General features: G+C 35.0%; 9 protein-coding genes across 14 annotated transcripts; 3 read left to right on the top strand and 6 right to left on the bottom strand.

The window, feature by feature from the left end:
• Positions 1–9,530: 9,530 nt before the first annotated feature.
• Positions 9,531–16,581, bottom strand: LOC125191035 (serine/threonine-protein kinase TOUSLED-like). Of its 3 annotated transcripts, none has more exons than XM_048088497.1 (17): positions 16,349–16,581; positions 15,883–16,120; positions 14,479–14,568; positions 14,092–14,319; positions 13,941–13,985; positions 13,699–13,806; positions 13,517–13,561; positions 13,147–13,259; positions 12,680–12,746; positions 12,304–12,370; positions 11,654–11,751; positions 11,398–11,577; positions 11,044–11,254; positions 10,583–10,847; positions 10,344–10,398; positions 10,106–10,267; positions 9,531–9,936 (listed from the first exon to the last, which is right to left on the bottom strand). In XM_048088497.1, exons 2-17 carry the CDS (start codon positions 16,111–16,113, stop codon positions 9,841–9,843), a joined length of 2,061 nt encoding a protein of 686 aa, XP_047944454.1. In that variant the 5' UTR covers positions 16,114–16,120; positions 16,349–16,581; the 3' UTR covers positions 9,531–9,840. The 3 variants fall into 3 exon arrangements, with proteins under 3 accessions (XP_047944454.1, XP_047944455.1, XP_047944456.1); XM_048088498.1 differs by having other exon boundaries at positions 14,113–14,319; XM_048088499.1 differs by lacking the exon at positions 9,531–9,936 and having other exon boundaries at positions 10,126–10,267; positions 10,593–10,847.
• Positions 16,582–20,826: 4,245 nt separating this feature from the next.
• Positions 20,827–21,252, top strand: LOC125190033. Its single transcript, XM_048087234.1, has one exon. The coding sequence runs from the start codon at positions 20,827–20,829 to the stop codon at positions 21,250–21,252; it is 426 nt and encodes a 141-aa protein (XP_047943191.1).
• Positions 21,253–24,491: 3,239 nt separating this feature from the next.
• LOC125187355 (E3 ubiquitin-protein ligase RHF2A) lies at positions 24,492–27,951 on the top strand. 2 transcript variants are annotated; one of them, XM_048083937.1, is made up of 9 exons: positions 24,492–24,639; positions 25,765–25,897; positions 25,979–26,025; positions 26,122–26,184; positions 26,262–26,370; positions 26,445–26,821; positions 26,910–27,002; positions 27,069–27,362; positions 27,442–27,951. In XM_048083937.1, exons 2-8 carry the CDS (start codon positions 25,766–25,768, stop codon positions 27,346–27,348), a joined length of 1,101 nt encoding a protein of 366 aa, XP_047939894.1. In that variant the 5' UTR covers positions 24,492–24,639; position 25,765; the 3' UTR covers positions 27,349–27,362; positions 27,442–27,951. The 2 variants fall into 2 exon arrangements, with proteins under 2 accessions (XP_047939894.1, XP_047939895.1); XM_048083938.1 differs by lacking the exon at positions 24,492–24,639 and having other exon boundaries at positions 25,690–25,897.
• Positions 27,952–28,475: 524 nt separating this feature from the next.
• Positions 28,476–30,344, bottom strand: LOC125187356 (succinate dehydrogenase subunit 6, mitochondrial-like). Its single transcript, XM_048083939.1, has 3 exons — positions 30,102–30,344; positions 29,088–29,190; positions 28,476–28,821 (listed from the first exon to the last, which is right to left on the bottom strand). The coding sequence occupies exons 1-3, from the start codon at positions 30,264–30,266 to the stop codon at positions 28,679–28,681; spliced, it is 411 nt and encodes a 136-aa protein (XP_047939896.1). The 5' UTR covers positions 30,267–30,344; the 3' UTR covers positions 28,476–28,678.
• A 1,769-nt stretch (positions 30,345–32,113) lies between these two features.
• On the bottom strand, positions 32,114–34,789 carry LOC125191188 (laccase-14-like). Its single transcript, XM_048088687.1, has 6 exons — positions 34,688–34,789; positions 34,449–34,600; positions 34,102–34,346; positions 33,893–34,021; positions 32,605–33,546; positions 32,114–32,350 (listed from the first exon to the last, which is right to left on the bottom strand). The coding sequence occupies exons 1-6, from the start codon at positions 34,787–34,789 to the stop codon at positions 32,220–32,222; spliced, it is 1,701 nt and encodes a 566-aa protein (XP_047944644.1). The 3' UTR covers positions 32,114–32,219.
• A 5,485-nt stretch (positions 34,790–40,274) lies between these two features.
• On the bottom strand, positions 40,275–47,295 carry LOC125189178 (replication factor C subunit 1). The gene is made up of 23 exons (XM_048086433.1): positions 47,210–47,295; positions 46,663–46,707; positions 46,391–46,495; positions 45,543–46,136; positions 45,394–45,461; positions 45,104–45,179; positions 44,974–45,035; positions 44,742–44,866; positions 44,466–44,617; positions 44,172–44,360; positions 43,965–44,086; positions 43,650–43,857; positions 43,191–43,244; positions 42,918–43,087; positions 42,597–42,687; positions 42,265–42,446; positions 42,148–42,187; positions 41,606–41,730; positions 41,393–41,465; positions 41,213–41,305; positions 40,878–41,109; positions 40,718–40,786; positions 40,275–40,623 (listed from the first exon to the last, which is right to left on the bottom strand). Exons 2-23 carry the CDS (start codon positions 46,663–46,665, stop codon positions 40,511–40,513), a joined length of 2,946 nt encoding a protein of 981 aa, XP_047942390.1. The 5' UTR covers positions 46,666–46,707; positions 47,210–47,295; the 3' UTR covers positions 40,275–40,510.
• A 934-nt stretch (positions 47,296–48,229) lies between these two features.
• On the bottom strand, positions 48,230–50,619 carry LOC125189089 (protein STRICTOSIDINE SYNTHASE-LIKE 3). The gene is made up of 4 exons (XM_048086284.1): positions 50,002–50,619; positions 49,518–49,793; positions 49,243–49,410; positions 48,230–48,768 (listed from the first exon to the last, which is right to left on the bottom strand). Exons 1-4 carry the CDS (start codon positions 50,328–50,330, stop codon positions 48,366–48,368), a joined length of 1,176 nt encoding a protein of 391 aa, XP_047942241.1. The 5' UTR covers positions 50,331–50,619; the 3' UTR covers positions 48,230–48,365.
• A 6,365-nt stretch (positions 50,620–56,984) lies between these two features.
• Positions 56,985–61,222, top strand: LOC125187408 (axial regulator YABBY 5-like). Of its 2 annotated transcripts, none has more exons than XM_048083997.1 (6): positions 56,985–57,509; positions 58,869–58,988; positions 59,368–59,503; positions 60,073–60,121; positions 60,197–60,272; positions 60,746–61,222. In XM_048083997.1, exons 1-6 carry the CDS (start codon positions 57,441–57,443, stop codon positions 60,860–60,862), a joined length of 567 nt encoding a protein of 188 aa, XP_047939954.1. In that variant the 5' UTR covers positions 56,985–57,440; the 3' UTR covers positions 60,863–61,222. The 2 variants fall into 2 exon arrangements, with proteins under 2 accessions (XP_047939954.1, XP_047939953.1); XM_048083996.1 differs by having other exon boundaries at positions 56,994–57,509; positions 59,362–59,503.
• A 4,697-nt stretch (positions 61,223–65,919) lies between these two features.
• On the bottom strand, positions 65,920–68,797 carry LOC125190993 (ATP-dependent DNA/RNA helicase DHX36). Of its 2 annotated transcripts, none has more exons than XM_048088440.1 (3): positions 68,396–68,797; positions 66,780–67,027; positions 65,920–66,376 (listed from the first exon to the last, which is right to left on the bottom strand). In XM_048088440.1, the coding sequence occupies exons 1-3, from the start codon at positions 68,646–68,648 to the stop codon at positions 66,023–66,025; spliced, it is 855 nt and encodes a 284-aa protein (XP_047944397.1). In that variant the 5' UTR covers positions 68,649–68,797; the 3' UTR covers positions 65,920–66,022. The 2 variants fall into 2 exon arrangements, with proteins under 2 accessions (XP_047944397.1, XP_047944398.1); XM_048088441.1 differs by having other exon boundaries at positions 67,937–68,537.
• Between the last annotated feature and the right edge of the window lie 703 nt (positions 68,798–69,500).

Raw genomic sequence — 69,500 nt, 5'->3', positions numbered from 1 at the left:
ATTTTCTTATACCTCGGTATACCGTTTTATATCGAATATACGATATATATCAATATTATCGGTATACCGAAATATATCGAAAATCAATACGTATTGAATTATCAATACATACCGTTTATACTGCTTATAATAATAATATTATATTTTTAAAGATTAAAAAGCTCAAAATCATAATTAGATATCCATTTAATTTATTTATATATTCAAAAAATATTTATTAGAAACCCTAAAATCATAAATAGATATTCATTTAATTTCGATATACCGTTCAGAATGGTATACCGAAGTTCGGTACTATATACCGAAATTTCGATACGATAACGGTATAGATATTATCCATACCGAAATTTCGGTATACCGAAACTTTCGATAATATGAAATTCTTTAATTTCGATATTTTCGATTCGATAACGATACAAAATTTTCGGTACAATATACCGTATCGACCCAACCCTACTAGGAATCGGGGCTGATTTTGATAATTAGGGGAAAATTGTTATTTATCTGTGTGTTCAGTTGAGGTGTAGGGTAGGATTTAAGGCTGATTTTGATAAAGGGGGGAAATGCGCTGGTTATCTTTTGCAATTAAGTGGAGGACTATTGTTTATTAATGATCACCTCAAATGTTGCAGACCTACGATCGAGAAAATATACAAAATTGGATCGATTCTGAGAACACGACATGCCCTAAAACTGAGATTAAATTGCTGAACTTCGCCTTAATACCAAACCGTTCCATCAGTAGCATGATCTTTCATGAGGTAGATATAGCAACATATGATTCGAACAAGGAGGAGGAGGGGGCCTTGTCTGCTGAAGAAAAACTTGTTTTCAAAAATCTGATGGAGAAGGTGTCCTCGCCCCAATTGTCTACTGAGATCGACGCTGCTAAGGAACTGAGCAAGATGGCAAAAGTGCCTTTGGTCATGGTTTTATTAGCTGAAGCAAGAGAGACCGTGGCACAACTATTGTCAACCTTCTACAAAGTCAGTATCCATGAGCAGACAAACCTTTGGAATATGATATTTACCATGATGTCGAGCATCTCCGACCACAACAATATTAACCGGCGACCTAATTTGCCTAATGTGATACAGCTCCTTGTTGATGGTCTAAGGGGTGGCACAATGCAGGCTAGGGGCAATGCAGATGCTACCCTTAACAATGATTGGGGGACATAGCGCGTTGGAGCCCCTCATCGCACTGTTTGATGAAGGGGATGATATTGCAGAAGTTGTCTTTACCATTTACAATCTTTGTCTAATGCCTATAAATAATGTGCGAGCCGTTAGAGATGGTGCTGTAAGAGTGTCAATAAAAAGAATCAATGAGGGAGGGATTGTGAATCACGCACTGTTTATCCTTTTAATGGTTGCCAACAACCCGAATGCAATAGATCAGATAATGGAGTACGGTGGAATCCCCTGCCTATTTGAAACCATAAGGAATACTCTCAGTCTCCGGGATAAGGATATCAGTGTTTCCATCCTACACACGATCTGCAGCTGTGATCCTGCCACGTGGAGGGAGATGGAACACGAAGAAAGGATGCATTTGACACTACATCTGTTCGAAGGAGACCAAAGCTCCGAGAATACTGCCTTTGACATCCTCAAGATGCTGAATTACGTTGTCTAACACAAAGAGTGAACAAAAGGCCATCCGAGTCTTTTTATCTATAGACCACAAAGGTTTTCATAGCTGATTGTGAATGATTCAAGACTTGCATGTTTTTTACTTTGAGAAAAGTTTATGGCAGGCACTTAAAAACCAAATGAAATGACATTTATGCCCCCTTATAATTTGTCTATGACTAAAACACCATTTTGTGAAAAATTAGGGGGCAATAACCACCCTAATTTTAATCAAGATTTAGAATATCATCATATGAACTTGCATAAGGTCTATTTATTTACTTTTCTCATTGGAAAAGAACCTATATAGAAGTATCCATAGACATACATAAATAAATTTCAATCAAGAATTCATGAATATTAATGTCCCACTCCATTAGTTTAATTAGTTTCATCATACCACTTGATAATATATTTTTCGGTTCGAATAATCACCACTTTCAAATTAAAATTTATTCACCTAAAACTTATGAGAGGATGCATGATATATATGATCTCTCCTATCCTTTTGTTTTCTGTATTCGTTAACATATATATTATATATACATTAACTCATTTTCTCTAACTCTGAAATTTTAATGAATTTTGAAATATAGTAGCATTCTTTAGTGGAAAAATTATACTACTACTTCGGTAGCTCTCCCTTGCTAAGACCGAAGTTATATAGTACTCATAGATATCAAGTTGACACAAAACTAGTAGTAGTAATTAATTTAAAATTATTGGAGACAAAAGGGACAAGATAACTCAAAAATAACTTGGGTAAGTGTGTAAGTCCATGTGCACCCATGCTACGCTGCCGTGCACCCTTCCACAATAGGGGATGATTATCCCCAACCCGTCGGTATATGTGGAAAAAACATGTAAAAAATGTTGGAGATCTTTGATGTGGTCAAGACCTATGGCCTTTCATCTTAGGTAACCTTCAAATGCATTAAGAGATAATCTTGATTACAAGGCCTTTCAAGTGCTTTCTCTAGCCTATAAATAGGTTTGATCTTGGAGTGGAAGCTACACCAAAAAAATCTTTCTTTCTTCTCTCTAGCTCTCTACATCATAGTGTGCATCATAGGAGCATTGCATAGCTTGATTCTCGGAACTCCATCAAGTTCGGTGCCTAGGGCTGGCGAAACATACCGAAATACTGAAATACCGCACTTACCATACCGAAAATACCGAATTTTCGATATACCGCACTTTTCGGTACGGTATGATACCTTACCGGTAGATTAAGGTACGGTAAAGGTATGGATTTTGCATATACCGCGGTATACCGCATCATACCGCATTTACGGTATGCACTGCAAATTACGGTATATACCGTAATTTTGCGGTATATACCGTTAATAAATATATTTTTTTAATATATATATTATTTATAAAATTATAATATTTATATTTTTAAAACTAAAGAAAGATTAGAGACATAATTCGTAAAGCAGTAGCAGCCATTATTAATTCATTATTCTGCCCTAATTCTAAATCTCAATTCTTCAATATTTTATATATCAAACAGGTATGATTTGCGGTATACCGCGGTATAACGCAACACGGTACAGCATACCGAAATGTCGGTAAGGTAAAGGTTTTCAAATATTAACATACCGAATTTTCGGTATACCGTAATGCGGTATACCGAAAAAATCGGTAAGGTATAGATATGGCATTTAGTCATACCGCAATTTGCGGTACGGTATGCGGTATGGCATTCTCGGTGCGGTATACCGTACCGTGCCAACCCTATCGGTGCCTAGCGGATTTGAGGTGCTTCAACACGCTAGGAGGAAGTTGTTTTTATCTTTGGGTACAATACGCCATTCCATGAGCACTAGCCGGGGCATAATTTGTCTTGCGGAAAGAGGGCTTCCCTCTCGTTGGTTTGCTTTAATATTTCCATTGTAATTTTCATTCCACTTTTTTTGCTATCTTCTTTCGATTGTAATAGTTAGAGTACCACCTGTACACGGCTTGAGAATTTTATCTCATTATTTCTAACAGTATATGCTACACTCGTCTTTTAAAATAGAAACAATTTCCATTTTGGGTCGTCCCTTAAAAATAGAAACTTTAAAATCTTTCTATTGTAGGACACTGACTCCATAATCCACTAACTACGTTTCCACTATTTTTTCTCTTCCTCTCTCTTACTTTACCTATTTTTCTTTTCCTCTCTTTTACTTTACCAATTCTTCTCACTTACTTTATCAATTGTGCATTAAAACACATATCGATTCAGAGGTGAATTGAATATAAGTTCCACATCTTTACTTTCTCAATATTACTATTCTTTCGTCTAATTAGAGTTTAGGTCATATTTTTTTCGTCATCCATTACAATTAGGTTATTAGTATTTTTTTTGAATTATAACACACTTAAATTTTAAATTTTTTACTTTATTTTCTTTATTTTATTTTACTTACTCATAACCCTGCTACTCTATCATTCTGTACCATATGTCACTCTATTTAATTACATTAAATATACTCCCATCGTCCCTGAAATTTTGTCACATTTGGTTCATTATTTTTTACTACCATTTACTTATAAATAATAAGTAGGTTCCATTAATTTATTTTATACCATTTACTTAGGCTCGTGGCTGGAGTGGCCGGAGCTGGCTAGTTTGGTTTGGTTGGAGAGGAAAATTTGGGAGTAAATATTGAAAGTTTCTAGACTGAATTAATGTAATGAGTGATTGGGGTGTAATTTCAAATTTCAAATACAGTAATATTTTAGCCGAAATCCAACAAATCAGCACAAAGCGTAGCAAAAAGAAAGTAAGATGGTGGTATGAAAGCAAGAAACCAACTTTCCTCAAACTTCCTATAAAATTTGAGTAATTTTTTAATTTTAGCAGATCATAAAATCTAGCCGCTTAATAATAATATATCCCATCACATTATTATAATCATTAACGATTTAAAGAATAAATCGTCGAAACATTAAACCAATAACATGAAAAATTCTTATACAGTTTCTATTACAATATTAATTTAGTATAACTTAATTGCTCATAGCATATTAAATTATATGCTATGGGGCTGCGTGGATCTTATAAATATGGCATATTATCTTCTTCAAAATTTGGGGAGAAAAAAAGAGCTGTGGTGTACAAGTTTAATCACGGTAAACTTTCATATGAGTTTTATATGTAGTGTTGTAAATTTGAATTTTTAATTTCAACATATCTCTTCCATGATTTATATGAAAGCATGTGGTTTATTTTTTTCCATGGCATACGCATCAATCTGGCTGAAGTTATAATAACACAATTTTGTAGTAAGATTTTGTTGGTGTTAGTAAATCTCTGCTTATACATATATATATTAATGTTTATTCTTTACAGAAAAATCAAATTCATCCATCCAAAAATGAAGCCATTCCTACCATTAGAAATCGTCACAGAAATCCTCTTAAGACTTTCTATCGAAAATATTGCAATTTGCAAATGCATTTGTAAAGCATGGCTTAATCTCATTGAGAGCGATGTCTTTGTCAAGTCTCATCTTTCTAAATCAACCCCTGCCCTAGCTGTATCCATTGTCAAGTGTCATCCAAATTGGGTTAATTTTTTCAAATTGGAAGACAAGCTCGAGCCGTTATCAAATCGGTTTGATGTTTTTGCTAAGCATAGTCCAATCACCAAGTTTGATTTCCATCTATGGTCAACTGTACAAGGTTCCGCTAAGAATAGATCATCTCTATGTATGCAATCCCATCACCCGTGAATTTGTTGAGCTTTGTGGGCGTGTTATTCAAAAGGAAGATCGTTTTAGAATTGGACTGAGCAAAATCAGCGGACAACATAAAGTTGTCCATCATAACCCTGAATCCAGATTTCATGTAACACTCTTGAAGCGGGATCTTTGTGGAGAGTCGTTGAAGGCGCTCCCCTCTTTTATGATTATTGCGACTCCTCCATTTGTGGTGCATTTTTCAGTGGCAATCTCCATTGGTTAGTTAAAAGTGGGACCGAGATTCCTTATATATGTTGCTTTGATCTTGAAACAGAATGTTTTAGTAAATTTCTTGCGCCTCATATGGAAGGCACATGTATAAACGAGGTGAAGTCGTATAGTTATGTTGCAAGTGGGGGTTGGTTGTATGGTTTGGTGGATTGCTTGTGTATTCATAATGATACATTAGATGACGATATAATGTGGTTGTTGAAGGAATATGAACAAGTCGAGAAATGTTGGACCATGGTGCAACTCGTCATGGATAAGCCTTATTATGGACAATATGGCATGGTGGAAAAGCCATATTATGGAAAATATGCCATGCATGCCCGTCTTTTTAATTATGCTCATGGAGAGAGTGGTTTCAACCTATCAAAATTTACAGAAATGGTGGCATATTGATGTTATTGTTGGAATAAATAATTAAACTTGATTTTGAAGTAGAATTATCTAAATATTAGTAGGTATTAAAATATCTAAATATTTTAAGAGAATTCTCTGGATTATAGATATTTTGTAGAATTCTCTAGAATTAGGATGTATTAAAATATTTAGATATTTTAGTAGAATTTCCTAGAATGTTAGGAAAATATCTAGATTTTTATGGAGAAAAAATCTAGATATAAAATATTATAGAGAATTCTAGAATACGAAGTGAATCCCTATAAATGGGGGAGAGTTGTAACATTTTGTATAAGTTGAGAAGTTGAGGTTTTGAGAAGTTGAGAAAGTTTGAAGAAATTGGGTGTTCCTTTCTTCCCCACATCAAAACATCTCCTAAACCATTTCTACATATTCCACCCATTCTCCTCTCAAATACTTCCTCCAAACTAAGTTACTCCTCCAACATATATCTTATATATTCCAACAGTTATCGCATGATAAGCGCTTTTTTTTACTATTCAAAGGAGAAGAGAAATGTTACAGAAATTAGTTTGTTTGGGAAAATGGAATAGGATTATTTAGAATTCTCATCCATTTTTTTCAATCCAAGTTTTCTTTCACTCAAAAGAAATTTGGATCTGGAGAATGCAAAATCACTTTAAAAATATTTAGGTAAAATTAGTTCACTTCCCAACAACAAAGGGCGACCACTGATTCTAAATTAAAAACATTGGAATAAAATTAAAAACATTGGAATAACCTCATAGGTCTGTTTACATTGAAACATCAATAAATGGAATCATACACCTATCTTTCAAGAAGGCAAATCTGAAATTAACCATAAACCATAAAAAATAGTGAACAATTCCCCTAATTTTAAAAGAACCGAGGCAAATATTGATCAATAATGTTCCGCCTAATTATAGAAACGCAATTCCTCCCAACCCTATAGGCTTAAAATGCACAATTCTACTACAAAAATTCTAATCTTATGCAAAACAAGCCTCAAAATCATGAGAATTATGCCAAAGACTAATCAACTCAAATAATATCACAGGATCAATAATAAAGGAAGCTGACGTGGAGAAGTGGCGCGAAGAGTGTGAAGAAGAAGTGTATAAAAGGCGTTCACTCATTCATTTTGCGGGTGGGTGGTTAGTTATGTTGAGATTGTAGCTTGCATAGATCGTGAATCTAGGGCAAATTCTCTTTACATTTCCTATCTTCATCGTTGTAATTCTCTTTAGATCGTGATATATACAATTTCTCTTTGTTGCGAGTGGTAATCGAGTTGCTTATCTTCGTTTGAGCTGCGTATTGTTGGTGATTTCGTGTGCTACGAGCTAAGATAGGAAGGTTACGAAGAAAAATCGTAACAGATCGATGTAGATTTTGTTGGAATATATAAACTTGATTTTTATAATGTTAGAAAAAATATCTCCAGAGGCGGTGCCTTGAAGAAGAATCTCGAATGGCCTAGACAATTTGTAAAAATGGATAAAATATTTAAAAATGTAGTATGCATTAGAATAGACTAGAATCATTAGCTAGAATATAATTCTCTAGCTTTGTAAACTAACCATGTTGTAAATTAATGATGACAGATAGTGTACACTAATATAAGAGAGTGAAGTTTGCTATAAGAAAAGTGTGCATGTGTGTACAAATAGGAGTGAGAAGTGTGAGCAAATAAATTAGTTTTTCCATATCATCATATTTGTCCTATATCCCACCTTATAGTCGACCACATATTTGCCCATCTATTTCCTTCACACTAAATTACAATTACTCCTCCAATATATATCTTATATTTTCCAACAGATTTCTAGCACTGCAGTTCCATTTCAATGGAGTTTGCCATCTTGGACAGCAATTTATCCGTCTCGCCCACATTCTCCAACAGACCCAACAGCAATATCTTTGTCCGGTTCACTTCTCCGAAACTGACGCAATTTCTCCAAGCAACTCGTTCATCGTTATTGATTTTTGATTTGATTGAGAGGGAAGTAGAGTATCTGTTAACCTAAACTTTGGCGCGAAAATTATGGAAACACAATATAACAATTTCGGTTTATAAGTAAATCAGCCATTGACTCATTAATTAAGTAATGGACAAAATATAGTGAATCTATCTATAATCTATCTATAGCTATATAAAGGCACAATTCTGGCTGAAGAGTATGCCGCCCAATTTGCTAAATCTGTAAAATACTTTGAGAATGTATAATAGACAAGATAATAAATTATATAAATTATTAAATAAAATAAAAATGTCCATTAAATAATACGCATAAAATAATATGAAAGAGCGACCGATGTGAATTACAAAATGCTTTTCAACAATGCCAAATAAATAAATCAATTTGCTAAAAATAATTTGAGTTTAGTTTTAGTTTATAGACATAGGCTATAATACTATTCTGAAAAGGCCTGTGTGCTTCTGAAATTAAATTAGTATACTACATACTTATATACTTATAATATATATATACATACGTGTACGAATAATTTATGGCTAAACCTGGATAAAAGCGTCTATAGAACATTGAGTAAATTAATACAGAATTTTTAAATGGAGTATATGAAATGGAAATAAACTGCAGTTAATATTAGAATACGTGTTGCAATCAAATTGTGCAAATTATGTGATTTCGAAAGTCAGATAAGTTTGAAATAGTGATGAGATTTTGAATTCAAATGTATGAAATGGAGCCAAAATCACTCTGCAATCAATAAATAAGACTTGAAATAGTTTAAACTCTTTTTCTAGTAGTTATGTTTTTTATTAAGACTTGTGTATTATTCTTTATAACTGCATTATTTTTAATTCAATAACATTTAATCTTTATAAATACCGCTAACTAATTAGTAATCTCAAACTAAGACTAAATCTTAGCCATTAGATTAGATCTAATGGTTGAAATAATGCCACATGGATTATATTTTTAATTAAGAAAATTAATAAATAAAATTAGGGGTATTAATGTCAATTTTTTCTCATTAAAATCATCTTAAAACTTTAAATTTACGTAACTCTCTCGATTTAAATTATTTTTTCGCAAAAAATATATCAAATTAAAGATAATTTTATAAGGATTCCAACGAGATCTCAATTGCATATGTTCCGACGACGTTCGGATGATGAAATTTGATATTTTTTATTTTAGTTTTAGTAAATTATCAACAAATACATTAAAAAATCTCAATAAAACCATGTAAAAATCTCAATAAATATGTGCTTGATATTTTCTTGTACTAGTGTTGATATTCTTATGTCATATTGTTGATATTTGTAATACACTGTTGATATAAAAAAACATTCATGAAAATTATCATATGATGACATAATGGTGATATTACCCTTTTGTTGATATTTTGTCTACTATTTATTGAGATTCGTAAGATTTAATCTCATCCACTCATTTTAAAATCTAAGGGTGAAAATTTGGTCTTGATTTTAGATTAGGGTGCTATAAGCATTAGAATATGACCCCGCTCTGTATATATAGTCCGTGCATTACAGGTATCTCAAAAATAAAAATAGAGAGAAACATGTCAATAATACATCTTTAATCTTATATTTCTTTTCTATCATAATTTTCATTCATGCAAATAACTTTTGGTTCCATCACATATAATTAAGGTAAGAAATGATCTCCATGAAAGTCGAAGGAACAAAGCAGAAGGGTACAACCCCACATAAGCACAAAAAAAAATGAAAAAAAAAAACAAAAAAATGGAAGCTAACACAGCATTTTTCCCAATGTACAAAGTTTCCAAGTTTTCATCTCCTCAAAAAGTAAATGACTTCTTCCCACAGACACATCCTTTCATCTGCAGCGTAGCTCTGAACCGAGCAATCGTCATTTCTTCGTATAGATCACGTATGGATCTTGAGCAATAGCTAAAACATCAGGTCGCTCAGCTTGATTGTATGTTAGGCAACGGCGAACAAAATCCTGCAGCAGCAACAAATGTGATGTTTCAAGTCACCGAGAATCAAGAACACGTTTAGATTCTCTCATATGTGTGTTTCTTGTGCAATTTCATTAGAGCAATAGTATATAAGAAGGACAAAAGGAAGAGATTCGACGCGTGCAACATTGAGCTCAGACATGCAAGATTTACCTTTGCCTCATTAGATACAGATGGTCTTGAAGGGAACTCAACTTTACGGGCTTTGATAATTGTATCTTCACGAAGAATTCTCTCTTGACTTTGGTCGTGCCCAAAAGGCCGTCTGCCAAACAGCATTTGGTACAATAAGACGCCCAGAGACCAAACATCAACCTGTACGATAAACTCATTTGCATGATTGGTTTTATACGAAAGTTACAAGTAGAAAAAGCCGTCTCAAATTTCTGACCTTCGAGGATATGAGAGGTATCCTGTTTAGCTCAAAACATTCAGGAGGCAGATACCTGGAATTATCAGTGCGAGATATTTTTTTCAGAAAAGGAAATTGTGCAAAAGAGAAAAATAAATACTATGTAGAAACTACAGATAGAGAATGAAGTAATCAAGATATTCGGCTACATCAATTGACTATGGCACCTGAAGCCGAAATGAAAATGCTGAAATTGTATGCGTTTAATTCAGACTCACCAATACGTACCAGCGCCCTGGGATGTAAGTTCCATGCCTTGGGATCCAACATTGTCCTCCACAATCTTGCTAAGACCGAAATCTGTGACTTTGGCAACGCCAAATTCATCAAATAGAACGTTTCCAGGTTTCAAATCGTAATGAATAATCTTCTGTGATCTTTTATTCAGGTAAACAAGGCCCTGAAAGATCTGGACTACAATAATTCTAGCTTCTCTTTCTGGGAGTATAGGTGTTGCTTTAAGAACAGCATCGAGATCCTTGCCTGGAAAGAGAGAGAAAACTAAAAGTTACCATCACTTTTAAGGCTTGTACTTATATAAAGTGCAAATCATAACAAAGGTGTTGAACGAGTAATGCATAATACGCATATCTTAGGCTAATCCCTTCTATAATCATCCCCCAATTCCCCCCTCCAGGAAAAGATGTTCAATTGATGTCTGGAATATAATTAGTCATACCACTGCAATACTCCAAGACAGTGCAGAATGTGTTGTGATCAATCTCAAAGATGTCCCAAAGCCGAACTATGTGACGGTGGACCAAAGTTTTGTGAATATTATATTCCCTGATTGCATGCCGTATATAGCTTTGCTTCTTCTCTTCACTCCACTGAGCATTCAAACCATGTAGCTTACAGGCAACATATCTATGTTCCACCAAGTCAAAAGCCTGCAACATAATTTACTGAACAGTATCAGATTGTTATCTTCTTAAAGAGCGAAATATAAGTTTATAGTTTTACATTGTGAATTTGTATGTACTGGGAGTTTGGAAGTTCGACAAGATATCAAGCATACAAAGATAGCCCTGACCTTATAAACTTCACTAAATCCTCCTTTGCCCAAAAGGTTTAACAGAGCATAGCGGTGATTCAATATCTGAAAATTGTTGAAACGAGAGCCATCCTCATCCCTTATACGTTTCATTTCACGTATTAATCTTCCCTTCTCCAATTCATGGCGGTCTCTTTCACGCAATACAGCTTCCTCCTCCTAAAGACAGTGTGGGTGCAAATTATGAAATTAATAAGAAAACAAAGGGAAGAACTAGAAAAGGAAACATGCTTACCCGTTTGATGCTGGCTAGGCGAGACTTAAAAATTTCATCCTGCATGAGAACATCTTCTTCCTGATTCCCGCCATCTGCATCAGCTACCTCACCCTTGTCTGGACGAAACAACATAAAACAGTTTCCATTATGCTAGGGAAAAGAATCAAAGAAAACTTTGAGACAAAAAGACGAAAAACAAAATAAAAAAGCTGCTGTGTCGTATATATATATGATGCATAGGCAGAAGTTAACAGCAGATTAATTACAAATAGTACTTGTTCACTTCCGGTAATATAACATCCTTCTAGCACTAAAAGAACAAATGCAAAATTTGCTCCATGAAGGCATAAGTAGGGTTTAGGATGTTTATAGAGGATAAAACAGGCAAAAAGAATGTTTGAAGTTCCTTGCCTAAGACCAACAACATATTGTGGAAGCAGGGTGCTTCTCACCTTCAAAATACAATTTAGCAGACTAGACCACTAACAAGATTTTTTCTAACTGCCATCAAAATAGGAAAAAGTAGATCCTTCTTCCAACCTAAATTCAATATCATTACCATCTTTACCATATCAACTTTTGCTGTCTTTTGAAATCCTTTTAGCAGAGCATATCTATAAAGATCACCTCAGAATCTGAGCAGCACAAGATTTGATGAATATATTTACCGGATGGTCGTTTCTTCAGAGATTTTCTCTGTCTTTCAATTCCCTCCTTCATTTCCAACAAACTCCTCTGCAATAAAAGCCCAATTAAACAAAGCAAAAATATTTACAGGATGGGTGAGAAAATTATTTTCTGCAAGTGGAGCCAAAAAATTCACTGGAAACACCGTTGGATGAATCAAACACTCCCTAAGAGGAGGCATTTGAGGACTTGCAAATTAAACCATAAGAACTTTTGGACGTGATGAGCTCATATGACATCCAAGAATCATACAGCATATGACGGGAAGTGAGGTTTTATATGTTCAAGCTAGTAAAATTTACACAGCTAAGAAACAGTAACTATTCAACAAATTAGTTAAAGCATGGAAGAGCATACAAGTTGGGCATTGATATCTTTCATGGCTTGTCCATCCTCCCACGCTTCAGATATGATCGTCCCAGCTCTATTAAGTTCATTGAAAAGGAAAAGAGTGGAAATAAATAATTAGATGACACAGCTTACCAGTTAAAGATGATAAACAAAAAGAAGAAACTCTAAGGGCACAGAGCATCATATGAATTTATTAACCAGCTTGTTAAATAATACTGGGGTGATTCATATGTTTTCGTTAAAAAACAAATCAGAAAATAGTAGTAGTAATTCTTTTTTTGGCAATATTAAGTACAAATAAGAAAATCAAAATCAATCAAGAGCTTTTCCTGAATCTAGATAGATTTCTGTAGATCTCCATAATTCATTTCAGGCATTAAAATAATTAAGATTTTACAACTGAAAGCAAATATCTATAGTCTCTAGGTAGTCCATTATAACCCTCTGAAAACCCCGGATCTATTTCCAAATACCTGACCACTCCAATGTTGCCAAGTCGGAGGGAATCCTGGCGTACTCTCATCCTTGCCTCTTGTCTTTCAGCTTTTGATACAGACACCAATAAATCAGACATTACTTTCATTCTCTGCATAGAAAAGAACAAAAGAGAATAACTAAATTCCCAGAACATTGATCCAACATCTTTGAGGAGCTAAATCCACATGTCAGGCAAATCAGAATCACAATCAGGCCTTACACATTAATATGTTATTCAGTGAAATTCAATCTCTGACTTTACCCAATTTAAACATAAATGGAGACTGCCTTAGAGTTAAACAAGACAGAATATACAATAATTATGAGAATCACAAGCCAAATCTGTGCAGGTTAGAGAAGGCATACCTTTGGTTTCATCTGTTGTTCATAATCTCTGATATCCTTAAGCTCCTGTTCGAGTAAGGAAAAAACATGAATGTAAAGAACATAAGATGGGATTCTACTTTCAAGGACAAAATTTCACTTAACGAGTATAACTATCATAATTTCGACTCAAGTACGAATAAAAAAGAGAAACCTCCAACAACCTTTTCAAGTCGTTCACATTTATTCCGGGAATCAGAAACCTCTTCACGTGATTTTTTCAGTTCTTCCTCCATTGCTGAAACCTTTGCGCGTAGTGAAGTTCCTTCATCCTGGAATTTTGAAACCAATGCTAAAAATAAATATCTAAGGAAGTTATGTTAGTGATACCAAGAACTCTTAGGTTCAACTAATGACATTGGTTTTACAATTTTGACAGCGTAAAGTTCTAAACACAATTTAAAACCTCTCTTGAGGAGTCATGCCCGAGCTGTTCTTTAACGAGACCATCCTGCATACCGAAAACCAACAAAGATATTAATTTAATTAGACAATAACAGTAATGAAATCATATTACTGTCATGTGATGACAGAAGCAACTAACATAATAGACACACCTTACAAGGGGAGTTCTCGACCTGTCCATTTGCCGGAGAAATACTCTGATTTCTTGCCTGATCACTAACACGAGAACCCCGCCCCCTACCAGAAGAAGTATTAGCCCGACCACGGCTTTGTTTTCTTTTACTTACATCACCACCTAGCTTGTTGTTGTCAACTGGCTCTGTGTTCTTGTCCCGAGCATCAGCTGCTGCCGGTTGGGTACTTCCAGAAAAATTACTGTCCTAAAAGAGACAAACAAACAATAAAAATAGTGTTATTAGGAAGTTTCAAACAACTTATAATTCAGGGAACAAAAAAGGGAATATGGAGTTAGGAATATAAGGAACGAAATAATTAAGCAAATCATGTTGCATCAACTAGAACAATAAATTGTATGTCACCTCAGCTTGTTCAACAGAAATAGGGCTACATACTTCATCAACCTTCCGCCGCTTTTGAGTATTTGCTTGTATGAGATAGGCTCCTCCGCTCTGCCACATGATACGCACAGGTCAAACTGAGACAGAAAAGATTAAATGCATACATGACAAAATCAAGATGTAGATAGTAGAGGTAGCAAACCACAAGGCAGGGATTCTAGGGCAAACCAAAAAACAAAAAAACCCAGAAGAGAAAATTCTAAGAATCTGCAATGGTTTTCAGAAGAGGCACGTTCGTCAAACGGGATTAGTGCATAGGTCGCATCTAACCAGCTTTCATTTTGGCCCAATTTAAAACCCATGATGAGTCGAGCATGTCAAAACAAGAATCTTAGGTTAAGTTTTCACAAAAGGCTAAAATTTCCTTAACTGTCAATCCTATATTTATTGCGCATAGAGAAGGAAATTCGAGATAAATGCCGGCTGTTTTATCAATTCTAAACATTGTTCAAGGAAGATGTAACAACATTTGGTTGAGTATTCCACTAGCTAAAGCAGAATGTGAAGAAAGATGAAGCTATGTAAATTATACACCGTGCGTGTGTATTATAAGCTTCCCTGGTAGTATGACTTGAATTATACTTTTGGTTTGCAGTGCGGCCCAGTAGGTAGTGTGGTGCATAGTATGTCAAGATATGGATACTACATGTTATTGCAACTCATGTTTCTCCTTGGGATGGTTTTTAACTTTCTATATGCATATATCAATTGGTAATCTATGGATAAATGTATTTTTCCAAAAGAACAAGTTTCTAATCAATAAACTTTTGGTGTTTTTGAAGTAAATACCACACAAGTGTTCAGAAAGTGCTTCGCATATATGACATGTTTTGCTATTATTTCAGTATATGCTTTGAAGTAGCTAACAGATATAGGCATGTGTATGCCATATCCACTGCACTTCTGGGTTGAGCAGTTACAAATTATTAGCATTATATAATCATTGTCACCATGGTAGTTAATGGTTTGGAACATTGAAACAGCTTTGAAGTGCCAGTTTATCTACAATTTACTTTGTCTTTCCGGACTATATGTATGCTATGAAAATATGTATGGATGTGTAATTTGTATTAAGTCAATAATCAATCCAAATATTTGGATTATACAGCTATAGAAGCACTTCAAGCACATACAGAAAGTTCATATCCTCGGCACTCAGCATCACACCATATTTCCTGATCTTGCCATTAACAATGCAAAAAACAATAAACATCGAATCAGCAATCCACGCACATTGAGCATCAATAGTCACACATTCTTAACATAAACATGCAAGAACAAAAAACTTGGTGAAATTTAGATTTTCTCTGCACCACAGAATGTATCTAGTTGCAGAATTCATAGCAGTAGAATCCAAATACTCACATCATCGTCCGAATCATCGCTATCAACTAAAGACTCCCCCAAACCATCCGCAGCACCTCCAAACTTGGCAGACACAGTCCACGAATTCAGCTGCGTCTGGACTTGTTGCGGCTGTGAGGCAGCTGCAGACGAAGCCTTGCCCACCAATCTCGCTTCAAGCTTCGCGATCTTAGAGGACTGACCCGATTGGTTCGAGGAATTGGATAAATGCAAGATCAATTCGTCCGACATTGCTCGTCTATTGAAAAATTCAAGTAAATTCTCAATCAATTTTAGTCAATTGAAGTGAGATTAACCTCACTGAAGCTGCTAAGTAACTGAAAGCAGCCAAATTTGGGAAAATAAAATTACAAAAAAACAAAATAAATTAAGAAAAATGAGACGATAGAATTTTGGATGCTTAGGTGGATCATCCGGTTTCTCCAGAGATGCTTTGAAGATTAATTCATGATACATTAACTCTTACATCAAATTAGGCCTCTCTGTGTATGCTCATGAGCGGGTGAGTCCGGGAGAAGGGCGGCGAGGATACAGATGAAGAGATTCCATAAAAGGAGAGGGTTAGGGTTTCCGAATTTGCTGAAAATCTGCAGAGTTGAGCTTGAGGATTGAGTGAATTCGTAGAAACCAAAAAGAGGGAAAAAATGGTGGGCGAAAGGCAATTGAAACGGGAGATTTTTGAAATTTGTGAAATGGTATTTTGTGTGTGACAAATAAAATGATGAAAGAAAGAGAAATGGTATATATTAATTTGTTAATTTGCCGGAAATAATTTGGTTAAATTTTACCCACAATTGTCGAGAGGAGTTAGGGACACATAAAATTAAGATTGTTTATAATTATCTCACAATATAATTTTGTATTGGAATGGTATTTAATATGATAATCGGAAAAGTATATTTCATCCACCGATGAAATATTATCTAAGTTTGACTCAGCATAAATTTTAAAAAATGTGGAGAAAAGTGGGTTGAAAAAGTTAAGAAACTAGTGTCCACATAAATTTTATTATTTTTATGGCTAATTTTAAAAATTTGTTGGAAAAAACTGAATTTGAGTAAATGTCGTCAACTTGACTAATTTTTTAACCAGTACTAATAAGTTTCTTGAATTGAAATTTGTTAAAGGTTTGAATCTCTTTTCATTAAATTCTTCTTCATCCACACAATTGCGCTTTTTTCTTTCTCATTAATATACATATTTGAGGATAATTTTTCATGGGTTTTATTTGACTAAAATATGAATATTACGGTTAGCTTCATTAATTCCCTTTTTCCTTATTTACTTTCTTTTACTTGTTTATTTATTTGTTTTGTTGGATCTGAGCAAGCATGATACACGTCAAGAGATGAGAATAGGAAGTAATTAATGGAGTGTGGCTAAATTCATGTTTCATCTTTTATATTTAAAGAGTGTCGAATCATATTAATGCCCTAGTTATTTTGACAGACTTAAGAGCATCCACAATTGTCGGCAATCGACCGACTAGTCGATTCCCGGTGCTGGCTGGTCCGCATACCGAACCATTGCAAGCGGCGAGCGTGGAATCGGCTAGAGAATCGGCGAGTGCTCGCCGATTCCCGGGCACTGGCCGAAGCGCTCGCCGCCATTGTAGACTGACGATCAACGAGGATCGGCCAGCGTAATATTTTTTTTTTTTTCTGAAACACTATATATCCACGATTTGAACGTCATTTTCATTTGCACCGCTTGTTTTAACAAGCTTTCTCTCTCTCTTAATTTATGTACAAGAGCAATAACGCGAAATGAGTAACGCGGGTGGTAGTGGTGGTAGGGATGCCGAGGAGGAGTTCGAACGGCAAGTGTTGGAAGTGTTAGAGGCCTATACGACCCGCGAGGCAGAGCGGCTGTTACAGAGGGTCTTGCAGCCGCCGGTACCTCACGATGAAATCGGCCGCCTCCAGGCACATGCCGACATGCGCTAAGTGGATTCTCATATTCAACTCCAAAATGATTTAATTGAAGAGTTGTGGGCGCGGAGGACTGCACGGTGATAGTTTTTTTGTTTTATGTATTTTTTTATTATGTAATTTTTTTTATTAATGTACTTTTTTTAATTTTAATGAAATTAATGAATTTTTCCGTATATGTGTCGTAAATTTAATTCCCTATTTTGTGTTTAATTCCGTAAATTTAGTTGTTTTTTAATTTTGATTGTTGTGGCTAGCCTATTGCTTGTCCTGATGATATGGCAGGAGGAATTTTAGTGCTGATGATGCGGCAGAGAGAGTTATAGGCTAGCGGCTAACCTATGGCTAGCCTATATGGACGCTCTAATACTAACATTCTAAACTACAAGCACCTATTTCATAAATTTATTTAAATAATTCGACTGAGTTCTTTTTTTCTGCTTTTTTATTGGTGGTGGGAACTTGATTGAGGAGTATATTTAGTATTTCTCCGTTTACAAAATACTAAGTATCTTATTTTATTATTTTGAGATATTTATAATTTAAAATTTTATTTATTTTTTACTATAAATTATAAAGTATAAACATTAGATACATACTCTATAATGAAAGGCCTAATGGATCCGGGTCGAATTTTTGAAAGGCCGTACGGCCCAACAGGAGAACATCAAGGAAATGGAACGGAATGGTGATTTAATTTGTCATGGTCCATAACAAATTATGCTAACTCGCTAAGTGCAGTAATATTAACAGGATTTTTAAATTAATTGACTTAATCTAAAATGATCTATTAGCTATTTAGCCACCACATTTTTAAAAATATTTCGGAAGTTATTTATCCTTCTAAAATTTCTCACACATACAATATTTTTGTCATAGTTAATTAATTTCTAAAATCTCTCAACGAATAATCTCATCATATCTGAAATCATTCGGACATTGTTTACACTTTCAATGACACATGATATACAAAAATGTCAATACAATTATATAACTGTATCAACAAAAAGTACTCCCTCCGTCTCCGATTAAGAGTCACACTTTTCCATTTCGGTATGTCTCCAATTAAGAGTCACACTTCACTTTTACCACAAATAGTAAGTAGGTCACACATTCCACTAACTCAATTCACTCACATTTTATTATAAAACCAATATAAAAAAATGGGTCTCATATTCCACTAACTTTTTCAACCAACTTTTCTTTGCATTTCTTAAAACTCGTGCGCGGTCAAAGTGTGACTCTTAATCGGGGACGGAGGGAGTATAGATTTGGGAACACATGTTCTAGATTTTTGCAAGAGCCCAGTTGAAGATTCACCTGATAAAACATGATTTCCATTCTTTTTAGAAGTCGTTAAAGTGTGTTTCCATAAGAGAAAAAATATTTGGTGTATAATTGAGATTTTTAGCCGGTGAATATCTGTCGACTTAGGGCTACAAATTCTAACCTTTGTTCTCGTTGTCTCCACAACAAAAGTCAAGCCTAGAGTTTTATTATAGAACATCACTATGAGTAAGAGAGAGTGAGAAAGGTTACGAAACTTAGTTTCGTATTTGAATGAGAGATAGCGAAAGAAAGAGCAAGAGCATGAGTATAAAATGCTTCCAAGATCATATGTTCCTAATTTAACCCCTTCCCCCAACGTTTTGTAACAATCAAAATTGATATTCAGTGTAGACTATGATTACATCGAAATAGGTTGATTGACTAATCGATGGTGGGTGTTAGGTACTAAGTTGGTGCTTGCACCATAGTTGGACCATATATGTAAACGTCTATATTTTTTTTTGGTATACTTACTTGTTATAATCAATGACGTATCTAAAAAACAGAATTCATGAAGTTAAATACAATGAAAATGGTCGTTGTTGATGTCAACAAACAGAGACCTCGGTTCAACAGATATCATTGGCAACAGAGCAAAGCTGACACACATTGAAATCGACGTCAATTCTAAAAGCTGAATTGAATGGACTTTTCTCTCATTCATGAGCTAATAGTGGAATCTATCGATCCCAGATTATAGATCCGTCATTCATTAATAAAATGATACCTATCCATACATATGTAACTGTAGTGAGGCAATGTAAAAAATCAATCATGCAATAAAGATTATTATAACTCGGATGTTGCTATTGTCCATTTTTGTACTAAATACAAATAAAACAAGACGAAAATACAAAAGTTAGGTTTGATAAGCATATAAAAATGCCAAAATCGAATACAAAAATATATACTATATTAATTTTATATTTTTTTTCTGATGACGTGTTTAGCACTTAGTTTCCAAATCTAATCTTCTTTCATTTGTCAAATAGCCTAAATTAGATAATATAAATGTCACAATCAGTACAAGTTAGTTTTGTGATTGTTAATTTTCCAATTAAATTTTAAAATAGTAATAATAACGTTTCCAAATTCAATTTAATTAGTCAACCCTCAATCCATCGTCACCGATTAGGCTTGCACGTTTCATGTAAAAACCATCATTACCACTCCCTCCATCCATGAATAGGTGTCTCATTTCTATTCGGCACGAATTTTAAGAAATATTAAGAAAAATTAGTGAAAGAAAGTTAGTGGAATGTGAATCTCAATTATATATATTAGGAATAGTTTTTAATAATATGTGATCGGAATGAGTTAGCGAAATGTGTTATGAACCGAGACTCTTATTTGTGGACGGAACAGAATAGAAAAACGGGATTGTTATTCTTGGACCGAGAAAGTATTAACTAATGGAATTTTATTTTAAATACATTTTGAATACGTAATTAATAAAATTAGCACTGCGTTAATACTACTTAATATCTCTCCTTCCTTCGTTTTCGGCAAATCGCATTCATATTTCTAACCTCTCCTCTTCTCTCTCTCTAAAATTCGGTTTCTCGCCAACAGAAGTTTGAATCAGTGATTCAGTGGTTTGAGGTTTCATTTCAACATCAAAATCGCGAAATCGAATCCACCGATTCGTCAATTCCTCCGCGTGCGCAGCGATCGGGCGGCGCCAATGTCGAGAGTCGCGGCGGCGGAATCGGCGAAGCGGCAGCCGCTGCTGACGGCGACGGCGTCGCCGAGCCAGTGCGGAAGGAGGGGGAGCAGGGTGGGGGAGACGGCGGGGGAGTGCGCGGCGGTGTGCTGCTGCTGCCCCTGCGCAATGGTGCACCTCCTGATCCTCGCCGTGTTCCGCCTCCCGAGGGGGCTGTGGCGGAAGAAGAAGCGGAAGATGCTGCTGAGGAAGAAGAAGCGGCGGAATTCGCTGGAGGCGGCGGCGGACGAGCGGCGGAGATCGGATTCGATCGGCGGCGGCGAGGCGGAGGAAGAGGAGGAGGATCGGGGGAATGAAAACGACGTCGTTGACTGGGATAATGAGGTGTGGGACCGGTTCTACGGCGCTGGGTTTTGGAGGAGCGCGTCGCAGAGACGCGACGAATGAGTAATTTCTGTTACCAATTTTTTTTCTCTTTTTTTTTTTTTTACTTTTTTCTGGTAAATATTTTTTTTTTTGAATTTGGAAGTGTGGAGTTAGGGTTTAAGAATTGGAAATTCAATTTCTTAAATTTGGGGGTAAACATACTTGTAAACAACAAATGGTTTTGTGCTCTTGATTTCTTGAAAAAACAAATCATTAATAAAGATTAAGTTTGCTATCTGTCTATTTGTTGTTGGATTTGAAAGAGAATTCGGTCACATTTCAAATTCCACTTGAGATGGATGCCCAAACGGTAGTTTTCGCAGTGACATGAGTACAAAAGGATGAATCCATCTTCGGGGCAGTGGTAGAAGATTGTCGTCAGCTTTTGAAAGAGGTATTTGGATCCTCTATGAGATTTGTAAGGCGATCAGCGAATCAAGTTGCTCACACGCTTGTTCGGGCATCGGGTTCTATAGCTGATAGCAAGTATTGGTTGAATTACATTCCAATTTTTATTCCCAACGTAGTCGTAATGGATTTGACTTAATAATATATTATATTTGGATAAAAAAAAAATGTAACTACGGATTAATAGTGGTGAATATTCTGTCACATTTGAATTTCTTTAGTAAATATATAATGAAAAATGAATAAAGAAATAGACCCAACAAAACAGTGAAATTGAAATAAATGTTGTCGCAAAAAAGTATATTATGCCACCTTGTGTAGTACATATCCAGAAATGGAACCATCTATTTTTCCTTAAATATCAAAAACTATTTATGTTTAATTTCAAGAACCAATACTTTCAAGTAGTGGAATCAGATATTTTTTGCTGGAAGAGTAAGAATACACTAGTTTTTAATTTTTTAAACTCAATTTACAAAGAAAAAATCAAATATTTGATGCTGGATGTCCAAGCAAGAATACATTAAGTTTTCTTTTTTCAAATCGAATTTCAAATTAAACTCAGTTTATACAACAAAACAAATTCCTTAAAATCATCTTATTTTATCATAGGCTCGTTATATTATTTAAAATTCAAATAGACACAAATTAGACTCAATCCACATAAATTTAAAAAATTTCAAAATTTTACATTTTTATAGCATGAGACAAATTTTCAAATAGAGCTAATTAAATAATATAAGTATTTGCAAAAAATGAAATTTTAATATGAAGTACTCCATATAATATCTCAAGAAAAATTTGAAATTGTTGTATGTGAGTGTGTTTTATTCTAGTAAGTACTATAAAGAGTGGGTCAAAATTAAAAATTTCTTACATTTTGCCTTTTAAAGAATTATGTAACAAAACTAGAAATATTAGTATAATTTACACAATAAAATGCTATGTAATGAGAAAGTACTTCGCATGCGACAAAATGTTTACAAATTTGAATTTAGAAACCAAACACATTGTCCAAATATTATGGATCCTCTGGTTAAATTCTCTTTGGAGATTGGATCATATATAGAAAATTGTTCACGTGTTTACTAAGAGATTTCATTTATTATTTTTTTATAAAAATAATTGGGAAATAATCGATTCGACTATTGACTGTATTTTTGAACTGGAAAGCTCTTTTTACTAATTAATTTGTCGCACCAAAAAGAGACATATGTCTATTTATGTACTATTCAAAATGAGAATTTTAATTTTGCAATAAAATTGTACTCCCGTCATCGATTAAATAACAACACATGTTGATTGTGGACACAATGAATTTATAGTAGTACAATTTTATGTGACATATTTCAAAGCATAAATTGCCTCATATGATAGTTTGTTAAAGTTAAAATAGTTCATTATAACAATATTTTTTTTAAGTTGGCTAAATAGTACTAGTAGTACTAGTACTACTATAACTTTATTTTTCATGATAAATGATGTTATGATACATGTTTTATTTTATGGTATCGATTACATTGATGAAATAAATATGAGAATTTGTTCCGATAGAATCAAATTTAAGAATTAATGAAGTAATTTTTACTTTTATAATTTAAACATCTTCTAAATTTATCTACAATTTTCTTTATTTTTTATTTAATAAATCCTATTGCCGTGCATCGGGCAATTATATATATTTATAACCTAAGATATTAAAAACAATCATTTTACTAATCCTGATCAGAACATAATATACTTCAAATTTAAAGTCAGTATTCACTATTATAGGAGTAGTAAACTAGTACTAATATAAGTCATGTATCACATCACAGTCCACAATTATTGACCAAAAACAAGGAGAAAAACAATTTCCAATTCTAATCAACACACATTAGACAAATTTAATATAATCCAAATTCCACTAGACACTTCTATTAGGTGGATATGAATTTTTGCCATGTCAAAATTCCAACTCTAATAATGAGATATCATAAATTCAAATTATTGTGCAATCTACAACTATATTCTGCTTATTTTCCCAAATTTTGTCCAACTATCTATATCTATATTCTGCTTATTTTCCAAAATTTTATCCAACTATTCACAAGTTTCAAAATCATAATTATAGTCTATAAAATCTCAATAAACGAATGATGGCAATACTAATTAGCCTAAATAATATTTCCTCCGGTTTTTATAGTTGAAGTACTTTTTTTCATATGAAAGAAGTACTTTTTTTCATATGAAATTTTAAAAACGAATGTTCAGTATAGTATGTATTCTAGGTAGTAATAAAATATAGACAAAGTAAAAAAAGAAAAAAATAGAAAATAAAGTAGAAATGTGAATAGAGAGGAGAAAATTAAATGAATGAAAAAATAAATTAATTATTAAGTATTATATAAGTAAATAACTTAATTATAAAAGAATTTTTTAAAATAAAAAAATAACTCAACTATAATGAACGAATGAACGAATGAGTACTAATATCACCACTATTTGTTTATGTTAGGTATTTTGGTGGAAAAATTTCTCAATTTGACTTTGAATGATTCAAATTTAATTACCTTCTAGAAATTGGAAAAAGAAAATGTTAGTTTCAAAATAAATGTGGGCTGCATATTTCCATTTAATAAAAAAAATCTAAAGTGCTTCTTCTGACTAAGATCTCTTTTTTTCTTTTCTTTTTCTTCCACGAATAAAAAAATGTAAAAAAATTACAGCGTCAAGGACACGTGTCATCACTGTAGCAATTTCAATTTCCTCCAAAGATGTGTCTGTGTGTCAGTGTGTGAAGTGTGTTTTTTAGTGGGCTCAGTCATGTCATCAGGTTCACCACCTCCAACAAAGTAAAAGAGTTAAGAAAAAGAAAAAGAAAAAGAAAAAGAAAAAGGGTGGAGATGAAATAATTATTCTCCAGAAACCAACAAAAAGGAAAAGTCCAAAGAATTAATTATTATTTCCTCTCATTCTTCTCCATCATTCTCAATCCTTTCCCCAAATTCCCTCATTCAGGTATGGCCTTTTCTCCTCTTGCCTTCTTATTTTTCTTCTTCAATCACTGTTAGATTTGATCTGCTTCTGTGTTTGAGCAATTTGTTGAGGATTATCATTTACAATAAACCCAGAAAAGGCCAAGTCTTTCAATTTATTTATTGATTTTGATTGTTATTCATGTGAAATTGATGTGATTTTGTAACCTGTGGTGTCTCTTTCATCTGTGTCTGAAATTTATTGATTTTGGGTGTTTTCAATTCAGTGTTTTGGATGGGAAAAGAAGCCCTTTTTGTGTTTATGTGTAGTTTTTTTGGTGTGTTTATGAACGATTGGGACTTATACATGGAAGAAGAGAATCAAGATTTGTTAAAGATTCAATTTTTATTTGTTGACGGATTTTTATTTTTGGATAATTGGGAGGTTTTATGGCTAGGTGTAAAGATGCTCTGGATTTGGTTGGCTATTGTTTGACTGGGTTATGTGTGGAGTAGAATTCAAGATTTTGCAGTTTTTTTTGTGTGCCTTGTAGCATGAAATTTGGTATGTAGGAGTTATTGGTCTTTTGCTCGAGCGTAGGTGTTTATTGATTGCGAAAGTCGAAGCTTCAGACACGATAAGTCTCTTCAATTTCGCAATATTGTCGAATTTTTGTATTGTTTGGTTGTTTTGGATTCCCTTTCCCTTATGCCATCTAAATTTGCCCTCTTCTTGGCTGAATTTTATGACAATCCCTTTTCTGTTTTTTGTAGCTAGCGAAAGTCGAAGCTTTAGACACAATAAGTCTCTTCAATTTCGCAATGTTGTCGAATTTTTGTATAGTTTGGTTGTTTTGGATTCCCTTTCCCTTATGTCATCTAAATTTGGCCCTTCTTGACTGAATTTTATGATAATCCTTTGTTTTATTTCATTATTGAAATCGTCACATCGTATAACTACATTTGTTGACCACATCTTAGTTTCCCTCTGGAATTGCTGTGATTAAAAGCCCAGATATCCGATGAAAGATCACTAGTACATTTTTTCATGCATTTTGATATCTAAGTATGTTTGTGATTGAGTGATGATTCAAATTCTCAATTGTAGATTTTTGTGCATAGATGTATGTTTGCCTTACTGTTAAATCACAATCTACATCCGTAACAGGATGGAAGAGGAAAATGTGTCCGAGAAAGGTCTGACCTCGGCCGCAGCTTTTGTGGAAGGAGGAATTCAAGATGCGTGCGACGATTCATGTAGTATATGCCTTGAAGCTTTCAGTGACAGTGATCCTTCCACTGTATGTGCAAGTGTTATCTTATCTATGTGATCGTTATGGACTCGACCTTATTGACGACTGTTTCAAATATTTTTCTTTTAGGTGACTACTTGCAAGCATGAGTTTCATCTTCAATGCATTCTTGAATGGTACAAATCTTCCCTCCCCCGTTCCCCTAACGCTATATAAGCATAATATTCAAATCATGAATCAAAACCAGTCATTAAATCGAAACAAATCTACAGGTGCCAGAGGAGCTCACAGTGTCCGATGTGCTGGCAGTCGATCGGTTTGAAGGATCCAAGCAGGTATATAATTCGTATTTCCATTTCAAGATATTGAATCTTATCCTATCCGGGCTCTTACTGTCCGACTGCTTTGGCAGCCAGGAGTTGCTCGAAGGTGTGGAGCACGAGAGAAATATTCGAATGAATCCTCCTAGAAACGCCACTATTTTCCACCATCCAACTCTAGGGGACTTCGAGCTACAACATGTTAGTCGTCCTTGGCTTATTGCTTTCTCCGCTTTCGTCATTTTGTTTGTCGTTCATTAGATCTTCCGTTGCAGTTGCCGGTGAGTGCAAGTGAATCTGAACTCGAGGAACGAATTATACAGCACTTGGCTGCTGCCGCAGCTATGGGGAGGGCTCGTCACTTTGCTAGGAGGGAAGGTCAGCGGAACAGGTCTTCCGCACAAGGCCGTCCTCAATTCGTGGTTTTCTCAACTCACCCGAACGATGCTTCCACTGCCTCACCTGCTGCTCAAAGAGAAGGCGGCTTTCCTCCTTCGGTCATGATAGCTGGCCCCAACTCTCCTTTTATTACCGCTGAAGATTCCGACCAGTTCGTTCCTCGGATTTTGTCTGCTCAAGCTAATGCGCATATGGCCACTGGATCCGCCTCAAACGCTTCTCCTACTGCTGCAAGCCGGCCATCGAGCACTAGGTACTTTCTATCGCTCTTTCCGAGCTGCTCTATCCCTAAATAGATCAAATATAGAGGGGTTATGACCCGTCATTCATCTGTCTTGTAGGTCTCCACCGGGTAGTCAAGATCGAGCCGGACCATCAGATCTCCATTCCTTCTCCGAAACTCTCAAACCCCGCTTTAGCATATTGTCGACGAGGTATAATGGAAGATTCTGCTATATTAATTACTCGAAAACAGAAGGATTTAACTGTATATATTCCAGATACAAAGAGTCGATAACGAAGACCACGAGGGGTTGGAAGGAGAAACTGTTCACTCGCAACAGCCAAACTCCCGAACAGCAGCCTACACCTGAAGCTCGTCGTGAGACTAGCCAAGGTATTGCCACTGTATCTAACATGATGGGTCATCTTGAAGTATCCGAAGACAGTAGAACTACATTGTCGAGAAATATTGGTGACGGCTCGAATCAAGTCCCTACCAGCCAGCCACCCACCGAGGCGCAGGCTCCGTGTGCTGCTGCTGGTTCTGCATCGAACTAAACTTCACATTGTTGGTAAGTATCAACTGGATTTATCAAATTTGAAGAACACGAAGCCGCTGCTGATCTTGTGTGGTTTTGGTTGTGGTATCAGGTGAACTACGTTGCAGCTTGCTTCGTCTTGAAAGGAATAAACGGAAGCGATCCCCCTTTTCGCGACCAAGTATGTAAATGATACATTAGCTCTTAGTTACTAGGAATGCATGTTTAGTACAACATTGATCCGAAAGAAACACAACTGGCAGTAAGAAACACGCGAATTCTGCATGCTGTGTCGAATAATTTTATCGCGCTTTTGCCTTTGATTATGAACGTGGTCTGGGACAGGGAGATTTATTGCCGAATGCCAACCACTTGGATTGGCGATTCGGGCTGCTGCATTGCCAACGGGTATGCTATGCTGAGATGCGTGCCCTGCATTTGTACTTGCTCGTTTTGCTGAAATGTTCGGTCTCCAGTAGAACGAGCGCTGGATTTTCAGCGAAACGAGCACGATTATACAGTGTTTCGACCTTTCTGGATTAAGGAGGTCGGGATGATTTGAGATTAGTTTAATTTTCAAGATGCAAAAATTGGCCTCTAATATTCCCTATTTCGTTTCTAATATTTTTCTTTCTTTCCCTCTGGTTATGAGATTTTCTATTTTGTAATTTTATTAGATAAATCCTACTACTATATTAGTGACTGTTTTTATTTAAAATCTTACTCCGTATTCTAGTACTGTAAGAATGGATTTTTGTGTTGTTGAAGTTATTGCAAAACAAAACATCCACAGTTCACAAATTAATAAAATGAAAAGAAAATAAAGATGAATTGTAAATTACGTTGTCCAACCAGAAAAAGAGAACGCACCTCAATATTTAAAGAGAAATAAGATGAACTGTAAATTACACTGTCCACTCGTTTTATAATCTGTCATTATTTACTAATATCTTGGACAAAAACTAAAAGGGGATGCACTTCAATAATTAAAATAAACAAACAAATGACATTTTGTGATTATTATCTGTTTCTCATTCAAAGCCTCTTTTCTAAAATCAAGAGTATGCTGACATAAATATCAGAATCATTATTCTAAATTTCTAATTAAGATCAGCTGTCAGCCTGTCACATGACAATAACAAGAAGTAGCCCGAATTCGATCTTTTATCGATAAATTGAATTAAAAAGCTCGAAAACACAGAGGAAGAAACGAGATAAACAATATCCATAGACAATTCGATCTATGAGAAAGCAGCACACTAGTACTAAATGCGAAGACGAATGATGTACAACATCATTATTAAGTCGAGATCTCTTCTTATTCAGAGGGGCCAAATTCAAGAATCTCATCAAGTTCTCTTCTGCAACCACTCATTGAATTTAACCTGTGCTCCCACTGTATCCAGCCGATATAACTGGTACCAGTGGTTGGCAGCCTCAGCTCCCAAGGTGAACCCGACTACGGCTCCAAAAGCAAAAGACAGTACGGTACCTGCCACACGAATCAGTTTTATGAGATATTCATGTGTTTGGAGAAAGACAAGTCCACTCATTGCAAATTTCATCCAGAATCATCAACCAAGAAAAAATGGATTTATATAGTGTAAAGAATATTAGAGTTGGTTAAGAGTTATGTGGAGGAATATCACTGAGTGACATACCGATCGTGGAAAAAAAATACTTACTGAAGTCTAAACAAATATCTAGCACAAATAGCAGAAGGGAAAGAGCATTGGCACACATAAAACCAGAACATACCATGAGGACTCTTTGACCACCTCCAAGCATTTCCACCAGTAGTAATTGCTCCAACTGCAGCACCTACATAAGCAAAGTTAGCTGCTTCATCTGCAGCCTTGAGCTGCAACACGAGGTAAACAAGAGACAAGAAATCAGTATCAAGAGATAGCCTAGCTATATTATCCTATTGAAAGACTAAAAAACCAGTGGATAGTTAGTAAGACCAAGATACACAAAGGATTAGTAATGGAGATTCTAAAACTATCCATCTAGGATATTTTTGTTGTACATAAACAATTCGAATTGGGGCTTTTAGTTTAAGTTAGAAGAAATTACTACTACATTAAAAAGCACTCCCCATAATTTTGACCAATCAAGTGGAGTAAATAACTATCAAAACGAATAAATCTTTCAAGTGCTTTTTATAATGCAGGTGATAGTTTGTGTAATGCCTAAACTCTTTCCTTCTCCGATTTTTTTTTACGAATACGCTTTGTGATGCACAAGTATGGTTCTTTAATCCTCCGAGCTACAAGCCCCACCCCCTTCTCCACCGGATCTGTTCCACGGAGTACCCTCAAAAAATTCATTTATCAAGCCTGGAACCCTAAATCTTGGGAGCAAAAATCCAGAACTGCAGCTATATCAATATCAATATCCATAAAGCGCCTAAATGCCAGCCAAAAATTCAAATAATTCCAGATATCATGAAATGAGAAATTTCAATTCCCAAATAATACAAGCAAGCAGCACAAGGAGCAATCAATCCACATAAGCTCAAATAGCATTCACAACCAAACTTCGACCTAATCTAACACACTTCTGAGAAATGGTAGCTGCCTCATTCGCATTTCACAACCACCAATCTCCTGGATAAAGCGATAAAAACATCGAGAAAACACATGGAAAAACATGTAAATAGAAATCAACCAGTAAAATTCCCCAATCAAAATCAATTAAACATATCACAACACGAAGCCACAAAACGAGTTCAATTTCTCATAATTAATTGTGAGATGAATCAGAACATACCACAGGTCCGTGGACGGGATCGGAAGCGATGAATTGCTGGACGGCGGCGCTATTCCGATTGGGCAAAGGTCTATCGGGATTGAGAATTTTGGAGTAATCGTCGAGATGAAAACTCTTCTTCACGGAATGCCATAAACCTCTCCCTGATTCCTCGATTTCGCTCATTTTTCCTCTTCGCTGAAGCGATTGATTTGATTTTCGAGGGTTTTCAGTTCTTCGACTCCAATAAATTCCCTTTCTTTATAGTGATAGATATATTAGTTTTATTTCTTACTCCATTAATTTGCCATTAAAAAATTTACAGTGTTTGGACCGAAAAATTACAATACCACGAAAATAGTAGAAACTCCAAAAAAAAAAAAAAAATTAACCAGATAATATAATAAATATATGAAATAAAAATCTATATACTACTCCTACAACGCAACAATATCTTATTAAACGCGTTAGCTACAGCACTGCACTGGTCGATACGGCAGTGCCTAGTATCCATCGTTTACGGCTAGGTACTTATAAAATTAAGAGTGAACTACGCGAATAGTTCCTGATCTTATCGAAAAATGCACCAATGGTCCTTAAACAATTATTATAGCCTATTTGGCCCTAAAAATTACTACATTTTTGGTACTTGTCGGTCTTTTATACCCTTATGCATTTGAAAAATGTCCTAAATGCCATGAAGAGTATTTTCGGTACCTGGAAATTACAATTTTGGTACCTCTTCAATCATGTAATTATTTTGGACATACATAAAAGTACCTTTTACAACAAAAATATTTTCTTTTGACTTAATTCACTTAAATTTTTTGAATAATTACTTGAATAATGTATAGATTAAGCTTTATAATGAAAAAAAATACTATAGCTCATTTATTTTTTAGTAAAAAAATGTTACTTGCAAGAGTTCGCTATACTATATTTTAATTAACGTAATTAAAATATTTATTATGTAGTTCATTTTTATTATATTTTTTAGTAAATTTCAGTTATTATATTTAAAAAATATTCTTCACTATACTATATTTTGATTAACGTAATTAAAATATTTATTTTTCACTTAAGTACAGTACCATTTAAATATTTAAGTAATATTTTTTAAATAAAAAATTACTATAATTCACTATAATATTTTTTCTTCTTAAATTTGAAAAATTTTAGTAAAATTTTTAAGTAAAAATAAATCCCACGAAGAATTTTCTATAATTCACTTTAATAATTATATTTAAAAATATTACTATAAAATATAATATTTTCTTTGCAAATATATAGATTAATTTGTATAAAAAATAATATTTAATTTTAAAAATAAATTAAACATAATTAAATAAAGCATCAAATAATAAAGCATCAAATATTATAAAAGAAAATGGTGATGGAAGAAAAAATGAAAAAAAATAAAAGGAAAGAAAGGTCCAAAATGCCCCAGAACTTTAAATATTCACACTTGTAGTACTTAGGGTTAGTTTTGTCTTATCATACCAAAAATGATATAAAAAAATTTTAGGGACCATTGGTGCATTTTTAGACAAGATCAGGGACTATTAGTGTAGTTCACTCCAAAATTAAAACACTTCACAACTTCGATGCTACTACTTTTTACTTTATTCGTTCGCTATTATTTGTCATAATTTTTTTTGTCATTCCGCTAATATTTGTTACAACTACCGTAGCTAATTTTTGTAATGAATCTCAGAAGCCAATAAATAATTAATTTCATTCACATTTTATTATAGAACTAAGTATAAAAAATATGACTCACATTATATTAGTTTTCTCCATTTACTTTCCTCTGTATTTCAACAAACTATACCAAAAAAAAAAAAGTAAAGTTCCCACCCATAAGATATACTCCATACAAGTACTAGTAAATAAAAAATCAATCAAAAATATAATCTCATGAACAAGAAATCAAGACTTTTATTCCATTGCAATAATCAAAACATTACAAACAATTATAGCAAAAACATCAATAACATAACAGACCAATAGTAAAAAGACCTTTTCAACAATACATCAACTTATTTACTACTAGTTCGCCGACTTTGTTTACAGGTCGTCCCAAAATACAAAAATATATATAAATAATATAAATCCCGACTCTTCAGATCACCATTAAGATTAGCAGAGTGGCATATCCGGTGGCGGCGGCAACATCTTCTCGTCGAGCCCCGGCCCGTCTTTCACAATGAAGACCATCCCCATTCCCCAACTCACGTGTCGCTCGAAATGGCAGTGCATGAACCACACCCCTATAAACACATCACTCATTCAATCAATCACTAATCAATAATTAATCATAACTAATTAATCAAATCATAAGCAAAAATAATTAACACTGTCTCACTTTTCATTTTAATTTATTCCACTAAAATATCACATTTTCATTTTTAAAATAAAAATTATATTCCTCTCTGCTCAACACATAAAATAAAATCTCCTAAAATCCAGTGTCATCCCATAAATATGATATCTTTCGTAAGACGAAGGGAGTAAGAACACAAACCTGGATTATTAGCCTTAAACCTAATAGCAGTCCATCCATTTCTCGGCACAGCGATGGTCTCCATCAAAGGCGGGTCGACGAGGTTGTAGTTGAGCGGATCCCGGGTCCAGTTGAAGTTCCCGAACCCGGACCCGACTACGTAGAAGCTGTATCCGTGCAGATGCATGGGGTGGCCTATTCCTCCAACGAAACTTGTGCCTTGGAACACGAGCTCCACGGTGGCGTTGAAGTCGAGAACGTTGACGGAAGTTCCATTCTGCGGCCGTAACAGAGGGCTAGTTAAGTTCCAATCTCCGGTGTAGTTGAAGGGGAAAGGCGGGTTGTCTGGGAAATCAGTGGTGTAAACGCCGTTGATGTTTCCATAATAAGCTTGAAGAAAGTCTGTCCTCGGCAGCTGGAGCGTCACGTTGTTGACGCTCGCCAGCAGCCTCTCCGAGTTCGGCCCTGCGCAGGAATCGTTCGCGCAGGGCCGGAGATTCATGGAGAGGGTGAAGAAGAGGGTGTCGGTAACGTTCTTGGGGACGTCGACCGGGTATTTCTGGCTTGCTAGGCTTCTTAATTGGGTGGTGAAGTTGTGGGACGCGGCGGTGCTGTCGAAAGGCGGGAACGAGGGGAAGGCCGGGGAGGCGGGAGGGGTGTAGTTGCCGGCGTACTCGAGGATGGCAGTGGTGTTGGTGCTGTCGAAGTTCGTGCCGGTGGCGTAGGCTCTTGAGGCCATGTAGTAGTGGCTTGGGGGCTGGTTGGCGACGAGGAGGAGGTCGATGGTCTGGCCGGGGGATATCGCGATGTAGTCGCTCGTCAGGGGCTTCGTGTAGGCGGCGTCAGTGCCGACCACGGTGACGTTGTGGTTGGCTATTTTGAAGAACATGATGTTGTTCATTACTGCGTTTACGATGCGCAGGAGGTAGGTCTTTCCGCTCTCCACCTTCAACCTGAATATATCTGCACCCGACATTTTATATTGGCGTGTGAAAGTAGACCAAATAAAAGAACTCATCCCGAAAGATTAGAGACAGGGACGGATCCATATGAGGATCACAAGGGGCAATTGCCCCTACTGAAAAAAATTATTTATACTATTTTGATCATTAATTTTTAAATTTTTTTGAAATATCCTCTATATATGCCCCTTCTCTACTTCTTAAAATATCTTTATATATATTTTTGCCCTATTTGTATGGAATTCCGGGCTCCGTCCCTAATTAGAGATAGCTTATTTAGTCTATCAACAAACACAGTTGATGTGGGACAAGTTGCTTTGCACTGAAATTCGCAAATGGGAATCCACCTTGTTTCGAGCATGGATGCAAGTCCCCAGGTTGGCCATTGATGAGAAAAGAATCCGAAACTTCTGGATCGCCTCCACTAGCAAGGAACTCCTCCATAATTTCTTGTACATCCCGATTAAACCAATCTCCTGCAATATGCATTCCAAATTCATAATTAGGTCAGATCAAGTTTCCTTGCACCGAAGTCCGTAACAGAGCGCATACAAACCTAGTAAGATGGGAACTTCATGATAAGGCTTGCGAAAAGGATAACTCTCTCCCCTCGGGGGCAGAATAATGAGCGCGCCATAAACAGAATTGCGAGACCAATCACTATGTGCGTGCCACCACAATGTACCTTCCTCGTCCGACAACACAATCCGTTGGTTGAACCTCGTGCCAGGGCTAATAGGGCATTGTGTCACGAACTCTGGCCCATCCGACCATGGATATCTCGGCATTTTCACTCCATGCCTATAATATATATAAAAAAAATCAATACTAGCAAAACATTGAACGGTGTAACATGTTATGAACAAAGTATAGTAATTACTAAATAAGTACTCCATTATTTACCAGTGGATGGTTATATTATGGTCCGCACTATTAATGACAACCACGTTGACCAAATCTCCCCTTCTAGCATATATAGTCGGCCCCGGGAACTGTCCGTTTATCGTTAGCATGGTCTTGTTTGTGCAAAGTCTAGAGTGTGCAGAGTTTGTCAGCTGCAACAAGTTAAGTAGAGTTTGATCACCTTGAAATTAAATCACTATTACTAAAAAATATAATTATGTTTTCTTAGTAGTACTTACTTCAAACGTATAGTTACGAACTAGACCATGGCTCGGCTTTACTCCTCCGAGCAGAACAATACCTATGAAACAAAGGAACAAAAGCATTGAAGTCGACAACATTTCTCCTTTACTTTTCTTGATGTTGTAATTGTTTTTGTGTGTTTGAATTTTTTCTTGTGTTTATTGAGATTGGAAGGAAATTGTGGTGGGTATTTATAAGGTGGCTCTAGGTTACATAATCTGAATTTTTCTTAACAAAACAAAAGCTAATGATGAGTCGTCGCTGTGGATAGACCATTTTTGCATGGACTAATGTCTATATATTAGTAGTATTATTCAACTTAATGTGAACTGTGAAAAACATCAATTGGATCAAATTAGGGTTTGCCATGTAATTTTAAAAATCAGCTAAAAAAATCATGAACTTTGAATTTATTCGTATTTATTCAATGAAAATGATGTTTTTCAAACAAACGACGTCATTTTCTTTATGAATAGATGATATCGTTTAACTACAGTTGCTGGCATTCATGATTCAGGTATTATCACAACTGTCATAAAAAATAAAGAAAATTATTATCTTACAATGATATTTTCTAAACTTCCTAATCACATTATTGTTGTTTTATATTTTTAACTTAATTCGGAATGGAATACAAATTCTAATGAACTTCATAATATATTATTATTGAGATGACAAGTAGTGAACGAAAAATCAAATTCGTATCAAATTGCCACTAGCAATTTAAATCCGAGAGTGAGTCAGTTGGAAGATTTACATAGAAATCAAAAGATCTTGTACAATTTGAGAGAGGGAGACCATTTAAATATTTGATTGTTTGTTCACTACTTTGTCATCTCAATATAGTATTTCCTCCGTCCACGAAAAGTAGTTCTATTTTGCCATTTAGGATATTCACAAAAACTAGTCTGATTTCTAAAACTGGAAAGTTTACCTTTCATAGTATTTTATCCATTTTTTCTCCGTCCTCTCTTATTTTACCCACTTTTTATCCTCACCTCTCTTTTTTTATTCATTTTTTTCATTTACTCTCTTATCTTATCAATTTCTCATTAAAACCCGTGACATCCACAATGAGACTATATTTTTAGGACAGAAAGAGTACTATTTTATTTTATTTTATTTACTTGAATATAAAGGTATCCATTTATACAATAAACGACTATAATTTGTACTTCTTTAAGAATTAAAATTATAATATAAAATGTAGGAAGTTTAGAAAATACTATTTTAAGTTATTCAATTTCCTTTAGAAAAGATATTAATCTTTGATTCTAGAGTATTCAATTTCTTTTGTTTTCTATTTTTTAAAAGGAGACTTGAGCGGAATAAAGAAGGAATTGTAAATGACCCAAGGAATGGTACGAGACTCGTCCATCCTTAATCAATCAACTGCCTTACCCATTGAGGTGCATGTCTACAAGTCAGCGCGGGGATTAGTCACTGAGCCCGCCGGTGGACACCCTTGGTAATTACCAAAAAAAGAAGGGGTTGTAAATAGTTTATAAAACATAAATATATAATATTATGGGGCATTTTAATTGTTATTTAGAATCAAATTATTATTTAAATTGAATTAAACTACAAATTATATAAAGTACTACAAAGTTTGGTATTCATTTTGAAACAAATCAAATTTTTATAACAAGTTTAATATAAACACTATAGTTTAGTATACCATTTATGAAATTAAGTACGTACTCCTACATTTCTTGTTGGAGAATATGTTAGTTATTTCTTCTTCTTTTTTTTGTATTTGTTCCCATTTGTGTCTAAGTTGTTCCATCATTCATGTGAATGAATGTATGATTGTGGCAAACGAGTAGAGCTAATTTTGTTTTTATTATTTGTTTATTCTTAACATGAACTTAATCATTAACTACACCAAGGATATGATGGAATATGTTTCCATTTATGGTGTGATTAGAGATTTTATTGGTTTTGAGTCGTGCATTAATTTAATGTGTTGTAATGCCACCATTATAATTTATCATAGTATTTCTTGTGAGAAGAATTCGAAAACTAATCGATAATTGGTTATGAATCTGTCGTAAAAAAATGTTTCACATTTTTATTAAAAGAAAGAACACTATATATATTATTTTACACTTATTGAATTTAATTGATGGAGAGAGAGTTTTTTAGACAAACGATTTTTTGAAATAAGAAAATCATTAAATCGTGTTGACGAGTAGGTATATGGCGTGACAGCAGGTAGCTAGGCTGGTAACGATAATTCCTCTATTAATATACTACTACGATTATAATTCAACTAATCTAATCCTTGCAAACAAAAAATGATAAGCACATGTTTACTATCTTGTAGTAAGAAAGTTCCATTGCATGATTCTATTTACAGAGACATGATTAACTAATTGTCAATCTAAACAATTAGTAGTTTGAAAAAGAAAAAAAGAAGTGAACAGCGTTATATGTTAACGCGTTTTAGTATTATTGCTCTTACCAGATTAATTCACCGATGCTTCCTTTTTGCGTTCTTATTTTAATTTTGCATGGCATGGATAAAGACGTTTTTTAAAGCGTAGGTGATATATTTAGCAACGCAACCTAGCGTCTTTAACTGAATAAAAAAGCGTCTTTATCTGTAATTTTTTTTTAGCGTAATGATAATATTAACGAGCACTAATGCAATCCAAATTCAATAAAATAAGAAACGGAATATTATTAAAGTGTAGATATTTTAATTGTATTGCTTCTCGATTAGTCACTATTCCCTCAGTTCATACTTAATTATTTATTTTTTCTATCTTATTTCAAGTATCACTTTCATTTTCTTCATATGCATTATGTTTCTTTTTTCCTTTAATACTAATTATTTTATGCTTTATCGAAGTTGATGATCACTTATTATAGTATAAATCTACGATGAAAGTTGATAATTTTAAAAGTAGGGTGTAGATTATTTAAAAAAAATTGAGTTGTCAAATAAATACTCCTATTAGTTTTGATTTATTATATATATATTAGTGTAGTTTTTATAATAAATAATTTATTGATGAGATGATACAGTAAAGTATATAGTACTATTATGATTGTTGATTTTTTTTTTTAAATTAACTCCGATAAGAAGGAGGAAATTGAATTCTTTTTAAAAAAAAAAATGAACTCCTATATGAAAGAGCAAATTATAATTGATGTCAAGAGAGTTTGAACTTGACACCTCGTACAATAATGTCTAAATTCTTTGGCGCTAGGACAAAGACAGGACAATGGCTCAATGGCTCTGGACTATTAAGATTTTTGAATTCAGCGAAACATCAATTGCTCATTTTGAAAATCATATACTGACCATGTGGGCTACAAAATCTTAATCAAAGCAAGACAATAATCAAGGAAAGAGCTCTATTTAATTTTTGTATTATCTTCTATTTCAAATTCTACATGATATCGAAAATGTTAGGGAGATTCAATATAGAGAACAGAAAAACGGATATCTGAAAGTCGTGCAAAACACTTTCAGATCAAATCAATTTCGGTGGTTCTACCAAAGTTATTTGATCGGATAAAATTCAGAGAATACAGAACCTTCTTATGTGTATTCGAGATAATGAACCAGAAGACTTGATCGGATTTTGAAGAAGATGAACCGATGCAGCTGTTGACGAAACAGTGCATCCATTGGGATTTAACTGAAAATAACTGATTTTCAAAAAAAGTTTCGAATTGCAAATTAGTCCTTCGATTTTCAGAAATTACATTTTCGGATGAATTTCTGAAACAGCAACTTCGTTGGAAATAAAAATTTTCCAAGCTGACCTGGACTCCGCCAGGGGCTGCCGCCCCTTGGACCCCGCTACCCGGGGGCGCTGCCCCCGGACCCCCGTTCATCTGTTTAGGGGCTTCGCCCCTAACATCATAATGAATTCAAATAAGCGTGCACTCCGCACCTACATACTTAAATGATGTATCATTATAACAATAACCGATCAATTAAGTTAATCCAATTACACTAAAATATCCAACAGAAAAGAAAAGAGCTTCTTGAAACAAATCTAAACTTTCCCTAAAAAATGAAAAGCTCTTTGATCTATATCTGAATAATGCAACAACTCTTTGAAATTGAAATGAGTCTAAATTTTCAATAGAGATTGAAGAACTTCTAAATAAGATTATAAGCTATTTATGATGTTTAAGATGGTTGCAAGCTAAGTATTGGAACTTCAAATACTCATATTTATGTGTGAATGCTGGAAAGAAGATACTATCAATTATATTATGTGTGAATGTTGGAAAGAAGATGCTATCAATTAAATTAAAGGCAATAAACACAACTTTATGAGGAAGTGTTGAAAACACGATGTGAAATAACCACCAGTTTTGCGACGTCTTTTGGCACCAATATTATGCACAAATAATACATTAAGGGGGTGTTCGGTTGGCAAGACTAAATCTCATAATTAAATATGTATCATGTTTGGTTCATAAGATTGACCCCCTCAACTTAATCCTAGATGGATAGTCTCATGATAATTAATCATAGCCTCCCCCTCCAACTAAAATAATCATATAACTTAACTCTAGATGAATAGTTTCATGATAATTAGTCATGGCAACCGAACGCCACCTAAGTCACCAACCGATTAGGTAATTCACGTGTACATTTATTTTAATAAAAAAATAACATTTGCTGACAGACTAATGTGCGTAAATGATTTTTTATTGAATGAATTAATTTCTTTATATGAGGCTTGTGGGCTGTGGCATATGTCATTGGGTTTATTTACCACATTTGGGTTGCTGACTTATGGCCCATATCGGAGTTGGGCTTTCAAAAGAAAACAGAGGAATTAATTAATTAATTAATTAAATTTAGGGCTGAAGAAACTAGTAAAGTATTAAATAAATTAACAATAATTTTTTTCTGCTAATCCCGTCACAATTGATTCAAATCAATAATTCAACATATTTTATGTCACTATTTAATGAGGATTTCTCATTTGTTTTGTGACCAATTTGAACCTCCAAATTATTGATTGAAGAGAATGTAATGTTATTATTGATTGAAGAGAATGTAATGTTAGTGAATTGAAAGCATCTTAATATTTTAGACTCCTATAGAGAAAGAATTGAAGAGAATGTATTACTCTCTCCCGTTCCATGACAAGAATTCTATTTTGTCATTTTAATTCATCCTACAATAATAATCCTGTTTTTTATTAAAAATAATAGTAAGTCTCACGTTCCACCAACTTATTACACTCACATTTAATCATAAAATTAATATATATATAAATAAGACTCATACGGGGACAGAAGAAATAGTACTAATTTAAATATTAGTGATTTGAAGGCATCTTATGAATGATATTATAGTACTAGTATTTTAAATTCCTAAATTAAACACATCTGCCAAATGAACTAACCGATGACTTTCTATCTTTATTAAAGGGTAAATGTTTTACCAACTAAACTATATCCATCAAATCCCATTTTTGTTCTCAAAGTCGATTATTTGAACATTATAAATAGAACTAAAAATAGGAAATAAAATTTCAATCCCTTACTTGAATCCGGTTTGTGATTTCATCGTAACAAAAAAAAAAAGAATCAGGCAAGGTAGTATTCCAAGAAAAAAGACATTTTCCACATAAGGAAACATAACCTCAATTTCGTACAACTTGGTATTTACCAAAAATAAACACTACAATTAAACTGTCAAATAGAACACTGCTTCATAAACACTAAACCTCTCCCAAGCAAAGCAAAGATGAAAGACCATCATCTACCTACTCCGGCGGCCATCACTCGTGAAACGAACCAAAACGGAAGCCCTGGGAGAACGGCCTGTTTCACGGCTCTCATCTCTTTCTCTTCGAGGCAGATCCAGAGCCCCGACCGCCCCCTCTACCTGCAGGCGCCTTTTTGCTGCTTGAACTTGCAGAACCCTTTAACTCCATTTGCACTTTAATGGCTGGAGAAAGCACCGAATGACTCGGTCAAGGAATGTGATAATTGTATGCCCGTATCGATTTAAACACCATGGAAGAAAGACATGTACGACCAACCTTTTGAATTTAGAGACTGCAGTTCTGATTGTAGCTTCTGCTGCTTCTCTGGATCAGCCAAGTCATCCTCTGAAACGTGCAACGGGTAGAAAAAACCTTGGTTATTACCACGCTCGTACAATAACCTCAAAATATGTTGCAAAAAGAAATATCTACATACCTTGGTCTTCAGCATCTGAGAGGTTTTCTTCTTCATTTTCAGCGTTTTCTGGTAAAGATTCATCAACGGGTTCTAGCATTGCTGCAACCCGTTTCTTTGGTGCCTTTTTCATCCCGGGGAGTGTGATTAAATCAGCAGTCTTAATAATACGTGATGAGCTGCCTTTATTGTAAGCCTTTGTCAGGGCAGCTTTTACAGCAGGCAGTACACCATCCAATGGACTCGGATGCCCCTAAATCATATAGAAAGCAAGTCGGTTCATGAAAACTTTTAACAAAATTTTATGGGATGAGATCGTAAGATTTATCAATGTATAAGAGGTATATCTGACGCACTTTAAATTTAGAAAGCTCCACGATTGTATCAAAATCTTCCATGCCAACTGAGTACAATTCCATGAACTCGACAACCTTCTCAACAGCTTCATCCTGGCAAGTTATTCCATAAAATCATGCAAGTTCCGCACAACAAAGAAAGGTCTTGAACACAGAACAAAAAGGGAACAAAACACCAACCTTGGGTAGCTTCTTTAAAGGTTCAGTCAGCCGTTTCGAAAGAAGTGTTAGGTAGTCAAGTCGCAATGTTGACCTATAATGGTTTTGAACGAAGCAGATAGGAAGGAGCATAGATAGACAAACCATAAGAGCTAGTTTCACAAAAAATGACTGACGGAAGTCACAAACGGATAAAAACTACAGTCAAAGAACAACAAGAATCCAACAACGGACCTTCCTAAGTTTGATTCGCGAGAAGCAAGAAGATGAACATGAAGGTCCTCCAAAAGTCTGTTATTCTTCCCCATAGTAGAATTCTTCCCTAACCATCCACCAAATCTATTGAAATTGCGTTCCCCCTGTAAAAGTTCAAAACAACTTCTAATAACTTTAAATAGCCACGAGTTCTATCAACTTATAAAATAACTCACAAACAACATTCAAAACTCACAGTTTTTATGACCTTGGGCTCTCTCTAGTTTTCTTTTAAAGTTAATAGATACACTATCAAATTCTAAATTTCGATAATCATTGCCAAGAATAACATCCTGATCCAACACAAATGAGATGAGCAGAATTGTCCACACAAGTTTTCTGCAGACTCCATTGATTCAATTGTGCATGAATACACCAAAAACCTTTTGATGTGTGAACTAAGTTATATTTAGTCTAAAATTGTAAACTGATGGAGGTGTTTCCAAAGTTGATTAACCATTATGCTATCCCTCCATCTAATAAATGGCCATGATAACACTTAGTATATTTGCATCAATTACCTGCTCAAGTGTCTCTCTTTGTCCATGCAATAGGGCTGCACTGTTTCAGAGCATCATGCATAGCATCAGTTACATCAATAACAAAAACTAACCACTTTAAGTTGGAGCAGAACTTACGGAGTGATGCAAGATGCAATACAACCAGCCTGAGAGAGTTGCCACTGCCGGTACCTCCGTATCTGGACATTAATAATATCACCATTCCCAATGGACTCTGCAGCCCGAGCAATGAAGTTCAGCCTTTTCATACCATTGTCATCTTTACCGACAGAATTTGGCCTATAATTGATATAGTTCTCCTGAAATCAAGACCACAATGTGCAAGATGCTCAAATGAATATAACAATATCCCTTTTGTTGAGTGAACATAATGAGGACCATCCCTACCAGTCCTCCAAAAGAGTTGCCGATAACAGACTTCACATATTAACCTCCAGTACAAGTCATACCTGGATAAGAAGAGGAACCAGATCAGGATCACTCATGCTAAGGTCGATTCTCTCATCCATTCGCAGCTTCCCACCATTATATCCAAACAGTCTGTACAAACAGGATGTAACCTCATTTGTTAGTCGATCCAGACGAGCAATTCGAAAATCAAGAGAACCTCGTCTCATTTAATAAATAGTTCACCAAGGACAGATAATAATACATACACAACACCACATTATAAAAAAAACAGTATAAAAGGGGCTGGGGCTGGGGCTGGAGCTGGATGCACAGTGAAGCAGACAACAATAATGGAAGGAGAACTAAAAGAGGTGGCTTACTTATCAACCGCCGTGAATGGGGATATATCTTCATCCTTTGAATTGCTTTGAAGGCGTTGTTTGATGTCATCGAATTTAATGACAGACATAGAGAGACCCATATACTGCAGATGGTTGAGGGCCATGCGTATATCTCCATTAGTTCTTTCAGCAAGTTCCTCGAGTGCAATCTGTTCACGAAGCACCATCTCAATTAGTAATACAAACATAAACATAAGAAAGAAACACAAGTTACAGCCAAAACATAATGGGAACATAATCTTGAGCGTGTACCTCATTAACTTGAAGACCTTCTGAACTTGCTATAAGTGATAATCTTTTAGCAACCTGTCATTATCATAAAAAATATTATTGATTACCAAATAATGACAATCATCATGTTTAATCCAACAAAAACAGGAAGAATCTGCACTTTATGAATAGCAAATGTCAAGCAGAATATTTTATGGACAATGTATGGGTTGCATTAGCCTTGGGCACCGACTAAAAAAATGCAAGCTATAACAACAAATAATGAATTAAAGACACATTTTAAATTGATTCATTCAGCTATTGGCTGAACCACAAATTCTTATATACAATTAGCATGACTCTCAAAATAAATATGACATTCAGATACAGTCCATGCTCCAATAGCAGGCAGATGTCACAACTGGAACTGCCAGCATACAATGCTTTTATACTTTTACTTGTTTGGTGCCTCAAAAAAAAAAAAAGAAAACCAGATGTCACCTGCTGCTTTGTTGGCTTCCGAAAGTTAAGCAGCAAGCAGTAGTTCACAAGGCTCTTAAGTTTCTGGCTGTAGCGATCATTACAGATGCATATTATGGGAATTTTTGAGTTTTTGATGCTGGCAATAAGATCAGCAACTCCCCCTCTATCTCCAGCAGACATACCATCAACCTCATCCATGATGAGAACAGTCTTCACATTTTGAGAGCTGGAACATTCGTGAAAAATAATGAGTACATCACTAAGCTACTATCACGTGCAAGTAACTATCAGGGTCAAATTAATATTAGATGCAAGCAAAAAAGTAAACCCAACCTTCCCGGTTTAAGACTCAGGGATTGATTGTTAACAAGTTCTTTGATAGAGTTAGAAGTGCTTCCATGAATTCCTCTCTCAATTTTACCATCAGCTTTCCCACGACTGTCACTAGCATTAACCTGTTTACATAGTCATCAAATGAAAAATGAGGCACACAACTTCCAAAATAGGGGAAGAGCAAAGACAGAAATACAACTGCCTAACCTCAATTGTTTGAAATCCAAGCATCTGACTAACCAACTTTGCTGAGCTAGTTTTCCCAATACCAGGCGTCCCACTCAAAAGCACAGCTTTCTTAGCACCAGAATCGTTCTGTTTCTTTCCTTTTCCCTTGTTCTTGGCATCAAGGAATTGTTCATTCCAGTTTGTCAACCAATCATGGAGCTGTTTTACCTGTAATCAAGCGGTTACTGTCATTAATAAAATATTAACAAGAGTAGACCTCTTTACAAAGTTTCTTGCAAAGGAAAGCTAGAGAAATAAAGACCAAGCACATACAAGAGACTGATTCCCAACAATATCATTAGGAACCTTCGGCCTATATTTTTCTGTCCATGGTAGGGAAGTAGATTGGATTTCACGCTTAGATGATGCTGAAATAGAGGCCAATCCTTTTGTGTCTGAGTTTGTCACAGTTTGGCCTGTTTGTTCTGGAAAACACATTGGAGTAAACAGTTAAACAAAGTTTATGCTTCCAATTGCAGGAACATGTATTACAACTAATTTATCATTGTTAGCTTCATTTGAACATCAGACTATAGGACGGGAACATACTACTTTTTTCAGGCTTTTGAGGGCTCTTCTTGGGAGGAGATGGAGCAACTTTAGCTACTGGCTTCTTTGATTTATTTGATGCTCGAATCATATCAAACAAACCATCCTCCGTGAGAAAAGCAGTACTGAAAAAGATATAAACTGAGTATCTATTATGACAGCACTAGGACAAAAGCGTAGGAATGTTCTTGATATCACCAAGTACAACAGAAGATGAAAATAAGAAACTTGCCCAAGCTCTTTGGCCTTCTCAGACTTCCGTCCACCAATATCTTCATCACATAGAAGATAATTCTGCAAGAACCATGTCAGAGACTACTAGTAATGAAGCAATATCGAATCTAGTTATATCAAATAATCACCGTTTTTTTGCTGACAGATCCAGTGCAACGACCGCCATGGCGTTTGATCAGATCCTCAGCTTCTTCTCTTTCTAAACTGAAAATGGAACAATGAAAGCAAACTAAATAAGAAAGAGAGCAAGCACCAAGAAAATCTATGGTAACAATACGAACTAGTAAGACTATACTTTAGTATTCACACTAAGCATATGCAACAGGTACACACATACCCATCATCTTTTTAAGATGAACAAGGCAAACATGAAACATCAGATGATGTGCATAGAAACACTAATGTATAGAAGGCTTACCTGTCAAGTGTTCCACTAATCACAAAAGTCAAACCATTTAAACAGTCTGGAGCACCTTCGGGAACTTCCTGACACACAAGAAAAGCAAAAATGAATGATCAACAAGTGATATTTAAGACAAGACATTCAAAATTCCTCAACTGCCATACCTTCTCTCCTTTATGAGGAGGATCTTTCCTCTCACCAAAGTTCATAAATCCACCCCTTCCTCCACCACCTCTACCTCTTCCGCCTGCTGGTGCACCTCTTCCACCACGGCCTCGCCCACCAGGTTTTGTAGGTTTAGCATCTTTATCATCCATGTCCTCTTCTGCCTCACTCTTATCAACATCCATGCTTACTGCAGAACCTTTTGCACCCCGACCCCGACCCCTACCCCTTCCAGCAGATTTTGAATTGGACTTTACTGTTTGATCATCATCTTCATCAATATCATCAGCGATTTTTCGAGCAACACCTTTACCAGATTCACTTTTCAACTTCTTGTTTGGACTGGCGTCTACTAAACCCTTCCTTAAGGTAGGTGTGGCAAAATCATCACCGTCATCATCATCATCACTGATTTGAAATTTGCGCGGTTTTTTCCCTGATGGAGGCTTCTCGCTAGCTGACCCCGTACTGCCCTTCTGTGCCTTCTTTTCAGAAACTTCCCCAACCTCCATCTCATCTTTTACACTCTGTGCATCCTTAGCAAAATATTTGCTTGTTTTCCTCCTACTGGAAGATTCTTTCGCTTCTTGTACCTAGACGCCCCCAAATATAGAACAAAAAAAATCAGTTGAATCACAGTTCCGAAAGTAACTCTGTTGCAAAACATATAGTATCCATGTTCAAATGCATGAAAAATGTAACTGCTGGCATTCTTTATAATCATAGAGGTGCTGTTACAATGCACAAATGTGTTTTACGAGCATATTGAGCTCTTCCTAAAGGAAATTAGCATTCAGAAAAAATATGATTGTCATGGAAAAATGACATTTTCCAGGTGCGGACTTACAATAGGAGGCTTCTCAGGTGTCAATGGCTTTTCTTGCTTCGATGTGTTGCCATTTCCTGCGGGTATACCATGTGGCTTCACAAACCACTTTCTTATATCTTGAGACTGAAATTCAGGGAAGAATATTTCAATGACGAGCATATCACAATATCAAGACTCCTTCATTACACGGCACGCCCCTCAGACAGGGGACAGCCCGTAACAAAAGATTCATATCTTAACTAACTAAGCAAATAGGCAGAAAATTGCCCCAAACCTAATTTTCCACATACCATTTTTTATCTAGAAACTGCCAACTCTTCACTTCAAAAAACCATCTGAAACAAGAAAATCAGAAAGAAATTCTCACACAACCGTACATAAAACAAGAAGCTATTGAAAAGACACCACTGTAGGTGCATTTTCTCCTAGTTCAATTCCAAAATCTTATCTCCTAGTTTGATTAATTAATTAATGAATTCGATTAAGCAGCAACACAGAGATGTTAATAAACCGAGGTTTATCCAAATTGAGAGCAGAAATCAACGGCGTAACCGGTTTCCGGTTGAGAGAGAGTAGGCATTGATAGAGAGAGAAGGGCAAGTAAATATAGGGAGAGAGAAGCATATATAAGGAATATACATGTAGAGATCTTCAGCATGCCAAAAAATAGTGAAATATTTCCACAATTAACGATATAAACAACGGCAATAGTTCGAAAATGTGCTTCAGTCATCTCGACTCCGTCTCCGCCCATACAATGCATAAAGCAATTGATAGCAAAAGAGCTCAGGCACGCATAGTGTGTGTGATATAAAGAGAGAGAAAGAGGAAAATTACTCGATTACGGAATATTGCCCGCCGATTACTTCCGACGTTAGACGTTAGCAGAGCGCGAGCACTTGAAGCGGAGAGAGAGAGAGAGGGGTTTTGCAGTGGAAGAAACCTGTGGGGCCCGAAGCTGCTCGATATTCTTCACACACGTGGCATAATTAATGGGCCGTTGAACGGCCCAATTATTTTATTAATTGGGAATGGTTATTGGGCCCAATTCCATGCACATCGTTGCTCAAGTGAATGAATATAGAAGAAAAAAAATGTTCTTTTTAAATTTTACTGACAAATAAAAGGAAATCTCACGTTAGAAGTTTTCGTCTTCTTGAAAACTATCGTGAATCAAAAGAGACCATTACGTCTATATTTCTCAACCCTAAAAAAATAAGGTCCTCCTATGATCTGGTAGGTGATCAACCATTTCCCCGTCCTCCTAAACTTGCCACTTCTCACTCGTAAAATTTATATATTATTCCATCATTCACCATGTGCATGCAACTAGTGGCGGATCCAGGATTGATAAACGGAGGGGGCGAAATATATATTAGTATGTTGGTTTAGAGCAAAAATGACAATTTTTTTCGATTTTTGGGGCGACGTCGGGGGCAAACAGAGGGGGCGGACATGGAAAATTTATGTCCGGATAAGAAGAAATTAGTCGCACGGAGGGGGCGACCGCCCCCTCCTGCCCCCCGATCCGCCACTGCATGCAACATTTGTCATGATACGGATTTTATTAAATTGTTTATAACTAGAACAGCGTGTTTAGACTCTTTTACCAAAAAAAAGTTTCAAATATTTGTTGGACCTTTTATAGGAGTAGTACTACTAATTGTTGGACGTAAGGGAACAAGTATAAATGTAATTTCCAATTTATTCTATGATTTTGTCGGACTTTATGTTAATAATTAACATCCAAATATTTAATTGATGAGTCAGTCTCGATTTTGACCAAAAAGTATACTGTAATAACATAGTAGGAGTAGGAGTATTAAATTTTTGTTTTTAATATAAGATGGAAATCGCTTGCGTATGAAATTCTTCATCATTATGATTAATAAAGAGTAAACTAAATGCCACATCTCCTACATAAGAGAGGCACAAACCAGAAACAAAACGAGGTAATTGAGATTCTCTCACACACAAGAAGCAACACATGAATCTAATCCAAATCATAAACTGCAACAGACGACATCAACACACTCCCCAACCAAAGCTTCCCATCTCTCTCCTCCACTTCACTCACTGCCTTCACTACTTTCCCCGTTCTATCCTCCAGAATCTGCACGAGCTTACCGTCTTCGCTGTACTTTGCCACCAAAGCGTGCATCCGCCCTCCGATCTGCATCAGGTAATGGAGCTTCGCAGAGATCGGAAGCTTCAGCCAGGCTTGACGGAGTTTTGGGTATAGACCTAGGATGTGCGCGTATATGCTTCTCCGGCAGTGGATTGCTACCCAGAACTCACCCTTCTCGTTTGTCCGTACGTTGTCCGGGAATCCGGGCAGCACAGCAAAGGGCTCCCACGTCCCTGCTTTCTCGCCTTTCAACCAGTATTTGATTAACCTACACAAATTGGATGATAGAAGCTTATTACTATAATTCAAGAAACGCATCGTCTTTGTTTAATCGTAGATGCAATGCAATATATTGATTTGCTAATAGCAATCAACAAACTGAATGGCAATATACATTCTGAGAAGATGTACAAATCCTCACATTTCAAGTTGTAAACATACAAACTAGCATCGAGTGATAATAATAACTCAATTGGATAACAGAAACTCCATTTTAACTCAAGAAACGTGCCTTTAATGTTTAATCATAGTAGCAATGCAATGCAATGCGTTGTATTGATTTGCTTGCTAATAGAGATCAATAAACTGAATGACAATATCCATTTTGTTTATGAGAAGATGTACAAATCCTCACATGTCAGGCTGTGAACATACAAACTGGCATCAAGTGATAACAATAACAATTCAGCTCTCGCAATTACGTGGATAAATCAAGTAAACTAAGGATGATCAGTGCACATACCTCCCAACTGAACCTTCACAGAACACGAAATACGAACGATCCTTACTTAAGGAAATGCCATTTGGAAACTGCACGTTCCGGACAAGAATAGTGGTTTCTTTCGTTTCCAGATTGTACTTCAGCACCCTTCCACTATCTTCGCTAGAGAAAACCAACTGGAGGAAGTTCCTGAAACGAGAAGGCACTAGTATCAAGAGTTTCGCACCTACCAAAACTCTCCCCTAAACCTCCAAACTAAAATAGAACTTTCACTAATCAACAAAATTCACACCTACCTTCTTCTGTACTTAGTGCTGCTATCAGTAAAGTAAACGTTCCCTTCATCATCAACATCTACATCATTCGTAAATCCCAGGGGAACGCCTTCCGCCTCAGTGGTCAGAGACGTGGCCAAACCACCCTCGGGGCCAACCTTCATCAACCCAAAATACGCATCAGCAATGTACAAATCACCACTCTTCTTGTCAAATCTCAGCCCCAAAGGCCTCCCACAGATGTGTTCGTTCTTCACGTAGCCCAGCACTGTCGGCTTCGGCTCACATAGGCCCGACCTTAAACAACCACCAACCAATACAGTATCATCAAATGGGATACTTAAGTCCGTTTTCACTGCTCAAATCCACAAGCAATTATTTCTCAAATCGCACAAATGTGAAATCAAAATTGATTCTACAAGAAAATTAAACAATTCACCCACAACAGTACCTAAATTCGAATCAAAACAAACAAAAAAGGAAAAAAAGAGGAAAGAATCATCACCGATTAGCCGAAGTGTAGGCAAAGTCATTCCACTTCTCCCCATCCCAGAAAACAACCCTACCATCAGCAACGCCGGTGTACGGGCCGCGGCCCTTCGGATCGAAAGCAATGCTCTCGGGCCCCTGCACCTGATTCAAAAACCTAATTTCCGATTTCTGGAGCAAATTCTCGTGGTCCCTATCAATCGGCAGGGCGGACCACGGCGGCATCTCCACCCTCACCGACTCGAAATCGGGGAAATCGGAAATCGCGGAGTGGCGGAACGGGTCGACGGCGCAGTAGACCGCCAGCAGGATGAACAGACCAGCGAATGCTCCGGCGGGCGTCATGGCCGGCGATTGCTGATGAAAATTGGGAGTTGGGGCTTTTATGGAAACGGTTTGCGAGCTGACAGTTGATAAAAAGATGGAGGGTTGGTTGGGGAGGAGAAATTAAGGAAATTAAATTGGATTTATCCTGCAACCAACCACCAGCTGCCTACTTTCTGCCTGCATTTGTGTTGGGGCCGCATTTGAAGCTAAATTCTGGATTCCGCCATTAATAGCTGCGAGCTACGGTTGTTTGAATTAGGGCTTTTACTGCAGCAATTTTTACGAGCAAGGACCAATTTGACTACCAGAATTCAATGGAATGTCAAAAAGTTCTGTTTTAGTCAATTCCAGTACAAAAATTGGACATCATTACATAAATTTATTAGCTAGTAATATTGATTTGGACTAAAGTATGAATTTTTATGAAATATGGACAATCTTTGATGGTTATATGCGCTAAAAAATTGATGAAGTTTGAAAACAGAGTATTTAAAATGAAGTTCAAAATTTTCTCAATTATCTCATCTATACAGATTCTGGTAAAATCAATGGTGATGCAGCTGCCAAAATTGCCTACAAAATCGATGGTGATGACGAGAATTGGGCATGGTTGGGGCAATTCTAGCTGCCACTGCTACATCACCTTTGATTTAGCTAGATTTGGTCGGATGAAACAATTGCAGATCCATTATTTAATACTACTAGTATATATTTGACCAAACACAATTAGGCACAGGACTAGAACCCATTAATTGCTTCATCAAACTCATCACAAAAAGCCAAAAAGAAAATCGATTTTCCTGTTTCAAAATGTATTTATAATTTATTGATATCAGCTAGGCAAAACAATTAATTACACTGGACCAGTGTATAACTCAATATGAACATTTATCTGATCCTTTGACATAGGCTAGCTACTATGTCACATAGCCAAGAATCTGCTTCTCTTCAACATCATCTTACATTTGCCAGATCAGATGTATACAACTACTGCCGTTTGGAATGAATAGTCAAATAGAGAAAACCATAGACTTAGTTATCTTGAATATAAAGGCAACAGATAAATACAAACATACTCTATCAAATTACTCCTTTGAGAGCCAAAATTCCAATGACTGGCGGTTTTTCTCCACCTGTTCTATATATGCATCAAGAAAGCCCCTTAATTCCCTCATTCTAGAACGAGAAATGGTATTCGAACACATAGGCTATACATGGAGAAATCCACAAGATATATGTAATCTAGTTGAAGACAAACAAGCACGGTCACTTCTTTCTCTATATCCAGAGTATTTCACAGAGTTCCAAGTCAAGAAACTTCTAGCAACAAAGTTTTGCCAACTCTTAGAATTGAGAAAAATGAACAGAGCTAAATGACCCACTGAGAGAATCAGACTATTCTAGCAAGACAGTTTTGTTCACTCTTCGAATCAAGGAAAATGAACAGAGCTAAATAACCCTCTAGAGAATGAACATGTCAAGATAATGAACAAGAAAAGCCAGAGATGCATAAACAGTGTATAAATGATCTGTGGTATATCCATCACCAATTCAAACAAGTAAATCTTATGCAGGAAGACAACAAAGTCGAGAAACTATTCTAGCAAGAAAGTTTTGTTCACTCGTAGAATCAAGGAAAACAAACAGAGCTGAATACTTCAGATAATGAGCATGGCAAGATAATGAGCAGGGAAATCATAGATGCATAAACAATGGTTATATGATCCGTGGCATATCCATCACCAATTCAAACAAGTAAATCGTATGCTGGAACACACCAACGCCGAGCACGAGTGGCACACCAAGTCATCGTTTTACCTAGAATTTCACTTCAAATATGTAGCTAAATTTTCACCAGTAATTCCTCAATCACAGTCTATGCAAGAAACCGTAAGCTAATCAAAGTATTGAGAACTAATGCTAAGCAACACAAACAAAGTATAGAACTTCGAAGATCAATCCTCCCTAGCTTCTACTATACCTATTCTAAACTAAAACTACACAAAATCACATTACTTCAGCTCAAAATCACAAAAAACAAAATCATTTTCAAAACTTAAAGCATCAAACTAAAATGCAACAGATAAGAAGTATCAAAGAGCGAAAAAGTCACAAACAAAAAATCATAAACCCTAAACAGATTTAGAAACACAGATATCAAGTAAAAGCTAAGAAATTCAACAAATGGGTTAAAAAAACGGAGAAATTGAAATTGAAATTGCTTAACCCTTCAGAGCAACATCATCATCAGGGGCGGAGGGCTGCGTTTGGATAGCTGAGATCCGAGATGAGGAAAGAGCGAGCAGCGAAGAGAACAGAAATTCAGATTGAAAACTATTAAAACATCATATTCCGAAGATTTTCCAAAACCCAACGGAATTAATCGAATCAGTTTTTTTCGCTTCTCCACATATTTTCCATCAAATTCGGCGCTTCGAGCTCTTTCCCTCTTCGGATTTCTCGCCGGAAAACAGACCAAACGCGGCCCTTTGGAAATTTTGAAAAAGAGGAGGCGCGTTATATACTGAGGGCTTTACTTTTACTTCAAGGGCTTCTATTTTTCATGTTTTATAAAAGTGACCCAAAAATGTTGTGGAATTATACAGGGGGCCATTAATTATGAAATTTTTAAATTTGTGTTACTGGATAAAGTTCATGTAATTGAATCTAGCAGTAGTGAATTCAAAAAATTTTAAAGTAAAATCTCATCGCTAAGTACCAAGGTTATAAACTAAGACCTATTTAGTTTCGTGGTTTCGCTCGGTTATGATTTGTTATTAAGCCTAAATATGTTGAGGGGTATGCTTTAACGAGATATGCACAGGTTAAATCTTGTAGTTCACATTGTTCATTTAAGTGTTGTGTGGTTTACGATCCAAATTTCGACGATCAATTTGGTTAACTTGCATCGGTTGTTGTGTTCAATAATTGTGCCATGTTGCATGATCAGCCCTTCTACCTCACTATTTTGCATTTCTAAATCATACTCCCCCCGTCCCTCTTTAGGAGTCTCGGTTTAACACTTTTGGATATGCTACTTTAGGATTCCCGGTTCGAAATAGGCCCATATTCCACTAACTTTTTTCCACTCACATTTTATTATAAAACTAATACTATATAAAAGTAGGATCCACATTCCACTAACTTTTTTCACCAACTTTCTTTTATATTTCTCAAAACCCGTGCCGAACTCAAATGAGATTCATAAAGTGGGACGGAGGGAGTACTGCATCGATTCACATACATTATTTTCATATCATCGTCGCTTAATTCCCATCCACGGTTGAGATTTGCCGAAGATCTTTGACTGATTCATTGCTACATGAAGACGAATACCTAGACTTGTCAAGGCTAATATTGGTTCGAGATACCGTAATGAAGATGCTAGCAAATGCTCGATGTCTTCTTCGTCAAAGCTCAAATACGAGTATGAACTCAAAAAGCATTTGGAATGTCACATAAATGAGGGTGTCATGTTTAGGTTCACATAAAAAAATGTTTAGGTTCTCATAAGGGTAAATTTGCCATTCTTTCCCCGTCAAAATCACACAAAATCAAATATGTGAAGGGTTTTAAAATTTGCGACAAACAACATAATCAAATGCCCGATTATAAAATACTAACATGCAATATTTAATTTAGAGAAGGAAAATGAGTCATGACATGACTTAACCCAAGCACGAATCAAACGGGCCCTTAGAGTTGTGAGATTCCCATTTTGAGGAATCTTTCATCATATCTAATTTCACATTTAATTTTTTTAAGTAAAAGAAAATTCATACATATTCTCATTTCATATTTAATTTTTCTAACTTATAGAAAATTCAGAAATATGGACATTTTAAATCATCCGAAAATATAATGGTCAACCATGATGATGATTTGTTCGTAATTTAATCATCCGAAAATATAAATACATTAATTTTATTTATTAGTTACATTAATATAACCAATAAAATAATAATTTGAATCGGGGAATAAATATGGTCAATATATGGTGGAAGAGACTTAAGTGGCACTCAAAACCTTGCATTAAATTTATTAGTTGCATTAATTATATTGCATCATTTTGTTTCTGAGTTTTACTGATCATGTGTTGTCACTGTCTTTCCAGTTTGGTTAAATGATGAATTTTACGACTAAAATGAAAAGGTTAATTATTTTTTAGAATAGAAAATTACTCCTTAATACTTAAATTATGTCTCGAGTTATAAATTTCATAATAACTCATAAAACGTTTCGTTCATTTTATTTTTTCCCCCCTTATGCAGAACGTATATTATTCGATTTGCTACTTAAATATATTATTTTTTCAAATCATCTCTCATCGCATAAACATGAGACGATGATTATATTCTGATATGTTAATGCCATGTCCATAATTTTACAATCAACATAATATACATAAATATATAATTAAGCAATGACAGATGAAGTTAGAGTATGACCGTTAGTCCAAAATGTCGTTGTAAAACTCCATTAATCGGCTTGACAACCCATATCAACTTCACCTCCAATCACACGAAATTCACGTCTTCCTCTTAGTCGTTATAGTAGTTTCTTGTATCAATTAATTGATCAATTATTTTGGATCGAGAAACAGAGTTTCAACAACAAAATCCACGTGGCATAGAGAGACCCGAACAAATGGTACAACTATTTTGTGAATGAATAAAAAGTACTCCCTCCGTCCGCCATTAGGAGTCCCGGTCACTTTTGTGCACTCATTTTATAAAAATGATAATAAATAATTAAAGTGGAGAAATGGTAAAGTACAAGAGGGAATAATGATAAGAAGACTCTTGTCAACATTATTCTCTCTCTTATTTAACCATTTCTCCACTTTAACTATTTATTATCATTTTTACAAAACGAGTGCGCAAAAGTGACCGGGACTACTAATGGCGGACGGAGGGAGTATGAATTTTTAGTTTAATTGACGCGTACTGTTTTTATCCAGTCAGAATTTGAATGCTTGTCTTTGTTTTTCATCGCAATTTTTCTATTTCAGTAAAAGGTTTATGTATTATTCTATATTTCTAAATGATTATAGTCGAAAATTTTGCAGTTATCAATTTTTAAAAAGTATATCCCACAAGGTCCGTTTCGGGCGGTAAAAATAATCGATATAAATCTATAATCTCATTAAACTCACGTTTCTATGATTAATAAATCCAATTTAATAAATAAATCCTAATTATTCCAAGTATTTTATGTAATTTAAGTCGAAGACATTACAAGTTAAAATTGTGCTGTCAAATCTAACGAATATTTGCAATTGCGTCTTATCTATCATGTCTGCACATTTGTATGTTATTTGACACATTATGGTACAATTATATGCTGATTTTCATAAAGTTGATAACGTCTTTTGTTATTAAAAGTCAATACCTCATAAATTAATTCCACTTTCATTTTTTAGTATTTTAATTAGGAAATCAGTGTTACGTATATTTATTTTATCAACTATTTATGTTTTTTCTTTCCCTTTCAAAATTTAATTTAATGTTGTTTTTTTTACTTGGCGATCGATCATTATCACCAACTATAAGAAAAATGATGGGACAAAAGACATTCATATTGTGAGTTTCAGTTAATTCTTTTTTAAGTTAATGTCAAAATCTCAAATTTAGCTACTTTGGGAAAAATTTCATTTGGTGAGTTGTAGTTTCTTTTATTTGAGCTGTGCATTTATATTTTGCAATAATGTAAGGAGTGTATAATGGAATAGTAATGACATTGAATGCTATTTATACACAGAGTACAATGTGAAAAATGGAATAACAAAGTACTTTAAATAAGTATTTACAACTATCCCACTTAAGAAAGGAATCAACATCCAAAAATAAATTAATATGCTAAAAAGCAAAAACCTAGTAGGATTGATAAACGTCTTAAACAATAGAGTTAGACTCAAAAACCCATCCTATGTCTTAGTCTTATTTATCTCTTCGTTCTGTTTATTGAAATATCTTGGTTATTTCGAGTTTGACAAGGCAATCATGCATTTATGATTTGTGCCAACGACTATATTCACTTGATCTTTTATCGAATACACATGCGTCAACAACTTATTATTCCACATCAATACACTTTGAAACCGATCAAAATGTTGATTACTTCTCTGTACGATTCATAGATAAGATAAAACTCGTATCTTAGCAAAAACTTTATACTATTTACAAAGAGGATCTTTGATCCCTTTCTCAAATTAATATTGCATAGTAAACAAAGAAAAAGTTGGAACCATAAATTTATGTGTCTTGTCCTTGTCAAAAATGTAAATGATGGTAATATATTGTTGATTTAACAAGACTCATTAACAACATTTTGATTGAACATGATAAATTCTCATTGTGCTTTCCCTAACCATAATTAGCCATACAAACATAGTAAACATGTATATCCATCAATCAAAGTATCAACATAGAATCCCAAGCTAAAAATAAATGTTTCCTATTTGTTGTTGACAAAAAATTGAGTGAAATGTTACAAACTCAAATCCCTAAACATTCGATATGTTAATATCTCGCCCCCCTCGTCCGCTGCACAAAATTCTGCAATATAAATACCAAAAACCACACCAATCCCACCCACTCATTCTCTCAATCATAATACCATCTCTCTCTCTCCAAAACATCTTCCCAAAAATAAGAAAAACATCATTTTCTTTTCACAAACCCCATTACAAAATACCACTAAAATCTCTCTCTCTCTCTCTCTCAATAAATAAATAAAAAACAATCCTTTTCTTTTTCACAAACCCCATTACAAAATACCACTAAATATCATACTCCCACTTCTCTTTCTCTCTCTCCTACACACACACACCAATCTCTCTCTCTCCTCATCTAATTTCCATTGAGTTTTCTACACTCATTTCTTGCCCTCACCTCTCTACTACCATACAAATAACACATTAATTATATATAGGTATCTTACTCAAATACACACACATATATAAATACACACACCCTCTCCCTTCCTCTCTCTCCCTCAATTCTTGATCTTTCAGCTAGGTGCAATCCAGCTTAATTGCTCAGAGCCCTTCTGTTTAATTTATTTTTCTAGTGAGGAAAAGTGAAAGAAAGAAAGCCTCATCTTCTCCGGCGATTCGATCCGGCTAAGATGTCAATGGAATTGACCGCTGAGCCTGTTTGTTATGTTAACTGCAACTACTGCAACACCATTTTGGCGGTATATTTTTCTTTCACTTAATTTGCATGTAGATACCTAATTAGAACTTCATCAAGAAATCAAATTTTCACTACTTCAAGCTCAAGAACAATAGGGTTGTGGAAAAAAGCAATCTTTTGAAAAACCCAGTTTTTGGATGTGTGTTTTTGGATGGTTTTAGTGTAATCAAGCAAAAAGATTCAATTTTTGAAGCACTCTCTGAAAAAATGCAGGTAGAGAATTGTGGGTTCAGAGAATTTGTTGGCTGTTGTCTTTTTAGCTATATATGGTATGGTATTTTATGTTGATCCTTGCAAAACATAAAAAAATAATTTTGTCAATAAAAATTGTCGGATAAATTTTGGTGACAAGAAAGCTTACAAATTAGTACTACTAGCTGATATTTTATGCATCATGAATGATGTCTTTTACCCAAAGATTTGATTTTTTCATTTTAATTTTTCTTTATTTTTGGGTTCTATGAAGCAAGAATTTGAAATCACAAAAACCCAGAAAGAAACCTACTTTTTTTCGCAATAAAGAACCCTATTTTGAATGCTGTTTTGTAATTTTGATAATCAATGTGGAACCCTATGATCTTGTGGTTATTAGGGTTCTTCATCTCTGCGTTCAAACATGGAAATTAATTACTACTGATGCAGTTTGTCCTTTTAAACACCTCAATTTATGACTCATCTAATTTCTACTGTGTGTTACTGTGTGTGGGGGATTGTGTGTTTCATTATATTTTATTCCATCAAATTGAGGTATTTTACTAACAAGATTGCTCTTTTATGTGATTGGAAATGACTTTAGCCTCATTTTACAGTCTGTAAAAAAGAAGAAGCAACAAATGTATACGATTTAATTGATGATGCTTCCAATTCGTCCCACTCTCCCTAAATCACACACACACACACACAGTGATCACTGATGTTGTCATTGTTTCAGAAAAAGTCAGAAGCACTGAAAGGAAAGAGAGAGAGAGAGATTTATGATAAGGGCTTCTTTAATTATTACACATCTCTTGGTTATTGTCCATATATGAGTGGTGCTGTGATTCTTTTGCAATTTGCAGGCCCTTAATTTCAAGAATTCCCCCTCAATTTTAGCTACATTAACAAACCTTCGTTATCCAACAAATTCAGCCAAAAAGAAAGATGCTTACATGTCTTTACACATATGTGTATAAAAATCCACTTCTTCTCCTACTTATGATATTTTCTGCACATTTGCCCTTCAAGAATGAGATTTTATTATGTGAAAAACACACAACACGCAGTGGAAGGGCACATTTTGGTGTGACTAGGGTTTGGTGACATCAAGATTGGATTTTTATTGATGGGTTTTAATTTAATCTGATAAACATTGTGTGTGCAGGTTAATGTTCCATTTGGGAGCATGTTTACTATTGTCACTGTGAGATGTGGGCATTGCTCAAATTTGCTCTCAGTCAACATGGGAGCTTTGCTTCAGTCTGTTCACCTCCAAGATTTCCAGGTGTGTGTGTATGTGTGAGAGAGAGAGAGAGAGAGAGAGAGAGAGAGAGAGAGAGAGAGAGAGAGAGAGAGAGACCATTCTTTTCTTTTTTCAATTTCCATCACCAAGAATTTGGAAGTACATTGTGTTCTAGCTAGATATAGATAGTACTGATGATCCAAAAATCCAGAATTTTCATTCAAGTATGTGTGTGTGTGTGTGTGTTGAAGACCAAACTAGTCTCCTTTTTCAGTTTCTGTCAACAAGAATTTGGAAGTACAAAAGAAACTTCATTCAAAACAAAATTGACATAAGTGGATATTTAAGAGTATAGTAGTATGATCTTATGCATATTATACTAGTTCTACTTTGATTCCTTTTGTTTTAACTGAAGCTACAGAAACAGCAATCCTTTGCCGCCTCAGCTGCAGCCGCCTTAGACGACGTCGCCACCAGAGACAACGGCTCCTCTTCCAAGTACAACAGATCATACAGCCCCCTCGACATCGAACAACCTAAGATGGCTCCAATACGCCGTAAGTCCAATTAATTATAAATTCACATCAATACACACACTTAATTTAACTTCTTGTTTATGTAAACTTGATCAGCTTAAAGAGCAACATATATAGTTTGTTGAGTGGTGTACAAATTGGTGTAGTATCCTTTTAGGGGCACTTTGTCCTAAAGTAAATTTGATGAGAGAGAGAGAGAGAGGACATGCATATAATCTTGATTCATATATGACCTGTTGTGATAGTGACATAACAATTACATACAACTCATGATCTGCAAAGAGCATCAGGCTCAAACATATACATAGGCATGGTACTTTTATGAATCAGTCATTACCTCTTTATTCATAAGATATAACCACCACCACTACTAATCAATGAAGCACTATAAATTTTCTTTGATTTTTTCCACGTTGATTTTGATATATATGTTCATTAATAGAGATGATATTGGTGAAATACTATTAATTTACTAGTCATTTTTGGTTCATTATATCTTTCTCTATGTATGTGTGTGACATCTTGGTATAGTTGAATTAAATCAAGTTCAAATCTTTTTCTCATTTGCTTATAATTTTGTTGTGTTACAGCACCGGAGAAAAGACAACGTGTTCCATCAGCCTACAATCGTTTCATAAAGTAAGTAGTACTATAATTCATACTAGTATATATATTACTAAATGATAAACGATTATTTATATTTTGTGGTAACAGAGAGGAAATTCAGAGGATTAAAGCAAGCAATCCTGAGATTAGCCACCGTGAAGCCTTTAGCACAGCTGCAAAGAACGTAAGTTAAATAAAAAATATAGTCATGTTTCACAATTGCTTTACATTCAAGAGATAAAATTCGTACATTAAAATTTAGGAGGTGATATAAATAAATTGACCTAAGAAAAACAGCTCCAAGTGGGATTTTAGAAGAATGATAAAAAAAATTTAGGTGGAAAATTGTTAAAGAAAATGGATGAAAGTTTAAATACTTACAAAATGTGTAGTTAAATAAATGTTGTAAAGATATCCATGCAGAAGAACATGCCTTATATTATAGTCAACCAAAATAAAAAAAAATACATGTAAATTTTGAAGTATATATATGTTCTAATATGGACATTTTGTTAATAATTCTTGATATAGTATTATTGATGCAGTTTACTACTGATTAGTATAGTACTCATGAATATGAATTTTGTTGCATCATCGAAACACGAATAAATAAAAATACTAGAAGTAATGTCGACTTTCGTATTGTCACATATGCAGTGGGCACATTTTCCTCATATTCATTTCGGGTTAAAGATGGAAAGCAACAAACAAGCAAAGATGGATCATCCTGTTGCAGCAGGAGAAGCCACAGCTCAACAATCTCTTGGTGTTTAGATTGGTTAATTTTGCAAAATAAGGTTAAAAAAATGCATATTTCCATCCCAAAAGGTATGAAGATCGTGGTGGATTGATCCCTCTATATATATACTATTAAGTCATAAGAATTGTTATAATTCATAAAATAACTGAAATATTATGAGGGGTTCTACACCATATATCTTCAACTCGAGGGTTGCAAAGATGCAATTTTTTATTTTCCCATGAAAATGATTTAGTAGGAAAATTCCAAATATTTGAAGCCAAACATGATAATATATATGTATATGTCTAAGTCTAAGTCATTATTGCCGTTGTTAACTGTTTTTGATATATGAGATTGAATTCTTGAATTTATATAAATGTTCATTTGTTGCATGTGCATATATAGAGACATATTTTGGTTAGCATTTTGATCTCATTATTTTCCTTGCATATATAGTAGGAGTATAATTTATGTACTTCTTTAATTTGAGAGAACTCGTATAGTTTACTTGAATTTATACAACAAACAATAAAATAGGAGCTATAAATACTGATAAATCTAATTCTTTTTTCATTCTGAATTTTTAGTTAGAGGTATGCAGCTTCTTTAAATTGTAACTCTGCTAACTCATCAATACAGTGTATTAAAAATGTCAACACGGTTACATCAAAATGTCAACACATAATATCAACACATTATATTGAAGTTCAACAAAATTATGTGTTGACATTTTAATGTCATCGTGTTGACATTTTTAATTTACTGCGTTGAGAAGTTAGCAACTTAAGAAAGTTAGCAATTGATCACACCCGTATTGTATTAATTATAAATCCAATCACAATAAATGAACAACACAAAGCTTATATACACCGATAAAACTTAAATACTATGATTGACCACTTAAAAAAAGGCAATCACATCATACAATGAATAAAAAGAAACAAACAAAAAATTAATGGTTATAAATTAAAAAAACAGAACAAGGAACAATAATCCAACTGTATACATACGCATAAATTAATTTATCTAGTATAGAGTATATTGTTTGTCACATTTAATAAGGAAATGACGCATGCATGACCATAATAATTGTCAAAACTCATAAAGAAAATTATGAGACATTACACCTTTGGTACGTTTACTTCACCCATTTTTAGACTTTTGGTCTAAAAGATTGTAGTACTCTAGTATTTTACAATTTGCGTGATTTACATAAATATTAATTGTAGGAAAAGTTACAAAAAAGTTGCATATATTATTAATTATATGCTTGGCTGTTCACTACCTTAAATGATGCAAGGTTTATATCTTTTCGACACCCATGTCAGTTTTAATTTGATCAAAATTACGATGATTTTATAAACCCCAAAAATTCCAAAAGTCACGCAAAGTCATGTTTTTTATTCCCCTCATTTAAAAACCATGTTGTTACACAAGGAAATTAGTGAAAATGTTGTTACACGAGAAAATTAGTGTAAATGTTGTTAGAAGGACCTAAATATGATTTATATCCAAGAATTAGGTGAAAACTCCACTTTGGAAGAGAAGAGATGGTCACAATTTGGTCGTTGCCAAAATTGAAGCCTCACTTACTATACATGAAGTTTGGACCAATTAGGACAAAGTCAAGCAATTGGTCCAATTGATATACATATAAACTCATTTAAAGTTGAGGAATTAGGACCACATGCCCAAGAAAACACACACACACAAATACATGTCAAAATTATGACAACAAACACACACACACACACACACACACACACACACACACAAGAAGGCGTATGCCCTATATTTAAGGGATGTGACCAACATACAACACATGTGTCTCTCATTAGTCTTGGACTCTTTCACTTCAATAATTATAATTTTCTCAACAATGGTCCATGTGGTATTTGAGAGTTTTTTTGTTGCCATCGATACACATTTTTTTAAAATAATAGTGTTTGTTTGGTTTGGCTTTGGCATGTGGGGCTTTGATTGCGTTGTTGTTTTGTGTTGCTGGCAGTTTCTAGTCTTGTCTTCGTTTGGTATTTGATTTGTGGTCTTTCTGTTAAGATGACGTCCACTGTATTCTGTTGACGATAATTTTTGTCTAGCCATCTCTTGCTTCATTTTTGTGCATTCTTTCTTTCTACAAAACCTATCTATAAGAACAAGCCGGACGCAAACGACATAAATTCAAGGTTAATAACAACAACCAAGAACCAGACAGAATAGGCCAGCATCGGACCTATCTTAATCTAATAGGCGAGTGATATCCATTTCAATTGCGGGACCATGTTACGTATAATTAGTGTCATATTCTCTATAACAAAATCAATTCCAAATTAATTCAATTTCGAACAATTTGAGAACAAATTAATCTTGAACATAACACATTCATAGTGCAAATTCATTACACATTTAAACAAGCATAATCGTGTAGGAGTAATGTGTGGTGTGGTGTGTGTAATGATGGGAACAGTTCAAGTGTTCGATTAGTCACATTCAATGATGAGGCTACATATCAATTCAAGATATTGAGGCCCCAATTTGATGCCACCTTTCCATACATGAACATGCATTTTAATTACAAATAATATCACTATTTTGGAGAGTAACAATTGTTTGTATATACCTTACTTGTCAGTATTTTATTTTATCTATATATAATATGAGAGAAAATTATTGAAACAAAAATAGATAGTGGGAAATGCAACAACCACTTCCACAGGTTAATAATTGCTGCTGGTAAAATCAATGCATCCATGATGTATCAATTCATTGTCAGTCTTTCATTTGAAAGAAAAAAGAAAAATAAAAAGATGAGCCAACTTAATTATAACTAAAGGATTTTGAACAAAAAGAAACATTTCAAACTTTAATCATAGAGGATTTTGGGCTTCTGCAAAGTTAACGGAATTAATTCCTTTGCTTTTGAGGGTTTCTTTATTCAGTAATTTTATGGTTGGTTTTGGACAAAATGGTACTCCTTATTTAGTACTCCACTATTTAATTAGTTTATGTTGTGTAAAGTTACATACATTTATAATAAGGAATGTTTTGATTCGATATTTTGGTCCTTTGTATATATATGTCCACAATTAATACACTATTTTCTTGGAAAAGGGTACGATAATAAAAAAAAATCAAGAAAAAACAGACTACAAACAAAAACTAAACCAAATCCCTAAACTGCGTCAATCAACAATTTTCAAATGTTTAAATTCGACATACTCCACATCGCACGTGCCGACACCAACTAGGGCATTAAGTAGTGATGATATAGCCAATTTAACAGAGACACATCATCGTATATGAAGCAAACTGGCTCGCCAATTTAAGGTAACGATGGTGGTTGGAATAAGCGGTAATTTTCAAGAATATAAATACGTGATAAACAATAATTAAATCAAAGAGGCCTCAACTTCGAGTCATCCGTGGCACGTCTAATTTACCCATAAAAAAAATTTAAATCAAAGCCCTAAACAATATTAGTCGATATTATCCTAGAATTTAAGTGTGTTATGTTGGTCTAATTGGCTACACCTATAAAATTTAAAACAATTACTTATTTTATCATAGCGATGCAGAAGATTGATGCATTGTTAGGGCAAACTAACTCGAAGGCTCTCTCTCCCTAAACAAATTGAACCATGGGTTTATCATGTGATTTCCCATGTGATTTGATGGGATGCTTATTGATTAGAATCCCAATGTATTCTCGAATGTCATGTTGAAAGATTGGATTTCTTGTCACGTCGAATTAGTTAAGATCACCAAATTGCCAAATAAAGAAGCAAATCACCTTGTTGATCCCTTGAAGTGCAAATTCTAACGAATCTTAATTAATGATTTTGTTACTTAGTTATAACCCAAGATTTGTAAACATGTATTTCCTTCGTTCCATAATAGTGGAGACGCTTCTTTTTGGCACGAGATTTAAGAAAAATAGTATTAAGTGAGTTAGATAAAGGAAGGACAAAGTAGAAAATAAAAAAGGTAGAAAGATAAAGAGAAAATAAAGTAAGAGAGTGAGAAGAAATACATTGACTTTTACTAAAAGGAAAAATGTCTCTACTACTATGAAATATACTAAAATAGCAAAATGATTATGTTATTATAGAATGGATGGAGTATTGAAACACTAGTCTAACATAGTATAGTAGAAATAATTAAAATCTGCCTGAAAAAGTAAGTCCTCTCCCCTTCTTTGGCCTTTTTCTCAATCATCTTTTGATAAAGAAACTTTCTTGAAATTAAGTTATAATTAAAGTGAGAATCTGTAACGTCAAATCATATAGTTGGGGATTGGATGGGATGGTGGTGGGGTCAAAATTTTAATATTATATATTTTAAGGTAGAATTATTTCAATAACGTAGGTATTAAAATGACAATACCTCTTAAAATGACACCCTAACATCATATATACAACAATATTATAAACGCTACACAACAGTTTATAAATTGATGTATAGCGTGTTGGATATTGCTGGCCGAGAAAAAATATTGTATACAGTGTTGCGTATTACTGGCCGTATTTTTTACCCTTTTGTTTGCCACATGACAGCTTATTATTCGTCCACGTGTACAAATGATTGGCTAGGAATAGTGGTATGATGTTATTTTAAGAGGTGGTGACACCCTAACACTTCCCCGTACTATAATATATAAATATAATTTTACTTTAGGAATTTTTTTATTTAAAAAAATCAATTTGAATAAAACTGAAAATTCAATTGGAAGAAAAAATATTCCCTAACCAAATCTGAATATTCGAAAATTTCAGACTGAATTTAATAGTAGTATTTAAATTTTATTGAATTATTCAGATTGCAAATATTTTCCAAGTATGTCAAAAAACATTCTTTCATTCAATTCTCAATAAAACTTTTGACCAATCAATTTTTAGGTTAACTGAAATAACGATTTTGTTTTTTATTTCTTTTTTAACCAGCTAATCCAACCAATAAATATTCAAACAATTTGATTAATACTTATCTAATATACTTTTCCCAAAAAATGGGAAATATATTGTGTGTATTCTGGTACTAAAAGAAGAAAAAAAAAGTACTAACACAAAAGTCTCAACACAGAGCCACACAGTGTAAAATGATCAGATCCACCAAAATATGAAAGTGGCAAGTCATTCCAGATTTCAGTAGCTCAACTACCAATACAAAGCTATGCCGGATCGGGAAACACCTACTCAGTAATAACGGGAGGCCGATTCGTAGGCGCGCCCCCTCGGGTATGGAGCTTTAGCCTCGTATCCGTGTTCCCTAGCATTGGCAGGGTATCGGGGCCCCCGTTCTCTGTAAGAGTCGTACGAGTCTGAGTTGTAAGAGCGGTGTGATTCGCCACCCAATCCTGCGTTGGCACCTCGAGGGTCGGTACTAGGGCCACCGGCTCCACTGGCGGGATACTGATCCATGACGATTTGCTGGTATTGCTGGTGCCTTGCTTGAGATTCTCTCCGGAGAAACTCGTCTCTCCGGCCAACGTGCTTGGCTCGGAGGGCGAATAACTGCTCTTCGTATTTGACATTGATTGCGTTTATTCTCTGCAACACAATTACACAAAGGATTATGGTTAGGCTGATGCTTATACATTGTAAAATGACAGAACACACGAAACTACTTTCAAGAGACAATTTTCGACCATTTACTAGAAAAGCTTAGGCGAACATTATATTATGTGACGAAGGAATCCACTGTTGGGCAGGAAAAGCATGTTTCTATATAACTGAGGATGTATTCGTATACAGCCAACGGAATTAGATTGTTCGGTTTACACAGAGAATAAGCAATCCTGCCGAAAACATTGATCATAACAATCTGCAAACATGAGGATTAAAGTTGCCTGCTATTCCCGGTGTCTCACAGAGACCCGTAAAAGAAGGATTGATAAGTTTCATCAATATTTCCAAAATACCTCACATATTAAAAAACAGAGCCGGAGCATACCTCTCTATGCCTAGCATTTTCAGCATCCTCTGCATCAGTTTGTTCTTTGCTCAGTTTCATGATATCATCCACAAATCTCTGTTCAAGACCTTCCAAAGTCGGCGGCATACGATTATCTTCATAGCCTATATCCATATCCTCTTCATGGGACTGAGATCTAGGATCTCCTCCACCCTGTCTCTCCACTGGCATGCGGGGATCCATCCTCTGGTTCTGGTAATAGGATCGGGGAGCATCACGTCCTTGACCTAAAAGAAAAAACAAAGCAATTGTGATCGAAGAAATTTACAAGAGCCTGCTCTAGGCAATGACATACCTGGTTCTGAGTGTTATGGGGGTAGCTAAAAATATTTCACCGATTTCTTTCAATAAATAGAAGTACTACTAGTTACTTTGGAAAATTGCAAAAGCCAAGAACTATTGAATTAAACCCAGCCAATCTCCAATTAAAGCTAAGTATGATACGAAATAACGAATGCTCAAACATGAAGGTATACAAGGGGTCCAAGAAAGGTGGTTGATTTGGCAACAAATGCAGCAGAGGACAATGAGGATGTGGCATCCAAGGTGGAATCTAAAAAGAAAGAAAGAAAACTCCATCTTCTCCAGCTAAAATGTCAATGGAATTGACTGCTGAACCTGTTTGTCATGTTAACTGCAACTACTGCAACACCATTTTGGAGGTATCTTTTTCTTTTGATATATTACACTTAATTTGCATGTAGTTAGCTAATTAAAACTTCATCAAGAAATCAAATTTCAATACTTCAAGCTCATAAACAATAGGGTTAAGGAAAAAGGTAACCTTTTGAAAAACCCAGTTTTTGGATGTGTTTTCAGATGGTTTTAGTGTAATCAAGCAAAAAGATTCAATTTTTATCTCTTGAATGTAGTTTTCTGGCATCCAAGGTGGAGCCAGTTTGAGGCTAGCAAAGAAGATAGAGTTGAAGGATTCATAGTTATCTGCTATCTATTACTAGTAATTATTTTATCTGGAGTATTATTATCTTGTTCGGCGTCTTGTTTGAAGTTAATCTCTTTTCCTTTTCGTGGTAGGAGTCTTAGGATATATATTACCCCTGATGTTTGAAGGGGGAGGTATGTCTTGAAGTTAGTTTGTTTGGCAAAGGCCAAGACCCTTGCAAAAGGTGCAGTACCTGTTCTTTTATCCATAGTTATCTTCCAGTCAATTCATCGAGCAAGTGGTGTGCGTGCCTTATCCTCGTTTACTGCCGTCAGTCACTGTGTAATCTTTTATCAAACAGTTGGCAGGTAATACAGATTGCTCTCTTAAAATAGAAATGAACCTCTCTACAAGCAGCATCCTAAATCTTAAGCGAAACAACAGTAATATAATCTTAGGCTTAAGATTAAGCTAGCTCCTACATTCTGATGCTTTGTTCAATCTCTGCAAAACCTCTTATTTCCATAGATAAATCGATGAAACAAAATCACCTTCGATTAATTAGCCTAATTTCAACTATCAATTCTCATAAATTAACCACATTACACAACCAATTCACACTAACAGAACAACGCTACAACAAAATCACCAGCTAAATCGCCACAAACTACGAACAAACTCAAACGAACAATCAATTAAAGAGAAAACTCGCCTTCGGAGAAAGGCGCAGTGGGAGACATAGCAGCCTGCGGCAATTTAGCTTCGGGGCCATCTCTTTCCCACCGCCATTGATTGTTATGCTGAGCTCCTTCCTTGTCTCCCGACTGCTGCTGCTGCTGCTGCTCTTGGTGTCGCCCCTGGTAATACCCCGACTTGCTGTTCTGATGCGATTGAGAGCCGCCGCTGCCGTATCCTCCTCCGCCGCCGCCGGACTCGCCGCCGTAGTGCCCGCCCTGCCGCCGCATCGTCTCCGATTGTTAAATTATGAGCAATTCTACACTAATTATTGCGGAATTTGTCTGGTTCCAGCTCGATTCGATGCCCTTTCGCTCAAATCAATCGTGATTTGGGGCTATTTCATATCCATTTCGTCTCATTCAACATGTTTGATTTTGCAGATAATTTTGTTTTATTTTTATTTATTTGAGAAAAAAAAAAGAATTTGGGCTCGGGTTTTAATATGGACTTACTATTTAGGCCCAACCCAAGTTATATGAGATTTAAATTTGGGCTGAAAAAAATATTACTAGAAGCCCATTGATTTGACTCTAGGAAATACTACTAGTATAATGTCATTTTGATGGGAACAAAATTTTAGAGCATCTTTTTGATTTGATTATGGATATTTTGCTCACCCCTAATAAAAATGAATATAAAAATATAATATGCTATTTATGAGTTAATTTTATATAATACGCGATGGTATTTTTATAAATATATATAGAGTAATTAAATTTCGTTATCCAATACAAAAATATTTCAAAATGGGTATTATTTAAAAATAGATAAATCTTTAAGAATATTTTTAAGAAAACAAGAAAACTTCAAGCTAGTGACATTTCAAAAAAATATACAATCATAAAGCAAATGTTGGCATACTTATATCAAATATTGGAAAATGGAAAAAGGAAAATATGTAGCCAACAAAAAATCAATTTAGCTTCAAATTTTCATCCACAAACCCGACAACTAAATCTTCAAGTGGTGTCTCATCCTATGTGGACATATAAACCTATTAGCTAATTAATCAAATCCCAATTCTTGAACAATTTTTTGTACCACATCCCAAATATGTGCTTTGTCTCATGGTACATTTT

The sequence above is a fragment of the Salvia hispanica genome, chromosome 5 (assembly GCF_023119035.1).
Source record: "Salvia hispanica cultivar TCC Black 2014 chromosome 5, UniMelb_Shisp_WGS_1.0, whole genome shotgun sequence".
Lineage (NCBI taxonomy): Eukaryota > Viridiplantae > Streptophyta > Magnoliopsida > Lamiales > Lamiaceae > Salvia > Salvia hispanica.
This window is presented reverse-complemented; position numbering and strand designations above follow the sequence as displayed.

Coding starts and splice junctions, on each gene's coding strand:
- LOC125187355 (XM_048083937.1), top strand. CDS start 25,766: ATGGAAGAGGAAAATGTGTCCGAGAAAGGTCTGACCTCGGCCGCAGCT. Junction 26,026..26,121: donor CTTCAATGCATTCTTGAATG/GTACAAATCTTC, acceptor ACAAATCTACAG/GTGCCAGAGGAGCTCACAGT. Junction 26,822..26,909: donor AGCCGGCCATCGAGCACTAG/GTACTTTCTATC, acceptor TCTGTCTTGTAG/GTCTCCACCGGGTAGTCAAG.
- LOC125190993 (XM_048088440.1), bottom strand. CDS start 68,648: ATGCGGCGGCAGGGCGGGCACTACGGCGGCGAGTCCGGCGGCGGCGGA. Junction 67,028..68,395: donor CACTGCGCCTTTCTCCGAAG/GCGAGTTTTCTC, acceptor TTTTTCTTTTAG/GTCAAGGACGTGATGCTCCC. Junction 66,377..66,779: donor AAAATGCTAGGCATAGAGAG/GTATGCTCCGGC, acceptor ATTGTGTTGCAG/AGAATAAACGCAATCAATGT.
- LOC125191035 (XM_048088497.1), bottom strand. CDS start 16,113: ATGTCGGACGAATTGATCTTGCATTTATCCAATTCCTCGAACCAATCG. Junction 13,807..13,940: donor GGCATGACTCCTCAAGAGAG/GTTTTAAATTGT, acceptor TCAAAATTCCAG/GATGAAGGAACTTCACTACG. Junction 11,752..12,303: donor TCTGAAGAAACGACCATCCG/GTAAATATATTC, acceptor TGTTTCGTCCAG/ACAAGGGTGAGGTAGCTGAT.
- LOC125189089 (XM_048086284.1), bottom strand. CDS start 50,330: ATGACGCCCGCCGGAGCATTCGCTGGTCTGTTCATCCTGCTGGCGGTC. Junction 49,411..49,517: donor AGCACTAAGTACAGAAGAAG/GTAGGTGTGAAT, acceptor TTCTCGTTTCAG/GAACTTCCTCCAGTTGGTTT. Junction 48,769..49,242: donor TGTGAAGGTTCAGTTGGGAG/GTATGTGCACTG, acceptor CAATTTGTGTAG/GTTAATCAAATACTGGTTGA.
- LOC125190033 (XM_048087234.1), top strand. CDS start 20,827: ATGTCGAGAGTCGCGGCGGCGGAATCGGCGAAGCGGCAGCCGCTGCTG.
- LOC125187408 (XM_048083996.1), top strand. CDS start 57,441: ATGTCAATGGAATTGACCGCTGAGCCTGTTTGTTATGTTAACTGCAAC. Junction 58,989..59,361: donor TTCACCTCCAAGATTTCCAG/GTGTGTGTGTAT, acceptor TTTTAACTGAAG/CTACAGAAACAGCAATCCTT. Junction 60,273..60,745: donor TTAGCACAGCTGCAAAGAAC/GTAAGTTAAATA, acceptor TCACATATGCAG/TGGGCACATTTTCCTCATAT.
- LOC125191188 (XM_048088687.1), bottom strand. CDS start 34,789: ATGTTGTCGACTTCAATGCTTTTGTTCCTTTGTTTCATAGGTATTGTT. Junction 34,347..34,448: donor CATAATATAACCATCCACTG/GTAAATAATGGA, acceptor TATATATTATAG/GCATGGAGTGAAAATGCCGA. Junction 33,547..33,892: donor GCATCCATGCTCGAAACAAG/GTGGATTCCCAT, acceptor TGTCGGGTGCAG/ATATATTCAGGTTGAAGGTG.
- LOC125189178 (XM_048086433.1), bottom strand. Junction 41,306..41,392: donor CTTTAAAGAAGCTACCCAAG/GTTGGTGTTTTG, acceptor ATAACTTGCCAG/GATGAAGCTGTTGAGAAGGT. Junction 41,110..41,212: donor TGGAGCTTTCTAAATTTAAA/GTGCGTCAGATA, acceptor TATATGATTTAG/GGGCATCCGAGTCCATTGGA.
- LOC125187356 (XM_048083939.1), bottom strand. CDS start 30,266: ATGAGCGAAATCGAGGAATCAGGGAGAGGTTTATGGCATTCCGTGAAG. Junction 29,191..30,101: donor ATCCCGTCCACGGACCTGTG/GTATGTTCTGAT, acceptor CTCGTGTTGCAG/CTCAAGGCTGCAGATGAAGC. Junction 28,822..29,087: donor GTGGTCAAAGAGTCCTCATG/GTATGTTCTGGT, acceptor TTCGTGTGGCAG/GTACCGTACTGTCTTTTGCT.